At 41.7% G+C, this 71,159-nt stretch overlaps 3 protein-coding genes across 6 annotated transcripts; all 3 read left to right on the forward strand.

Moving 5' to 3' along the window:
- Positions 1-1,120: 1,120 nt before the first annotated feature.
- Positions 1,121-11,327, forward strand: LOC121071485 (alpha-1-antitrypsin-like). 4 transcript variants are annotated; one of them, XM_040559759.1, is made up of 7 exons: positions 1,123-1,450; positions 2,525-2,626; positions 6,651-6,697; positions 6,898-7,564; positions 8,951-9,221; positions 9,857-10,004; positions 10,803-11,326. In XM_040559759.1, exons 4-7 carry the CDS (start codon positions 6,910-6,912, stop codon positions 10,992-10,994), a joined length of 1,266 nt encoding a protein of 421 aa, XP_040415693.1. In that variant the 5' UTR covers positions 1,123-1,450; positions 2,525-2,626; positions 6,651-6,697; positions 6,898-6,909; the 3' UTR covers positions 10,995-11,326. The 4 variants fall into 4 exon arrangements, with proteins under 4 accessions (XP_040415694.1, XP_040415693.1, XP_040415691.1 ...); XM_040559760.1 differs by lacking the exon at positions 2,525-2,626 and having other exon boundaries at positions 1,121-1,450; positions 6,651-6,814; positions 10,803-11,327; XM_040559757.1 differs by lacking the exon at positions 2,525-2,626.
- A 10,496-nt stretch (positions 11,328-21,823) lies between these two features.
- On the forward strand, positions 21,824-25,532 carry LOC121071033 (alpha-1-antitrypsin-like). Its single transcript, XM_040558965.1, has 4 exons — positions 21,824-22,469; positions 23,135-23,405; positions 23,941-24,088; positions 24,853-25,532. The coding sequence occupies exons 1-4, from the start codon at positions 21,824-21,826 to the stop codon at positions 25,060-25,062; spliced, it is 1,275 nt and encodes a 424-aa protein (XP_040414899.1). The 3' UTR covers positions 25,063-25,532.
- Positions 25,533-58,192: 32,660 nt separating this feature from the next.
- Positions 58,193-63,485, forward strand: LOC121070856 (alpha-1-antitrypsin-like). The gene is made up of 4 exons (XM_040558594.1): positions 58,193-58,832; positions 59,767-60,037; positions 61,956-62,103; positions 63,291-63,485. Exons 1-4 carry the CDS (start codon positions 58,193-58,195, stop codon positions 63,483-63,485), a joined length of 1,254 nt encoding a protein of 417 aa, XP_040414528.1.
- Positions 63,486-71,159: the final 7,674 nt, after the last annotated feature.

Here is a 71,159-nt window from a genome sequence, read left to right on the forward strand (position 1 = left end):
ATCTTCATCAAAAATGTAATGTACAAGTCCAGGAAAATAGTTAATTTGGACTGTTATAACTCCTGGTCTGCAAACGATCACTTATTTCTCCACTTGCCAGAGAAAAGAATAAACAGAAGATATTGTTACAGGCTCTTTTAGGGGGCAGTTTGGAGACATTTTTAGCTGGGTATTTTTAGCTGGTATCCTGCAAGCAGGATACGCACAACTTAAAAGTATGATGCAACAATTTATTAGCTATAACAGACAAAATATATTTAAGATTTAGCAAGCTCTCAGGCCAAACACCAGTATTCTACTCCCAGATTCTTTGCTGACCAAAATTCAGGCAGGAGAGGATCAGCTTCTGCAGCTCCCAGGTGTGGCAAAACATCATCTGCCAGCTCCATCAACACAGATGACAGTGTCAGTTCACCTGATGACCCAGCAATTCCTGGGTGACTAGCCCTTGACTAACCTGACTAACCTTACTATTTTGTTTTCTTTTGTTTTTCCCTTTAGGAGATTAAACCTTTCCATACTGATGTTTTCTTCTTGAATCCCTGCACTACTGCCAATCCCTGTTTGTCAATAGTTTTTATCTGTATCTATAATTAAAGTGCAGTCATTCTTTCTAGTAACAGGCAAACAGAAAGCTGTGTTTGGCAGTATTGTCACTGTTTTTGCCATTCCTGTAATGATTATTCCTGTTCAGAAGAGGCCCATCCTTTAGAAAACAAAAACAATCCCTCACCCCCCCCCCCCCCCCCCCCCCAAAACACACACACACAAAAAATCATTTCAGCCTCTGAGAATTACATAGAAGAATATATCCTGTACAAGATAGCTTATATCCATCAGACAATATTGGTTAACGATACTATGGATGCTGAATCTATATGAATTAAAAGTAAAATGCCCATTTTTAAGAGAGCAGAGCAACTGACTAGAAAAATTAGTCACACACATTTGCTTCATTAACTAGCTTCACAGAAGTTATTGAGCTTTCTGTAACAGTTGCTGCCTAAAAGCAGGCCTACAGCACGTGTGACACCAAGATGAGTCCGTGTGAGCCAGCTCCATCTCTGAAAGGATCATGAGGGCATCACTGGGAACTCTGAGAGGAAGCTGAGGGTGGTTGTGTCTGCCAGGAAAGCACAGTTACAAGAGGTGTTGGTTTCTCACAGGCTCTCACAACTTCTGAAGAGCACCATCAGCTACTTCTCATCCAGGGGTGCTCTGAGCTTTGGATACCAGCTGGCTACTGATCAGGGAGGATCAGCAGCTCCTGCAGCAGGTGGTAGGGTGGAGCCCATATAAGTGCTGAGATGCCACTGATGCAAGACTGTAAGCTCCCAGCTATGCTGCTGGAGGGGCAGGTGGAGTCTGGGAAGTGGGGACTCCTAAGGGTGGTGGAGGCTTGTGATTTCTTATGATTTCTGATGCCAGGAGGATAGCTCCTACAGAAAAGGTCAATGTCCTGGTAGCAGCTTTGGGGCAGGGAAACGTATCTAGTAAAGCAACCAAGCTGGTTGCTTTTAAAGCAGTACTGTTATTCCTCATGTATTTTTTTCCCACTTAGTTTTGTGTGGGCCAGAAGGACTTCTTTCTCTCCTTTACTGCTCTCCTTCAGATCCAACAAGCGTTCTGTGTCCTTTGCTCTATGTAGTGCCTCTACTGTGTGCAAGTCAGCATCTCACTCTGCTATCTCTTAAAGAGATGAAATTCCTCTCTATTACCCCCACCTCTTGGTGCCTTAAGCTTCCCTCTGTCTCACTTCTCAGTATTGTCTCTGTCTGCTCTTGACCTAGCCTGACTCAGAGGACTGCCAGATATTCTGGTTTTCCATTGTTGAAGAGTAAATGATGTTAGGTACAAGTAGTACTTCATTGTCACCTAAATTTTGCACGCAATAAAGAGCTAATCTAGTCAGGAATTCACAAAGTAAACTAACATATCTGTTCATATGCAGATTATGTGAAAATTCTGTATAGCTTTTTATTGTCATACACTTCAAGAGCACTGAGATTTAGGATTTATTCTGTTGTTTTGCGTCTGTATCTGAAGAAACACTCTTGAAGAAAAGGATACAGTTTAGCATGGCCCTTCCCTCAAATCTTGAGGGGGAGAGGGGAACATGGGTGTGCACTTCCTTTCCCTTCCTTTCTGAGTGTTTGGTGAACAATCACTAGGATGAGGTTTCACATTCCTTCACTTTGACGCAGGATTCTGAAGCCCTACACACAAGACCTTTGCCAGCATGTATTCTCTCAATATATCAGTGCATATGTGTATAGAAAACATGGCTGAGCTTGCTCTGTAACTGGAGGCTGAGCTAGCATGCAAGCAGATCCAGTGTTTCAAGCATGCTAGATGCCTCTCTTCAAAAGTGGTTTACAGCTGCTGTCCAAAGAATAACTACACAAGGTTAAACACAGTATACTAGGATACTTTTGTTTTTCCCACAGACTTGTTGGTTAAAGACAATCTGAAAAAAAAAAAATAAAAGTAACTTAGTGGGTTTCTATTCTGTGACTTTATGCAGTTGCTAATAGAAGCTGTGTCAACCCTTTAGTATTTGCAATGCCTTCTGGCAAAGAGCTCCACTGTTTAACATCTGGATGAAGATCTGGTTATTTTGAACATGGTATGTTTGTTTCATTAGATGCTTTTCAGATTTGTGCTCAAAGATAGTGCTTTGTCATCCGCTATTCATTTTTGCTCATCGATTGTTTTTTAGTAATTTCAAATCCTTGGTCTTCCTTGCCATCCTTCTGTGTAAATCTTCCAATTCTACGAAATTCTTCCTGAAATTTTGAGTAAGAACTGCACGCAATCTTCAGGATGTAAACATATCCTGCAGCTGTACAGAGGCATACTGATACTTGTTTTGTTCCGTATTTCTCTATTTGTAAGTAATTCTTAGTATTAAATTTGCTTTTTTAACCACAGTTGAACAGCAATCTGACCTTTTCAACCTTTTCAAAGTATAAATAAGATACTTTTCTAGAGTTTTCTAGAGCAATGGAATGACAATATAATTGTTTGCGTCTCCCAACACTGGTGTTTTTCATATTCTGCTGATATGCTGCTCAAGATATAGGCATGTTAATTCCAGTACTCTCTGGGTTAGTAACCATTCTTTTTGTGCTTAACAAAAATGTTATCCTTGGGAAACAAGGGAAGTATCTATGTGACGGAACCATGTATAGATATTGCTTGCACAAATGTTGAATAACCTATGACTGTGTCAAACTTGTCTTATGCGCGTAAGTAGAAACCAATGTATAGTACATGACTAGGTGGAAGATCATGATTTAACAAGATGAAATGCTGGGAAGACTTGTTTCATGAAGATAATGAATATGATCTAGAAGAAGGTGCCAGCTTTATCTCTGGCTGTATAACCAAGGTTAAACATAGTATTACAATATCACCTCTATCTTTACATTGTCTTTCGGTTTCTGTAATGGAAAAATGATAGTGAAACCAGCATGCCTAAGAAAAATGAACAAACGTATTTGGGGGGAAGGGGTAGCACAACTCATGGAGACAAGGGGAGAGTGAAGGAGCATAGTCTGTTTGAGGTAAAAGTTCTTTCCTTTAGCAGAAAGAACTTCAGAGACTTTTAATGTGTTCAGAAGAGATAAAGCAGTGTACTACCTGAAAGTTTTTCAACCTATAGTGCAGAATGTTAAGTTCTTAACACACTGCCATAGCTGCAATTAGAATCTAGAGATGTTCAAATATGGACTACAGATTGATCTTTAGTGAAGATTTATTAAACACAGGAAGGAATACCACAAGACATTTGCTCATCTGTTATATTATTTCAAGATTGACTGTCATTCTGTGTTAGTTTAATTTCAGAATATGTGAGGATCTGTTATAGGAACTACTGAATGAAATTCTAAAGGTATTTTTCTTTAAGAGCTCTGGTGAGCTTGTTGCAAATATGGTCCAGCATATAAGGGTGATAAGGAATACTAAACTATACAGTCCTCACTATCATTATAACTGGTCTTTATTCTATCTCATCAGAAATGTGTTGTTGGGCACTGGTGCTCTTTAAAGTCAGTGCTCTGAATATTGGATTGTTTATCTATTTAGTCTACTTCTATTAGTGCTTGCACGCAGAGGGCAATGGGTTTGCGCTTGTATAATGTATTATGTTTGTTTGGTCACAGTAGGCGCACTTAGAAAATATTGGGATTGGTAAGATCTACAGAAACATTTAAAATTGTTCTGCTGAGAGAAAGAAATGCTGAAAAACAAGTTTAGCTTTGGAAATTATTAGAACCTGTTACCTGAAAAACTTGGCCTGTAAAGAGCTACGTAATTTCTGTATTTTTCTTAAGAAATGAGAGTTTCTGATGAGACTAGGCATTTAACAGAGAGGAGATTTATAACAGTAGTAGGCTCTTTACTCCAGTAAAACAGAGACCTAGTGGATGTAAATTGAGTCTAGGCAGCACTTGGTAGGAAACACAAGATGATTATGTCACTATGAAAGTAGCTTGCCTTACATATATTGCCTCAAATAATGTATGACTACAACATTCTAATACGATGACAACAACAACAAAAAAGATAATCTAGTAAGGAAATAACATAAAGGAAAATATTCTAATTCTAATAGAGTTTTTCTTGTAACTTAACCAGCCGACATCAAGGGTTGGATGTGTAACAGGGTGGGAAAACAAGGACAATGCTCTTCAAGAGGAGTCCCATGACAACTGTCAGTGGTTCCAGGAGCCATTTGCAGGATGTTTATATGGTCAGATACTCAAAGAAGTTACCTTAAGTGGAGTCCAGTAGGCTGGGTAGCATGGCTGATAACAAGAGGTGTTCCCCAAAGCTCCCTTGCCCTGCCCCTGGCTGTCAGAGCTTAGTGCTGGGCAGAATTGACACCTCCAGAGGAAGGGTAATCTCTGTCTCAGGTACTACATAGAAAAAAGTGGCTGTCTTTGGCACCAAATCTCATTTTAATTAATATTTGTTTAGGTGTTGCATACTGTTTGGGACATAACATTCCACTTTACTGACTGGCTTGGTCTGATGGTCTTCACTCTGTTTAGAGTAGAGATGTGGACACATGAATATGATAGCCAAGAAAATTAGCTTCATCAGCATTCAGCTTTGTCCTTCTAGATAATCTATATTTGAGGTCATGTAATGTTTAACAGAGGAAAACAGCAGTATGAGTAAAGCAGCCAGGAACAGCACAACCCATATGAGTGCAGGACCATTCTGAATGCAATGTAAGTACCCAGATATCTTTACCTTAAATATTTTGATGCAGCTATATGGCATTTAGCTAGTGAGTCATGAAGCACATCTGCTCTCAAGGGTGAGACCTGGTTTCTAAGCACTCAAATAACAGCAGAATTTAATTTCAAGAAATATTGAATAGCAACTTTTGGGGATATATTATAGCAGTTCCACAAGTATAACTCTTTTCTGAATATTTATCCAAAATAGTTCTTTCACATCTAGAATAAATCTGCTTCATTAACAAGAGGGAAAATATTCTTCCCAACTGTCAGTCTAGTTTGTTATCTTTAGTGAGGCTCCTTAAAGCTTACAATGAACCAAAACTCTGGTGTGCATGAGGTGTCTTATTTACACCAGTGTGGTCTGGGCAGGATTCATACAGCTAATTTTGCTATGCCAAGCTCCCCATAAGTCCTGATTTACTCAGATCTCACAGTAAATCTGCAGAAGGACAAGCTGTGTCCTTTTCACCCAAATCTGAGTGGACAGAATGCTGATGCAGGTTAGTTGAAATCCCAAGGAAAATCCCTCCTGCTTTTACTGAGCCTGTGTCTCTGGATGCCTCAGTCACCAGTTGTAAGGTGATCAGGTAACTCATGCAATCTTCTTCCCAAAAGCTATTTTACTTTAAGTAAGATACTGGGTGAAGTCTGTTTGGAGTTGCTTTTCTAGTCTTTAGTACAAATTTTAACTGGAGTAGCTCTCGCCTGTTATTTAATAAGTTCAACATTCTAGACACTACAAAGCCCACCTACAGGTTCTTAGTCTAATAGGTAAGAATAGAAGCCATCAGCAAACAAAAAATGAAAACAATTGTCAGAAATGACAAAGATACCACAACCCAGACTCTTTACTAAGTGACTCTAGCTGAGGTACTATGTGCCTCATGGAAAGAGGCTTCCCTGCTATACAAAGTTTGGAGAGACAGGGGGGGCCAATCCCAGTGCAGTGGCCTCACCCTCTGGCTGTGCTGGGGCTGTACAAACAGAGGAAGCCATCTGAAAGGCATGTGTCGGTGGAGTGGTGGTTTAAAATACTACTAAAATAAAGCAGCGTGTTCTGATCTAACCAGGTATTGAAGCAGAAAAACGTTACTTGCTTCCTTGTAATTATTCGCTTTATATGTTAAAATGAGACAGGATTGGGGGGTGGTGGAAAGACGACACATGACTTCTGGCTGTGGCAATCTTGTATTTTTTTCCTTTGACATAGCTTGGTGATTGCCATAAATATCATTCAGGCACTAATATGATAATCATCAATTCTTTGAGGTAAACATAAAAGAAGTAGGAGTTGCTCCCAATGTGTTACCTCACCATAAAATGGAGATGAAAAAACCTTTTAATTTCTCTTCCTCTGATTTTTCTTTAATACTCACATGCTTTTTTCTCCACAAGATTCCAGTAACAAAGGACTCCTGCAGCTGGAGGAAAGCAGAACTGAAGTGGGTAGTACTGGATAGGAATTACATCTACAGTCAGAAGCGGCAGCATTTCAAAACACTGCCATAGAAAAGGCGAAGATCAGGAGATTAACAACGATTAACAAATAGCTGTTGAAGGTAGTAGCAGAGAGAAATGAAAGATGAGATGTTGACTGACTGTTCTACAGGGCCTGAAACCACTTCTTTCTTTGTCTCTGCAGTAACTGCAAAGGATGATGAAGGCCACCCTCACCACCTTGGTGGTTGCTGTGTTTTACCCTGCTGTTCACAACGTGGTCCAGCCTGACCACCGTGATGATGAGCCCCAGGCAACTCACCTCCAGGAGCAGCATTCCCATGAGGGAGATCCTCTTGGGTTCTGCCAACGGATAGTCCCCAGCAACACGGACTTTGCCTTCAGGTTTTACAGGCAAGCGTCTGCCCAGGCACCTGGCAAGAACATTTTCTTCTCCCCAGTCAGTGTGTCTGCTGCCTTTGCCCTGCTGGCCCTGGGCTCCAGAGCTGCAAGCCGGGTTCAGGTGCTGGAGGGGCTGGCCTTTAATCTCACCAGCACACGGGAGGAGGAGATACATGATGGCTTTCGTCATCTCCTCTTCTTACTGAACCGTCCTGGCAGCCAGGTGCAGCTGAGCATGGGGAACACCCTGTTCATGGATGAACACTTGAAGCCACTAAAAACATTTCTGAAGGACATCCAAAAAACGTACAAGGGAAAAATTATTTCTAGTAACTTCCAGAATTCAACTGAAGCTAAAAAAGTGATTAATGATCACATAAAGAACCAAACCCATGGAAAGATAAATCAAATACTTACAGACCTTGATCCAAACTCTCTAATGGTACTTGTTAACTATATTTATTTCAAAGGTAAGTTATACAGATGTTACTGCAATATCTCAGTTTGGCCTGGACTGAAACAAATATCCCAGATTAATTCTGAATTATTTTTTAAAAGAAAGGACAGTGTTAAGATTAAACTATTATAAGAAACATTGAAAGTTATTCTTTGAAACTCTTTCTAAACCTAATTTTTTTAAGCTTGCAGACACAAGTTCACTTTGCAATTTTCAAGTTTTATGGAATTGCCAGACTACAACAGATTTATGCAATTGTAAATTTTTCTATCAGACTTCCTACTTATTTCAAAAATTATTCTGCAATATTTTTACATGCTGTATGAAGTAGCAAAATAAAATCCGAGGAGATTATCAAAAATTGCTAAACACTTTAATTTACAGTCCATATCTGTTTGATGGGTACATACCTATGGAGTTGGGATCTAAATGTTTTACAGCTTGTCATCCCATTTTATTTATAGATACACATACACACCAAGAGATACTTGAGAATGTACTGATTTGTCAATGATTAAATTACTCTTAAACATTATATCAATTTGTAGCAGCATGCAGGACATAAATTGAATTTGCCTTCTGGGTGGTAATGTTAGGAAATAAAAGAACATTCAGTAAAATGGATTTTACTTCAAGTACTCTGTTAAATCTAGGTACCCTAGTCTCAAGTGCACTAGTCTGAGTTTTTTCTTTATGATGGGACAGATGAGAGATCAAACTTAGAAAGTAACCAGAGTATAGCAGTATTTACATTCTATTACTTATTTTTCAATTTTAGTTCTATTCAGTACTTTAAAAAAAACAACAACAACAACAAAAAAACACTACAGAATGGCAAATTGTGATAAATTGTGATCCCTACATTGAAGGTTCAAGTCCTGGAAACTCACTTTGTTTACTGTAGTGGAGTTATGATCAGGCCCAAAAGTTCAGGTTGTTCTTACATCTTGCATGTAAGCTTTTCCTTTGTGCTACAAGATGAAGAACAGATGAAAAAGCATGGAAGGAGATTAATGTACTACCTTTTTTAAAAGGAAAAAGGTAGTCATCTGCTGTGGAACTTGCTTTACAAGCAAAATTATTGTAAAGAAACTCATTAGTTTCTGGTCAACCATCACTTTTCTCAAATGAAAGGTAAGATAATATGATGAAGTTACTGCATGTAATTTATTTGACTTAGGTATTGTATGAGTCCATATGAACTTTAACTTGGGATATTTGACTGTTATTTGAACATATTACAGCAAAGATCTTGAATGAATTTTGAATACCTCTGATCTTTGAGTATGAGTGTAAATCTTCATATATGGATTTATCTGTTGTAAGTTAGTCTGGACTATACTAATATATCCTACTTAAAATAAGCATGTAATTGTATTCTTTCTCTCTTGGTTTTAAGCCTATTGGGAAAATCCTTTCAATGTGAAGGGGACTCGTAAGGATTATTTCTATGTGAATGCAAAAACCTCAGTTGAAGTGAAGATGATGACTCGAGATAGCTTTTATAAAACATACTCTGACAAGACACTGTCTTGCAAGGTGGTGCAGATTCCTTACAAGGGAGATGTTGCAGCGTTGTTTGTCCTGCCCAATGAAGGAAAAATGAAATGGTTGGAGAATGCCTTGACAAAAGAAACTGTGTCTAAATGGGAAAAACTACTTGAAAGACGGTAAGATCTAATTTGATGCCTCACAGTAGTCAGAATCCAAAGTCTAAATACTGTAATCAAGCTTTACAGTTATTAATTTTGGTGCACACTGAAGACTTATGTAATGGGACAGATATAAAGGAACAGGTCAAATGACTTGATGATTTGATACTCTCAGCAACAATTGGAATCAGCATAGCCTTTTGATGAAGGAAGAGCTCTGTGACCTGGGAAATTCACCTTCTCATGCATTTTTAATTGATCTTAAGTTTCTCCACTTCCTTTCTCTCAAATCCAATGTGTTAATAGCAGTAATGCTATAACACAGCAACAAGATCCCTCAGGGAAATGGGGTGTGATTTCCAAAGGAAAAACCTTCAGGGCTAGAAAATGAATGCAAATGTATCCACAAATATGCTGGCACCACTGCTGCTTGTTGTCCATTCAAGTGGTGGCTGTGGGATTAAAAAAAAATCCTATGTTTCTCCTACCACATTTTCCCATCCTCCAGACCATTGTCTTCATGTCTCTTGGTTGCTATCTTGTATAAATCTGAAGACTGGCTTTTTAGCACAAAAGAATAACCAGCAAGTCAAGAAGAGTTCAAGATATACTTTGGTTGCAATAACTACCATAATTTTCTTTTGAATTAACAGGAGGATAGAAGTGTACATTCCAAAGCTATCTATTTCTGGCACCCATGACTTAAAGAAAATATTCATGAATCTGGGTGTAACAGATGTGTTTTCTGACTGGGCTGATCTGTCTGGAATCACAGGAAAGCCTGATCTGAAGGTTTCAAGAGTAAGTCTATCAACAGAAATGATGGTCTCGATAACCATTTATCCTTAAGGCATGTTGTGAAATATTTCTTATCACTGGGAATGGTTGGCACTTTGTGAACTAGAACACTTTAGCTAGTACAATAACTTTAAATTCTCTCAGACTTGTACAAGATCTGGAGATAAGGCTACTGTCTTCCTTCTGACAGGCTGAGACTTGTGGCAAATCTTGGGAGGGGTATATCTCTTGTCCCAGGAACAAAATACAGCCTAGCTTCTGCATGTGAAGGGAGCCTCCATGGATACCTGTTGGGGGTATTTTGCATGAACATATTTAGCAGGAAAAATAGCCCTTATTTATAACGTGTGCATTCTGTAATTTAAAGGATTTTAAAACCTTTTCCAGAGAAGACAATGACAAGTGCTAATCACATAAAATGGACCAGATTTGAGGAAAGCATCCCATTTCCTGGGGGGAAAAAAGATAATGTGAAGAGATGTTAACATTATAACGGCCATTATGAAAGCAGTAATTACAACATAGTATTTTGGGGTTAGAGAAACAAAGCTTAGTACCAACAGTTTGATATGAAGATTGATTTTTCTACTGTGGTAGAAACTGTGGTGAGGAATACTGAATGGGGGAGAATACTTGCTCATTAAGACAACATTGCTAAACATCTTCCATGGGCTACAGTTGTGTTGTTCATGACCTACCAGCAATTCTGTGAAAGGCAGTAGCTCAATTAACTTAGTGCTTATTTTACTCATTCCACACCCATCCTGTATGTATGCTAATTCTTGCTGTGTTCTATTGTAGGCTACGCACAAGTCCCTGCTGACTATTCATGAAAATGGCACAGAGGCTGCAGCAGTCACTGGCACAGACTTGGCTCCTCATTCTGTTCCTCCTGTTGTAAAATTTAATCGTCCATTTTTGTTGTTGATTGTTGATCAATATACTCAAAGCATCCTCTTCATAGGAAAAATTGTAAACCCGAATGAAAAATGACTGGTCCATGGCATGTCTCATTGATTTCAATTGCATTCTTGATGCATTTGTAGTCTGTAATTAAAACCATATCAAAGCCCTTACTAATATTTTCTTTTTCCAAAAAATGATTGAGGCAAGAATGTGGTCAGTCTTAAAATTGCAGTTCTTACTCCCTTTTCCAGTAGAAAGTAACTACCAAGATATACTTATTAGTGAATTATGAAGTGTATATACTAGCCTTCTAATGGCCAATATATGCTATCTTTGAAAAACAACGTAAGTATCCATCTGAGAGAAATAGTTTAAATCCTGTTCCGTAAATAATGAATGAACAAACAGGCTCCTCCTGAGTAGGAAGCAAGGAAAATATTAATGTTTTCTCCAGCTGCCTCCAGCTCTTATGTGGTCCTGGAGAGATGATGTGAAAAATTAACATTTAAATGCAGTCGACCTAGGGATATCTTAGGCTTTCTCTTCCACCTGGATGTCTTTGATGGAAAACCATAGAACAGAAGCATAGAATATCATGAGTTGGAAGAGACCTACAAGAATCATTGGGTCAAACTACTGCCTTCTCATTGGACTATCCAAAAATTAAACCATATCTCTGAGTGCACTGTCCAACCACTTCTTGAACTCTGGCGGGCTTGGTGCTGTGACCACTTCCCTGGGAAGCTTGTTCCACCACCAACCTCTGAGTGAAGAACCTTTCCCTAACACCCAGCCTGACCCTCACCTGTCCCAGCTCCATGCCCTTCCCTCAGGTCCTGTTGCTGTCCCCAGAGAGAAGAGCTCAGAACCTGCCCCTCTGCTCCCCTCGTGAGGGAGCTGCAGGCCACCATGAGGCCTCCCCTCAGCATGCTCTGCTCTGGGCTGAGCAAACCAAGGGGCCTCAGCTGTTTCTCATATATGCTTCTCATACATCTTTCTCTCTAGACCCTTCACCATCTTTGTATCCATCCTTCGGATGCTCTTTAATACTTTTATGCCCTTATATTGTGGCATCCAAAAATGCACACGGTACTTGAGGTGAGGCTGCACCACTACAGAGTAGAGTGGGGACAATCACTTCCCTCTACAGGCTAGTAATGAAAAAAATAATTTCATTGTATGAGAAAATGATTGTTCAGCATTCTGAGGATGTCTGTGCCAGTTTGACATCTCTTAATGTGGCCTTATTGATCCAAGGTAGTGTTAGAATCCAGAGTCAAGATTTGGCACTGGTGAGGGTCTGCAGCACCAAGAAAAGAGATCTGCTAACAAACATAGCTGGTCTTGTGTGGTATCAACCTTACTGTTCCATCCCTTGGGTTCAACAGTAACTATTTAAGAAGGATAAATGCATTTAACACTGGTCAGGTGCAGAGCGGCACAGACCCTTTTCAGTGTGTTGTATCTCATTCATTTTCTTTAAATATACTGGGCTGGACAATTAAGAATTTTTAGTCAATAGGTCATAGGGTCAATTTGATAATTATAATTAGTATCTGAGAACAAGTTTTTTTGTAGAGCCCAACCTTCCTAAAACAACAGTATGGGGGTGGGGGGGGAGGGGTGGATACACTCCAGTGACAAGTCTTTGCAGTTAGAGCGTTTGCGTTAGATACTGGGTGTTCAAGAATGGTCATGTTCACACCCCTCCCTTTCCTGAAGGCAGACAATCATGTACCTCCAACATCCTGGTCAGGCTGAACCTGCAAGAGGAGAGTTAGCATTAGACCTGGAGTGCTGGTAAAGATATTTTCCTGGTAGATTGAAATTCGTGTTTACTCCTCCCTGGGTGAAGGATGGTTTGAAGTTGGATTTGGCAAATAAATCCTAATGAACTCTCTGCAAACCACACCAGTGAGTAGTGAGTGAGTGACGGATGAAGCAATGATATTTTGTGACATTGGAAGGGCTCCTAGGGTAAGGGAGACATAAATTAAAATCATGGAGGGGGTTAATCACTTCCAGACCTTGGAAGGAGGAGTCCTTTCCCATGCCTTCCTTCTTTTACAGCATTCATAGCTGATGGCATGAATGTCCACTGCTGTCTACTTTGTGTTGTCTTCTTCAAGTTCCCCTTTAAGGTAAAAAACCTTTCACAAGCATCTTAATGTGGAAGCAGTGGCTAAAACAGACCTAGGGGATATTTCAGTTGTCCAGACACCCAAAAGGTGCTTGCGTTGCAAGATTAAATATAGACTAAATCTTGTGCTTCATCAAGAAATAATGGTTCAGAAAGATATGATTACCTGGAAGTAGTAAAACAAGTATTGAGATTAATTATATTTCCAGAGTTTACATCTGTGCTTGTTAACAAAGTGCTCCAAGGTCTATTCTCTGGTTCTGAGCTCAGCTGTCTCATCACAGCCCATTTTGATGTTGCTTAACTCTGACCCTGCAAGACAGTAGGGCTGCCTATTGGAAATAACTCCTGGCTTGGGTTAACCCTGAAAACATGCATAAGACTTGTCTGGAAGGATGGCGTGAACAATACCTGTATCGGGAGCTGTACTAAAAATACAAGAATGAGTAATTGCAGGCTTAAGGTCTGTGCTCTGGTGCTGTCTAGTATAAAAATACAAATGGAGACAGAATAATCAACAGGAGTGGGAAACTCCCTCTGTCATTCAGCCCTATAAGCTCTAGCACAGCTTTTCTGAATGCTGCTTAGTCATGCTGGAAGGCCTTCACCAGCTACTTCCCAAAATACAAGGGAACTAGAGATCCTTCCCCCTCTGTGGACCAAACTAAGCAGTTCAGGAAACACTTCAAAACCAAAGCAAGCCACAAACTGAGACTCCCATGCATTTGCTAAGGATGTGTTTTGGGAGGTTCTTCTGACTGGTGTTTTGTGTCTGCTGTCACAATAAGCGCATGGATATTTTCAAAAGGCTGCTCCTCATCAAGGATTTGTCCTGGTCCTCAGATAACACAGCAATACTTTGATGTCGCAAATACCTGAAATACCTCTCATCTGAGCACACAAAAACGTTCATGAAGTGGAAAATATATAAATTGAATTCTATTATGTAGATGAATGTAGATGAACTTAGATACAGTGTAAAATATGCATAGCCACTGTCTGCTCTCCCCCCCCCCAAAAAAATAAATAAATAAATAAAAAATCTTAAAGAGCTTTTTTATGAACCAGAAGGGCTGTCTTTCAATCTTTCTGAAAAAGGTTCAGAGACCTGACAGTTTTTGACTCCTGTGCAAGCCCTTTTCTGGTTGCTGCCCTGACTCTGCAAACTGGATTAAGCTGTCAGAAAAAGGCCATTGGAGAGTCTCCCTTGGCAGATGGATCACTCTGTTGAGAAAGGCTCAACATCCAAGGCCAATGGCATTTAGCTCTCCTTCCAACAGCCAGGCAGAGGTGAAGCATGCAGAGGTGAAGGGGACGAGGTACACAGCTCCCCATTCCTCAAATCTCACAGGGATGTTAAATAAAGCAGACCATGACTGCAGTAATACAACTGCCAAACTAGTGCTGAATCAGAGACACGTGTTCAGATCCCCCATGGTCACTTTATTCTCATAGTGTTAGGCTAAAAGGGAAACTCATAGATTTTGATTGCTAAGTGTTTTTAGAAATGGTTTCACTGGCAGATGACAAAGACAAATGTTGCTATAATCTGATCAGGTAATAACCAGAGAAGTTCTCAAAAGGCCAAATGAATGAATTGTTTCTGGCATGGCAGACAGACACAAAATCTGTTTACATCAAGAAACCTTGAATTTGTTTTTATTTCTTCCTGACCCATGACTGCAAGCAATGTTCCTTTGTTGTTCTTGAGACTGTTATCCCTGGCTCTCATCAGTCCAGTGCCACAAGCAGAACAAGAAAACTACACACCTCAGGAGTAGCATCCACATAAGGGACATCCTTTGGAGTCCTGCCAACAGGACCCTGCTGTTGTTTCCAGCAACATGAACTTTGCCTTCAGATTTTGCAGGTAAGTGGCCACCCAGGCATCTAGCAAGAATATTTTCTTCTCCTCAGTCAACATCTCCACTATCTTTGGCCTGCTGATCCTGGGCTCCAGGTCTGCCAGTTGTGCTCAAGTTCTTGCCTTTAACATCATCAACACTTGGGAAGGTCTAACACCTTCCTTTACTATCATTTATTCCAGCTGCTAGATCTTTTTAAAAATTCTGAGCGTTACATGTCATCTCTAAGTTCTTGTATACTTAATTAAATTTTTGGGTCAACAGTCATAACTACTTGAGTTTGATGTATCTTTTGAAAAAAAAAAAAAAAAAGAAAAAGAAATTCAAGGCGTAATTCAATTTGAAACCCATATTTTGGTTCTGTAGAGTTTATCCACCATTGCTTCCTTTTTCTCCCTTTTTATTTTAGTGATTTTTTAAAATATATACTCAGACTAGTTTTGAAAAGCCTTTGCAGTGTCAAGTGGATCTACAGTCCCTGTATCTTCATGTGGGAACTTTGTGGAAAATATTTCAGTAAAACTTGAGATGAGTTCTCAGTGAGGGATACTCATGTTGAACATTAAAATGCTGTTGGATTGACACCAATGGAATTCACATCAGGCCTTAGATAGATGTATGTTCTTGGAAACGCAGTTTAAGTGCTGGAAGATTAGGCACAGACAAAGCAGAAAACTTACAATATAGTTTTCTGCAAACTGATGAAAGTGATCATCTGAAGTTAAATGCCTATTTTGAGAATCACACCCTGGTAATACAAGAACTTCATTTCCTTCTGAGATAAAACACAGAAGAAAATAATAGTATTATTTTATTCTGTTTATATTACTTTCATCTAGCAAGCTATGAGTTCTTGTGAAATTTTAGTTCAGAGATTCCTATTGCATTAGCTAAAGAGGCAAAAAACAAAGTGGTCTAGTTTCTATTCTCACTTCTGTCACAGACTTTCTCCTTAGCCTTCAGTTTTTGTTTTTTTTTTCCTTCTATCAGTCATGTTGTTTTGGAATTGAAGCCAGCAGCACTGTCCCTATCCAACAAAAAAGTCTGAATATTTGTAAGATACATGGAGATTAGAGTTGGGATGCCCTTCAGAGAGAAGTAGATAAAATTACTGGGAGGAATTGATTTTTATTCCAGTTAGAGCAGTTTTGCAATGATGCTAGTCTCCTGACATTAATAGCTATTTATGTCAAGAGGTTTATTTAGTTAAACTTTTGCAGACAGACCTTCAGTTCTACATCTTTATAAGGCAACAAGTTCACATTTCCCTTGCTCTGTCATTACCATCTTGCTGATGTTTTTCTTCCAAAAAAACTTTGCCTTGGAAAACCCAGAAATATAACTTGCAAAGCTGGTATATCATAATTTGATGATCAGGCACGAACTGGAGTAGCTTATTGATATGGGATAAAACTGCTCCTGTAAGGAGGAACCAAAACGCAATGTATAACTCAGCAGAGTCACTGACTCCTCACTTGACAGTAGGAAAAGAAATAATTAAATTATTCCCTTAATTACTTCCATGTTATCAGGCCAATTGGAAAAGCACTTCTTTCAGTCATTTGTAAGAATTCCCTGGCTCCTGGAGCAGGAGTTCTTCCATCTCAGCCACTGCTTTCCTCAAAGAACCCAGGGATTCTGTACACTGCTCTGCAAATTTACACTGCACGGTTCTCCTTCCTGCAAAACTCTGCACAGACTTTCCAGCTTAGCCTCATATTTCATAGTGACATCCATTCTGGGTACAGGATTTTCAGTGCAGACATTTGCACCAATGCATAGAAAAATGAAAACAAAAACAAAAACAAAAAAACAAAAACAAAAACAAAAACAAAAAAAAAAAACACAGCTTTATGGTCTCTGGGATACCACAGACTCTGCAATCTGGCAGGTATGCTGGTGATACCCATGTGGGGTGATTCACCCTCATTCTCCATTGCATTCAACAGGAGAGACTTGTGTTTTCCAAAAGCATCTATTTTTTTTCAGGCACCTAGTACCTAGGGGAGCTTTGCACAGGACTAGGTGTGGCTGGTGCATTCACTAAACGTGCTGATCTGAAAACATGGAGAACCTGATTGCTTCAAAGTTTGCAGACAAAAATGGTCACCTATGGCCCTGATGAGACTGATGTTCTTAACCTTGCCTAGGATGAGACTTGGGCCAGAGTCAGAGAAGGTCTGGGAGTGGTGAGCAGGGACAGGAGCAACTTCCCTCTCTCTTTCCTGACACCTGAGTGCTACTGCATGTCCTGGGAGAAAACAGAGGAACTGCTGCAGAAGCTCTGCTCTTCTCAGCAGTTCCTCCCTGAAAACAGTAGCATCCTTCAAATGGTTAGCCAAGTATTAGGGATGGGCTGAAAGATTCACACTATCTATGCTAACAAGCCTATACTTGAGAAAAATAACTTGTCTTTGCTAGAGTTAAGCAACAGCATACTTGATCCTGCTGAACTTCGATCACTTTAAGTAACACTGTGATAAACTTTCTGGGTACTTGTATACAGTGTGAAAAAAGCTCTCAAAATTCAAAATTCTGACCAACTCTTGCTTGTAAGAGATAGCAATGACATAACAGTAACTACATTGGGTAGATTCTTATGTGTAACGTGAATTGTAGATTTACTTAGAGTGAAATTCTGTACATTGAATGGAAATAATTAGTCGTTGCTTATTAGGATGAGCGTCATTCATCTCATCCTTAAATAACCTTCTAAATAGTTAAGTAGTGCCTATTTATCTTGGCTTACTCTGAGAAGGATCCCAATGTAAGTAGCATGTAATATGTATATAAATCTTGCCTATCTTATGCATATGTAGCAAGGGGGTAAGGAGATATCTCTTTCCCTCAGCTAATATTTTGCCATGATAAAGTCTCCCCTTTTGTTCTATCATATTTTGGCTGCTTTTCAAGCCATGCTGATACTTTGCTTTTCATCTACTGTTTCTGTAGTTTCCAAAATACCCATCAAAGGCCTCTCCAAAATCTACCTAATACTACGCCTGACTATCATTTATGTAATAACTTAGTGGGGTCTTCAAAGAACATGAGTTAGTGTATATCTGCAATATGAACGGCAAGGCAACATGGAGAAACTGAGCTGTTCCTGACAAAACTTACTGCTGCTTCAGGAACACAGTTAGATGGCATCCTGGCATAGGATGTCCCATGCAAAGAGTTCAGTAGGACACACCACCCTTTTTAAAACCAGACATTATTCAGGCCCTATCTTAGATTATCAGTTCTTCTAGTATTCTGTTTTCTAAAGCTCATTTACGACTGCTCTGCCACACTGCCTTGCAAAGCTCTTTTGTCCACAGTTCAGTTCAAACATAAGAATAGCAAGGCCATTGCTCTTGCTCTATTCTCAGAGACCTAGATGCTGGGATTATTTTGTTTATATGACAGGAAAATAGACTTGCAATGTTTGATGTCCAAAAAAATAAATAGCTTACTCAGTCTTTACCTTGCAAATAAATCTTATTTGCTCTGTTTAATATTTACCAGTGGGCATTGACTTAATACTAGCCAGCAAAACGAAGAATAGGGAAGGAGCACCATGAAAGAGAGGTCCAGCAGACTCTTTAAACTGCACTGTAAGTACCATACTATACTTTCTAAGAAGACTTTGAATCCTTGTTGTTTGTAATTTCTGCCATTTATTACACAATATTAATTATTGAACGATTTCATGACTGAAGTACTGCAAAGGATAGCTGCAAACTCTTCAGAAGGGATAGGCTAGGAAGGAGAGACGGGGGTTGGGGAGCCTTGTAAGTTAGGGAGATTTTTGATTGTCTAGAGCTGGATGATGGTGATGACAGGGTTGAGTGTTTATGGGTAAGAACTGGGAGAAGGCCAGTGAGGCAGATGTCATGGTGGGAGTCTGTTATAGACTGCCCACCCAGGCTGAAGAGGCAGATAAAATATTCTATTAGCATCTGGGAGAAGTCTCACAATTGCTAGCCCTTGTTCTTGTAGGGGGCTTCAACTTACTAGATGTCCTCTGGAAATACAACATAGCAGAGAGGAAACAGTCTAGGAGGTGTGGAAGATAAATTCCTGACACAGCTGGTGAGTGAGCCAACTAGGGATGGTGCCCCACCAGACCTTTTGCAGATGCTGGAGGCTGTCTTGGACACAGCAGTCATGAATTAATAGTTTTTGAACCTTGGAAAACTAAGACTGGACTTCGGAAGGGCGGACTTTGGCCAGTGTAGGAGACACGTTGGCGGAGTCCCTTGGGAGGCAGTCCTGAAGGGCAAAGGAGTCCAGAAAGGCTGGGCACTCTTCAAGAAGGAAATTTTAAAGGCTCAGGAGCAGTCTGTCCCCACGTACAAAGAGATGAGCTGGTGCAGAATAAGAACTGCCTGGCTGAACAGAGAGCTGTGGCTGGAGCTCAGAAAGAAAAAGAGGGTTTATGACTTTTGGAAGAAGGGGCAGGCCACTCAGGAGGACTATAAATGAGGCTGTACAGAGAGGAAATTAGAAGGGCCAAAGCCCAGCTGGAGCTCAATCTATCTACTGGTGTTAAAGACAATACAAAATGTTTTTTTTTAATACATAAACAAGAGAACGAGGACTAAGGAGAATCTCCATCCTTTATTGGATGTGGGTAGAAACATAGTGACAAGAGATGAGGAAAAGCCTGAGGTAGTTGACCAATTGTTCTGTGGGTACTCAGACTCCTGAGCTGGTAGATAGGGACAGGGTGCAGAAAGAAGCCCTCATAATCCATGAGGAAATGGTTAGCAACCTGCTAAACCACTTAGATGTACACAAGTCTATGGGGCCAGAAGGGATCCACCAAAGGGTACTGAGAGAGTTGGCTCGCCAAGCCACTTTCCATCATTTATCAGGGCAGGTCCCAGTCAACTGGTAGCTAGCAAATGCAATGCCTGTCTACAAGAGGAGATGGAAGGAGGACCTGGAAAACTACAGACATGTCACCCTGACATCAGTGCTGGGGAAGCTCATGGAGAAGATTATCCTGAGTGCCATCATGCAGCACCTACAGGCCAACCAGGCAATCAGACCCAGTCAGCACAGGTTTATGAAAGGCAGGTTCTGCCAGATGAACCTGATCTCCTTCTCTGACAAGGTGGTGTGTTCAGTGGATGAGGGAAAGGCTGTGGATGTGGTCTACCTAGACTTCAGTAAGGCTTTTGACACTGTTTCCCACATTGTTCTCCTGAAGAGGCTGGCTGCTCATGGCTTGGATGGGTGTACACTTTGTTGGTTTAAAAAGCAGCTGGGCGGCCAGACCCAAAGAGTCACAGTGAATGGAGTTAAATCCAGCTGGAGGCCAGCAAGTGGTGTCCCCCTGGACTCAGTACTAGGGCCAGTTTTCTTCAATATTTTTATCAATTATCTGGAAAATGGCGTCAAGTGCACCCTCAGTAAGTTCCCAGATGACACCAAGCCGAGCAGCAGTGTTCATCTGCTCAGGGGTAGGAGGCTCTACAGAGGGATCTGGATAGGCTGGACCAATGGGCTGAGACACACTGTATGAGGTTCAGCAAGGCCAAGGACCAGGTCCTGCACTTGGGGCACAACAACCCCATGCAATGCTACAGGCTGGGGGAAGAGTGGCTGGAAAGCTGCCCGGTGGAAAAGGACCTGGGTGTCTTGGTTGATAGCCAGCTGATTATGAGCCAGAAGTGTGCTCAGGTGGCCAAGAAGGCCAACAGCATCTTGCTTGTATCAGGAATAGCATGGCCAGCAGGACTAGGGAAGTGATTGTCCCTCTGTAGTTGGTTCTGGTGAGGCCACACCTCAACTATTGTGTTCAGTTTTGGGCCCCTCACTACAAGAAGGACATCGAGGTGCTGGAGCGTGTCCAAAGCAGGACAACAGAGCTGGCGAAGGGTCTAAAGAATAAATCTTATGAGGAGCATCTGAGAAAAGGAGGCTCAGGGGAGACCTTATCACTCTCTACAATTGACTTAAAGGAGACTCTAGCGAGGTGGGGGTCGATCTCTTCTCCCAAGCACCAGGTGGTAAGACAAGAGGAAATGGTCCTAAGTTGCGCCAGGGGAGGTTAAGGTTGGATATTAGGAAAAATTTCTTCACTGAAATGGTTGTGAACTATTGGAACAGGCTGCCCAGGGAAGTAATTGAGTCACCATCCCTGACGGTCTTCAAAAGATGTGAAGATGTAGAGCTTGGCAACATGATTTAATGGTGGACTTGGCAGTGCTAGGTTAAATGTTGGGCTAGGTGATCTTGGAGGTCTTTTCCAACCTAGAAGATTCTGTGATTCTGTGTGATTCTGTGATTCTGTAATTGGAAATTTGGCTTCTTGGAGCATGTTATATGTCAGGAGCAGGATTCAGTCACTGATACAACTCCTAGGTACAGTGGCAGGATAATTGGGAGATACAGTCCCAAGTGAATATTCATCTTCAATTGATTCCAAAACACCAAACTCCTCCCAGAGGAGAAAATTCAGGTGCAGCTGAAGTCATAATGAGATCACGGGCACTTCAGAAACACTTCAGCAAAAAATAGTTCTTCTGCTAAAGTGCTTATTGAATGCATGGGAGCAACAGGTGAACTCAGCCATGCACTTGGAAATAACCTTAGAAATGCAATGAGGCCATGCCAAAGGCAAGGACTGTTTCAAATGTGATACCTCACAAAAACCTACACAATATCAATTCTTCTCTGGTGGTGTCACATTAGTATCTTTCTTTGCTTGTTGATTAGAAGCTGACAGAACAGATTAGAAAAGGACTAGCCAGGAGGCCAAGTGGAAAACTACTTCTATTCAGAGCAGTAACCGTAAACACCGATATCTGAAAATCAGTATCTTGAATAATATAACTGCTTTTATGCAGGAAATGTAACATTCTCTAGATCTAAAAGTTTTTTTTTTTTTTTTTTTTTTTTTCTTAACAGGACCATTCAGAATGAAAATGAAGTCTGCACTGTATTTGTCTTTGGTGCTTGTTGGGCTTCAAGTCCAGGCTCTTCATATACCCAACCACAGTGATGAACAGGAGGACCAAGACACACCTCATTCCCCTGCTGAAGGTGAAAACTTGGCTCACCTCAAGATAGCCCCCAGCAATGCTGACTTTGCATTTAGATTTTACAAGCAGGTCACAGAGGAGGAAAGTAACAAGAACGTTTTCTTCTCTCCTTTGAGCCTCTCCACTGCCTTTGCAATGCTCTCCCTGGGCGCCAGAGCGCACACGCTCAGTCAACTGCACAAATGCCTCGCTTTCAACCTGACAGAGCTGGAGGAGCGGGAGATCCATGACGGCTTTCAGAGACTCCTCCAGCTGCTGAATGATCCTCACCGAGAGGTCCAGCTGAGTATGGGCAATGCCCTGTTCATAAATAATGAACTGAAACTGCGCCAAAAGTTTTTGGAAGATGTCACAACTTTTTATGATTCTGAAGCTATTTCTAGTGACTTCCAGAATTCTGAAAACGCTGTAAATGAAATCAATAACTATATAAAAACAAAAACCCATGGCAAATTTGTTGACTTCCTGCAGAATCTTAGTCCGGATGCTTTGATGATTCTGATTAACTATGTTTACTTTAAAGGTGAGTGACAAACATTGGTAACAGTTGTACACATAAGCTCTGGAAGTCTGTCCAGACCCAAGAAACAAGTATATATATATATATATATTTCACATTGTGAACTTAAGCTATCATCTAATTTTAAATGACATAAGGAAATATTTGAAAGACAGATATGAAGAATCATCTTCTATAAGTAAAAAAAAGAAAAAAGAAATTTAAAAAAAAAAGGAGGGAAGAAGAAAAGATGGAAGTAGTAATCAATCCCATATCATTTTAAGTCAGGCTCTGAGCTGAAAATATTCAGAAGGGATGAGCTTATGATCATTTTATGAAAGGCACAGCTGTTTGTGCAGGACATGGTCAAAGTGAAACATGGATAGCACAAAAGAAAGCAATAACCCTGGAGCCCATATAATGGGATTCACAGAGGTTTTACCATCGAATTAGCAGATGAAGGCTCAGGTCTTTTCCTCAACCTGTATTTTCATTGTGTCATTTTTATTTAAACAATTGAAATGATACCAAGCTTCTTTCCATGACCAGGGAAAAAACATCCTTGAATTGAGATAGGCTTGTTGAATTTACTGTTCAAATATAATATTTTGAGCATCAACTAATGTGTCATGCACTTATTCATCCCTTTTACAGTTTATTCAATTCTATACTCTTTCTTTTATCAAAAGGCTACTGGGAACAACCTTTCAAGAGTTTCCGCACCAGAGATGATGACTTCTTTGTTGATGCCAAGAATTCTGTTAAGGTCAAAATGATGTATCAAAGCAAAGTCCATAATATCCATCGGGATGAGAAATTGTCTTGCTGGGTAGTAGAAATCCCATATAAAGGAGATGTTGCTGCCTTGTTTGTTCTGCCTGATGAAGGGACAATGAAGCAGGTGGAAGATGCTCTGCTAAAAGACACAGTGTCTAATTGGAGCCAATCACTTGAAGAAAGGTAATCTTTTGACTGCTCTTTTGTTTAAGCTTTGAACAGATCATAACTACTCATCCAGGCAAGGCAAAGCATAGGATGCCATAAGGAGTAGCTAAACACAACTCTGAAGAGCAAGCATTGCACAGATCCCTTACCTCAAAGGAGATATTAGATTTCATACATTAGAGGAACCCTCTCTTCAATTCCTCCAGACACAGCAGTGCAAGCACTGCCACCTGTGGGGATCCTGCACTTGGGAACATTGCACCCAGCAGCCCAGCTGGACAAGGGAGGATCCAATCTGAAAGGAAATTTCTCTTTCTGGAAAGCATCTGGATGACGCTTTTCAGCAGTCACTTTCAGAAACGAGTACTGTGTCCCTGCACCACTGATTAGACTGTGGCTGGTGAGAGAGGTACCTCATTTTCTATTTCCCTAATGGAGGATTTATCACTGTCTTAACCAGACCTAGGCTCCACAGGAAGTAGGGATGGATGTGTACCTCTTATACCAGCCCTTGCATTGAAAGATCTCACTTTTTTTTTTTTTTTTAAAGACCAATTGAACTTTACCTTCCAAAATTCTCCATCTCTGGCTCCTATGATGTCAAGAACCTATTTATAAAAATGGGTGTGACAGATGTGTTCAGTAACAATGCTGACCTCTCTGGAGTGGCAGAAGGTGACCGCCTTATGGTTTCCAAGGTAAGTATGCAAGCAGGGATGGTGATCAAGAAATTTGCCTGCCCCGCTTATGTGCTGGTTTTATCTTCACAAATAGACTGATCCCACTTCTGGATTGCAGCCATGGCTCACTTATGGTAATAAAAGAAGTTTAGAGATTAGATGGTTATTGTTCTTAGAGTTAGCATTAAATTGTTTCCTGCATAACAATCCTACAAATTCACTTTAAAGTCCCTGATGAAGAGAATGGAGTTGGAAAGGATAATGTGAATAATTTCACAAAAATCTGGTGTAAAGTAATTAATACAAAAGTCATGATATAAATTTGAGAATAGTCTTCTTATTCTATGAATATGCCTTTCATTACTGCATTAGCTGATCACCTCAGAATTGGCATGTCACTATTGTCAGCTCTTAGCAGAAAGAGGTTTTCTGCATACACATAAATTAATGCAAAATGAAAACATTCCTCCCTGGTGTTAAATATTAAGGACAAAATCTTACTCAAAGAAACAACTTAACAATAAATGCTCTCCATGCTGCTTAGTTTCTGCAAGCAGCCAAGCTTGACTCTGCCAGAGTGGTAAATAAAATTCTCCCTTAACTCAGAGGAAACTTTGTTTGTCTTGGAAAAACTGGACAAGAGAATCTTCCTCACGTCAGTTCTACATTCATTCTGTGCTTTCTTTTGAAAATTCCTTCTCATAGTGTTAAAGCAAGCAAGTTTGTCGCCAGCTGCTTCTCACTGTTCTGTGCCGAAATTTTAATCTTTATTTCCTTTACAGGCAATTCACAAGGCTGAGGTGGATGTTAATGAGAATGGTACGGAGGCAGCTGCAGTGACCATGATAGAATTGGTACGGTTGTCTGAAGTTTTCCCTCTTCCTCATGTCATCAAATTCAACAGACCCTTCCTGATGTTGATTGTTGACAAAACCACCTACAGCATCCTCTTCATGGGGAAAATTGTGAACCCAACTGTCAAGGAAGGCTAGGCCAGAGCACTTGTACTCCATAGAAGAGAGGAGAGAGCTTGTGCACATCCCAGTGACTTCTTTGCAAGAAGAGACTGGCATTGATCCTTAATTAAAAAATAAAACAATTTTACATGATGTTATTCCTCACTTTCAATAGACAGCTGGGGACAAGTGGGAGTAGGCCTTGTATACGAAATATCCCAGGGCAAAAACGCAGCCATGGGATCTTCAACAGACAAATATTTCCCTGCCTTGCTCACTCATCACTGGTGCCACAGACCCTTGCATGCAGGTAAACCCTCCTTCTCCTGGCTGGTAGTCTCCCTATGTCTCTCATGTCCTATATGTCCAGTTCTCAGCTCAGAAACTCCACAAATCTATCACCATCATCTGAGGAACCTTCCATTCCTTCTCTTCTGTTGAACTGTGAATTCCAGAAGTCTTCTTTTGCTCTGAAACCTTTAATATATTCAGTATCTAAGGATGAAAACAGAAACACAAACCCATGAAATATTTCCTTGCCTAGAGGATGGAAGCTCCTGGGTTCAGAATAATCCTTTTCCCTCCAGCCCAGCCACTGCTTCCTACAAGCACAAATTTCTTGATCCCATCTCCATTCCTCATTATTTTCTTTGGAAGGGGCCCAACTTTTCTGGCTGGGCAAGAATCTAGCTTCTGTGTCATTGAAAGCTGAATATCACTGCATGAATGGTCCTCTTTAAAGGTCTTGTGCACATACAGTAACACCTGGGCTCCCTAGGAGAACTGTATTTACTGGGCTCTCCAAGCACAAAGCTGTTTGTATTCCATTGCTGCCTGTGCTGGAAGGAAGGAAGGAAGGAAGGAAGGAAGGAAGGAAGGAAGGAAGGAAGGAAGGAAGGAAGGAAAAGAAAGAAAGAAAGAAAAAGAAAGAAAGAAAGAAAGAAAGAAAGAAAGAAAGAAAGAAAGAAAGAAAGAAAGAAAGAAAGAAAGAAAGAAAGAAAGAAAGAAAGAAAAACATACTGCTAAATTAATTTGTATATCCTGCTTCCTGAGGTCATCTTCTGGGGAAGCACAGGTGATGGGTGGCAGACCACAAGAATTACTTGGCAATAACAGGATGCCACATCTGGCTTCCAGCTTTCCTGGAGCCATTGAGTTCTTTCCTCTCATGTGACTTGTTCACATTAGTGACATTGTTGTCCTTTTAATTTAATTGTTGTCATTTTAAACAATTGTCCTTTTAATAAGGTTTTGTGGTCCAGCAAATCCAAAGTTATGATGCCTGATTTAAATAGTTGGTTTTTGGCTGTAGCTTCTCTCTTCAGCTTTGGTCTTCCATGATTCAGATGTTGCTGCATGCTTGTTCTCCACCAGGTACCTCCCTTGGGAACTTCTCCTTTGTTTCCATTAAACGTTATTTACAGCTTCCTCTGGATGCCAAAGAGCCAGAAAATCTGCAGACCTTCTTACTGAAAACAAAAACAAACAAACAAACAACAATAAAAAAACTCTTCTTCTAGCTCTTCCAAACTGTTTACCTTCAAAAGGTACTGGGCCAAAAATAATTTGCCACCCAATCTTGTTGATTGAATATACAGGCAGGTGACTGACAACAGTCCTCCCCTCTGAATGTTCTAGGTGTTCATCAAGTTGAACTCTGCTACCTCCTGAGAAGGAAAAGGGTGGTTCTACTAACACAATCCTAAAATAACATTAGGTTCTCTAATGGTGGTGCAGTTTAACTGAGGCACAGAATGCTTTGATAGTGCTTATGAACTGTCTTGAATTGCTGTTTTTACTGTGTCATCTCAGCATTAAGAAGTGATAGGACACAACGTGCTTCACAAACACAGCCTAAACTCAGCAACAATACTCCCAACAACAGTTTCCCAGTCTAAACTCTGCTTTCCAACTGAGGAGGGACACGAATCTAAAGTTGAGTTGAGAGTACCTTGGGCTTCTAGCCATTGCTGGAGGGTATCAGCTTTTGGCAAGGCTGGGTCAGAAATGCTAAATGCTTCTGCTGTTGTGGCTTGGTCTGGGAAAGTCCTGACAGGTCATATGGATGGAAGGAAACAGGAATGTGCGCATATGTCGTGAGAGATAATAGGGCCTTTCATGTGGGCAAGCACAGACCTTTTCCCAGACCCACAGGCAAAAAATTGTACCAGTCAACCTATTCACAGAGACCTAAAGATTTACTTAGCACAAAATATTGTATCTATAATTATCCCATTGTCTCTAGACTTTAAAGAAAGAAATACAAAGATGTCTGAAAAATGCTCTACTGAAAATAGGTAGACTGTTTTCTGGCTTAGTCAGTTTTACTTGTCTAATTCATTTTCACTCAGAAAAATAAAATCAATTGTTCCAACAGTGCTTGAAGAAGCAAGCCTCTGCTGCTGGAGCCAAGCCAGGGATTTCAGCTCCACACAGGGCTGCCAAACTACTAGGCTTTTTATCCAGAGCTTCTCATACAGCTACATGTTTATTGCTCACATGCTTTGGCAGTGGTGGGATTTAGGTTAGCAGTTAACTGCACTATTTGGGACATGTTAAAGGAAAGGTAAAAATGAAAGAATGAAGAAAAATAGATAACATCTTACCACATTTCTTGCCTTTCCCTCCACCACTTCTGGAAAATTAAAACCAGCAAAAAAGCTGGTCTTTTTTTTTTTTTTTTTAGTTGTAAATATTAGGTATCTGAAATAGAAACCATTGTGAAAAATCACAATCCTCTTCTTGTAAGAGTTGTGAGATTTTCTTATAGAAAATAATGCAAGTCCACTTCCTGCCCTATAGAGTAAAAGCTATTTGAGGATGGAAAAATTATTTCAGCTGAGAGGATACTTCCCAGCAATACTTTTGGAACCTCCTAACAACAGCAACCAACAAGAACAACCACCCAAAAAAACTTCAAAAGACAGTCCAGTGACTTCTCAACCAAACAGTAAAGTTCAAAGACTGTCAAAGAGTTAGATGGGTTTGGGGAAGGTGCTTAAAGAGTTGGAAGAGGGCAGGAGTGTTGAACATATTCACTGAGGAATTTCAGTGCTATGGTGAAACTATGTGAATATAGCAAGAACAAGACAATTTAGCAGAAAAAGTAAGAATTTTACAGGTGTTTGAAAAGACCACCATAAAACCAAAGGCAGCACAGTGGCCCAGCTGTAGATATCCTGAATCAGCTCTGTCTGAAACTGATATTCTACCATGAGAAAAATGTCTCCATGGGCTAAGGTAACACCAGCAAACTGCAGAGCCTTTGTATTTTGTGGGACAATGAGGAAAGAGGGGTGGGGGTGTAAAGTCCCTCTGAAGAGGAAGAGCAATCCTCACCCACACTTCAACATCCTGGTGCTCCTCATGCTTAAGGCAGGCTGAAACAAGGGAGAGAAAACTTGGAGCTGGCACACGGAGCAGACTGCTGATCTGCTGTGCCCTTGTGTTCCCAGGGGGATTACACACCTCCCCTCATCCTCCAGCAGCACAGTACCTGCAGGTACTTAGCCAGAAGCAAGGATATGGATTTCGATCCTTGATGACTTCTCTGGTCAGCTGAAATGATAGCAGACGTTGCTATACATCCTTATCGTACAACTGGACTCTTTTAACTTTACAGTGGTTTGCCTCCCTTTTGCATGGATTTTGACAGGCAGGTCTCCCTGTGCCTTTTCTAAGCACCACACTCTGCTACTTTTGGTGTCAAGGCCCTGTCAGAGAAAATGGGCATTACTGAAGTGCTCAGAGACAGCACTGCTCTTGTCAGAGCTGCAGGGAACCTGACCTGGCACTGCCCACAGTCAGCCCTAAGTGGGGAGGGAGATTTGAAAAGTGCATAACACTATTCAAAGTTACACTGAACACTCTCGGTTTCCCTGAATTGCACCTATTGAATAAATAAACACATACAGATGCCTAAGTAGAAAGGCCCAGGAAGGTTAACAAGGTTTGTCCTTCAATAAGATAAAATTGTTTTTTAAAAATGTACTACAACAGCTTGTTACTTCAGAGCCTTTTCCTCGTCTTTATCTTTTCAAGTCCCTATTTTCTGTAGGGTTTCTGTACCTCCCAGTTTACTAGGGTATCACTTTTTCAACTGCCCTGAAAGGAAGGTAATGCATTTTTTTTATCAGAGGACCTCAAGTCCAGGTCAGTTAAAAGGACTTCCATGAGATTATGGAGGAGGCCAATGCACTCATCTTCGTTGCTCGGAGAGCTGGGGAGCATCCCAGCATCTCCTTGGCAGAGGATGATGAGCTGAGCACAAGCACTGATGGATGCTGCTCACCCCACTCTGCCTGTTCTGCAGAGCCAGGGGACACTGGTGACAGCCTGGGGAGCTGCCATTGCATGGTACAGGGCATATTTCAGCCACAGTCAGATCCTGAGATGGCCAAAGCTGCCACTGCTTCAGCGGCTCATCAAGGAGGTGACCTGAAAGCCTCCCTTCATGGCATGGCCAGTGCCTTCCCATTTCATCAGCATCTCAGGCCCACACATATTCCTACCCATGGCTGTTAGACAAACATTAAACCATCCAGCGTTGCTGGAGATGGGAGGTCCCCAGGGTCAGAGCTTTGCTTCAGATCCAGGGACAACACCAAGATGTGTGACCGTGGGACCAGCTCGTGCCAAGGCCACTTGCAGCACTGTGTGTCCCATCCCAGCCAGGCATGCCTGGCCTCTGAGCCACCTCAGCATGCCTGAGCTCCTCCAGGACTGGTCTAGGAGAGGATTTGGAAGAAGAACACCTTCTACCTAATGACTCTAAGTACAGAAAAATGATTAGTAACCACAGGGGAAGAAGGGGAAGGTGTTGAGGAAAGACTTGAATTAAGGGCAGGGTTGGGTTTTCTTTGAATGAGAAAATTTAAGATATGCTGTCTCATGGGAAAAGTACTAGAGGAGAATGAAAGGCTGAGGGGAAGTTGTGAGACTGGGGGTCAGGAGCAAGGCAAGGTGACAGGGGTACGTGTAGTTTGAAGAAGGCCAGGGAGACATCTTCGACTGTTGGATGAAAAGAATGAAGCAGCAGAAAGGAATGTAGATGAGGAGAGAGGATAGGCGGAAAGTTTTTTCCAATGTTTTTTTGAATGTTGATGCCCGGAATGAAGAAGGGAGATTTCTATGTCAGTGCAAAACAGTCCTTAAAATTTCTGTAATTCATTCTTCCAGTATTAGAGCTTTACTGTTTACTCCTGAATTACAACACTTAAAAATATTTGTTTCACTCACATGGTATTTTTAGTTTGTACATAATCTTCAGTTTTTTTATCAGTCGAGATGCTCAGACCAGTTGAAGAAAGACCAAGAGATTTCTACTGAAGTGCTGCAGGGAGTAAATGCCACCCTGAAGAGGTCATAAATCCCTAGAGAACAGTTATTCTACTTGTCTAACTTCAGTTTCACTCTAGACAACGTTTTATATGTACTGGTTGTTGTGGGTTAGTACTGCAGGCAGCTAAGTGCCACACAGCCTCTTGCTCACCCTCACCAGAGGAGATGGGAGAGAGGATCAGAGAGGTAAAAGTGAGAGAACGTATGGGTTGAGATGAAGACAGTTTGCTAGGTAAAGCAAAAGCTATGCACACAAACAAAGCAAACCAAGGAATTCCTGTGCTACTTCCCATCGGCAGGCAGGTGTTCAGCCACTCCCAGGAAAGCAGGGCTCACTCATCACATGTAGCGGTGTCTTGGGAAGACAAACACCATCACTCCAAATGTCCAGCCTTCCTCCTTCTTTACCCCAGCTTTTATTGCAGAGCAATGTCACACAGTATGGGATATCCCTGTGGTCAGCCCGGGCCACCTGTTGTGGTGGTTTTACTTGGGTGGGCGGCCAAGCTCCACCACAACTGCTCTCTCACTCCCCCTCCTCAAAGAGGAACGGGGAGAAAATACGACGAAAAGGGCTCAAGGGTTGAGATAAGGACAAGGAGATCGCACAGTAATTATCGTGACGGGCAAAACAGACTCAGCATAGGGAGACAGTAAGATTTATTACCTATTACTAACAACCTAGAGAAGTAAGAAACAAAGGAAAGAAACCAAAAGCACCTTCCCCCACATCCACCCTCTTCCACCTCCTCCCCCTGAGCGGCGCAGGGGAACGAGGGAATGGGGGTTATGGTCAGTCTGTAGCGCTTCTTCTCTGCTGCTCCTTCTTGGTCACTCTCATCCCCTGTGCTGTGGGGTCCCTCCCACGGGACGCAGTCCTTGCTGAACTGATCTGGTGTGGGCTGCCCACAGGCAGCAGCTCTTCAAGAACTGCTCCAGATATGGGTCTGTACCATGGGGTCCATCCCTCAGGAGCAAACTGCTCCAACCTGGATCCCCCACGGGCAGCAGCTCCTGCCAGGTCACCTGCTCCTGCGTGGTCTCCTCTCCACGGGCTACAGGTCCAGCCCGGAATCTGCTCCGGCAGGGGTCTTCCACAGGCCGCAGCCTCCATCGGTGCAGGTCCACCTGCTCCACCGTGGTCTCCTCCACGGGCTGCAGCGTGGAAACCTGCTCCACCGTGGTACTCCATGGACTGCAGGGGGACAGCCTGCTTCACCATGGTCCTCACCACAGGCCGCAGGGGACTTCTGCTCTGGCGCCTGCAGCACCTCTCCCCCTCCTTCTTCACTGACCTTGGTGCCTGCAAGGCTGTTCCTCACTCCTCTCACTCTCCCGGCTGCTATGTGGCGCAGCGTTTTTTTTCCCTGTCTTACATATGCTCTCACAGAGGCACAAAACATCACTTATTGGCTCTGCTCTGGTCAGCAGTGGGGCCCTTACCAAACATGGGGCAGGTTCTAGATCCTTCTCACAGAAGCCACCCCTATGGCCCCTTGCTACCAAAACCTTGCCACGTAAACCCACTACATCTGCCCAGGCCCTGTCCCCTCCCAGGTTCTGGTTCACCCCCAGCCTCCTCGCTGGCAGGGCAGTGTGAGAAACTGACAAGTCCTTGGCTCTATGCTAACACTGCCCTGCAACAACTAAAAACACCAGTGTGTTATCACCACTGCTTTCACCAAAAATGCAAAACAGAGTTGTGTGAGCAGCTGCAAAGCAAATTAACTCTGTCCCAAGCAAAACCATGACACTGGTTATTAAGAGTTGTGCTTTACATTGCACATTTGATAGGAGTCTTCAGATGCATGCTCTAAAAATAATGAAAAGTCAGAGAACTAGAGATAAAACAGTACAGAGAAGCCAGACTGCATATCATTTGCCATTGCAGATGAGACAAACTTGTCAACAACTACATAGGAAACCAAATGCTTCATTTTCTGCTACTGAATCTAATTGAATTATGTTATTGATTCAATTTTTTCAAGTGTTTGACCACGCCACTTCCAGCCCTTCTCTTGAGCTGGCATCAATGGATCATCCGAAGAGCTCCTGGACCTCCTCTACCCTGGGTGCAGCACCCTTTCCACACTCTTCATCTCCTGTCCCAATAATCCACCTGAACCACCCGGAACTGCTCCAAAGGTTTTTGGCTTCGATAAAGTCAGAAGCTTTTCAGTGACTCAGAAGTTACTTCTAGCAACACCCAGAGCTCCTTGGTGGCTGACAAGTCAAACAGTGAATTTTCTGTGAGTCCCTGGGAAAACTGCTGACTTAGCCAATATTATCTACAGAGTCAAGGGGGTTTTCTTGCCAGCTATATTTCTTCAAAGATGTGGCAGTACAGGCAATGTGCGGAGGGAGACTTGTAGCAAAGGGGCACTATCAGGTTTTCGGTTCTTTAAAACTGTAATTATTGCTAACTCTTTTGATGCTTTCCAAAAAACTGCCTAGTTCTCATTTCTTAAATCTCTGAGCCTTTAGGCAAGTACATCACTTTTACACCAAAATTTTGCATTCATACATGCCACTTTGAAGTCAATTGGAGCTATAGATTCGTATCGACTGTGCTGCAGACAGGATTGATTTTAGCATTTAAATATTGCACTGAGAAAGGAAACAGAAATCTACAATTTCTGTCTAATTTCAGAATAAAGTAATTTTTTTTTTTCAAACTGCTGCAGGTTCTGTGATGTGCACTGCCTGCACAATGCCTTCATGCTCCTCTTCATTGAATGCTTTTTCAAGAGCAAGGTACCTCAAACTGAGCATCAACTATTTTGTTCTGTGAGGGGCAGTCTGAAAACATTGAAATTCACCTTAGGACCTAAAAAAACAAAAAACAAACAAACAAAAAAAAAAAACAGTAGGTGAAGTGCTGTGACTGTTTAGGAAATGGTCAACCTGACCCTGATGGAGCAGATTACTTGGAAGGAATAGATTCCTCCCCAGAACAGATGGCATTCAACCAAGCTTGAGATGCTGGGTCTCCTAATGTCCCTGCTCCCTCCCTCTACAGCCCTGCCAAGGAGGCCCACGTATGCACACAGATGGGGACAGGAGAAAGAGCATCAGGATTTGTTCCCCCTATGGGATCAGTTTTGAGCAATTGAATATCCCACCTTGTGGGCAGCCTGGTGTAAGGATGTTTGGTAGTGCATAAGGGTTGCAGGTGGCGATTGGGTTGTGTGAAAATCTTCTCATAAGTTTTAAATTAGTTGGCTGACATCAACAATTCTAAACATAAAAAAAAAAAAAAAAAAAAGTATTTTAAGGAAAAACTTTCAAAGTCCATCACTTTCCCATCTAGGTTGTTATCTCTTGCATCCCCCATGCTGTTACAGAAGGGAAGTAAATTAGATATAAGTTAAACATGATCCAGCTCTCTGGCTCAGCCACTGAACCATACATTGTAAAGGTTCAGGGGAAGAATTCTCAGTGCACCAAGGAAACAGAGGGTTTATTCATTTCTGTGTGTTTAAAAATGAAACAGTTTGATCCGGAACTGATCTGAAACACATGCAATGGCCTCAGTGTAATAACAGAAACAGTTTATAAAAACAACTTAGAAAACTTTAGCTTTTGTAAAGCTGCAGATTTAAAGAAAATCAGTTTTTATTTGTTTCATGTTTGCCTTTCACTGGGAATGTAGCTAGCTAATAAAACTTTCAGTGCATCAATAAGTATGGATACTGCTTGATGAATCCAGCCATCTGCTTACAAGGTAGGTATGACATTGCAGAAATAAAATACAGAAATAAATAAAATATGAATAAAAAAATATAAATAAATACAGAAATAAAATTTATGTGGTCAAAAAATATTAAATAACCATTTAACAGAGAGTCAATGGTTAAAGACTTCTCGTTTCCTTGGTTTAACTTCATTTTCACTGCTTCTTAAAAGCCTCTTGAACAAAGAATTTCATTATAAAATGACACAGGCTCATGTTTGTTTTTTCCTGACGGCAAAATATCAGTTAAAGCCCAAATGAGGGACAATCTGAGCAGAAATTATAGTGAGCCTCATGAGCACTCAGTGGTTGCCTGCCTGGGTGGTGAACTCCCATGGACACAGTAAAGCTCTGTTGTTTATTTTACAAAAGGGAAAATGAAACAGGCATAGAAGGGCCTTTGGAATGAATGCTATATAAACATGGATATAAAAAAAATCATTGTAGTACAAATCTTTATCAGTTGTTATGCTTACATACACTTGAGGCCAGGAGAGGCCAGAAATCTATGCCATGACAAAACAAGTGCAGTCTGGTCTCTCACTTTTTGTACAATATTAAGAGGTCAATGCACTTCTCACTCTCCTTGGGAAAAAATAAAAAATTGCAAAGAAATTTTCAAACAAATTTTCTGAGCCTTTTTGCCTCTAACTGTCTACTCTGCAGGGGAGAAGTGCTTCATCCCTAGTTTAGCCTGGAGCCAGATGGCACGTACAAGGTGGAGTTTTTCCTTCCCATGATATTTCTTTCCATGGGCAGAGAGGTCAAGGTTTGCAATTCCCCCACAGGCAATAATATCAACATCTTATGCAGCTGGTGGAAAAGAGCAGGGGAAATCGTTCTTTTGGCATTTTCCCCAGAGCAGTCATGTTGAAGGAGTCATCATACCCCAACTAAAATAAGACCATTTTCCCCTCCTCATTCTGGATCAGAACTTGCTAACTCCTACTCCACAATGGAAAACAATAAATCCCTCTAATTATCTCCTTCAACACTATAAGTAATACTCATTATTCTGTGTTTCTGTTGTTTTGGGGTTCTCTGTACAAAGGAGACTATTGAGAAGTAATTAGAGAAATTATCTCAAATAGGTTTGCAGATCAGTGGATAGGGAGTGTAAAATAAAGTATTTGTCTGGCAAAACAAATGGAGATGATCATCAAGAGTGAATCAGAAATGGGAGTTGACCTTTTGATGCTGAATGGGAGATGATAAAAGAGGTGGGTAGAGTTTCTGAAGAGCTTTGAAATAGAAGGGAAGGAAAAAAATTACCATTGCAATGATAATGAAGAAAAGCCAGTGAAATTTTTACAGGGCTAAATCCATGTGTCTGAGAGGGGCAAATCTGTATCCATGAAGTCCAGAGAAAAGGAATGTGTGCTCCCTGTGTATACATTCATTTTCACAAGAGCCTGGCTGTTGGCTCCACGTGATAGTCAGCTCAGGGCTGCCGCTGGGTTAACACAGACACCCAGCAGGTAGCAACCCAGCGAGCACATTGACACGATCATCAGACTTGTGAATTGCAAAGGCTGAAGAAGGGTAGACACAAATGTAAGCATGATTTTTGTCAAATTTTAGTACAGTTGCATTCACAGTTATTTGTGCATGTGGGCATGCAGTTTTCCTAGGCATTTACTGGCCTCACTGTTATTAACTCTATGTTCCTCTAACTGAGAGTCTCTGATACAAAGTTCTTTACAATAACCTGTGTTCTTCACGTGTACATACCACCATGGCCTGGTGGTATCTTTAGCAATATCCAGGGTACTAGTCTTTTTCATTTGGCAACCACTGTACTGCTTAAAGGCTTCCTACTTAGCCTTAACTGAAGGTCATCTTGTAATGACACCATGTTGCTAACTATGGTTTAAAGGTTTATTAATCCTAAAGCTGTATACTAGGAAAAGTTGTTCAAACACTCAGATAGGAAAGAAAGTAAAATAGACATGATTTGATATTTGTGATCTGCTTAGTGTCTGTCCTTATGTTCATTCAAAAAAACACATAAAATGCAGTTGGTTTCTACTTAGACTATAATTATGATTTTGATTCATCTTAAAATTTCTCTAGATTTTGAAATATAATTGCACGGAAGGCGAGTTATTTGACATTCTTTGACTGAAATTTCTCTCTCTAAGAAGCAGATACAGGAAATAGAACAAAAGTGATCTTTAGCTTCAAAGAAAGAGGTAGATATTCCAAGTATGAGATGCAATTTAGAAAAAGAAAAAAAAAAATTGCATGTCACATTCAGCTAACACTTGTGAGAATTTCCAGGAGTTACAAAGAAACCAGCTTTACTCAGTATGTCTGATCTTGGAGCCATACTGCTGTTGGCTTTCCTCTGAAGACTGAATCAAGAAAAGCAGGGGAAGGAGGGTATTTGCTACTGCTTAACAGTCCCTGTCCAAGAGAATACTTGCAAAAATACAAAAAACATTCATTCCTGGCATGAACCCTGGGAGATGGCAAGAAACAGTGGAGCCATTGAGACCCAAGAGTGCTTGGTAAGTGCTGGTTTTGCTATGTTGGCATTCATCAGGTATTACTCTGTGTCCAGAGGAGCAATGTTGTCACTGCTTGCTCTACAGCTACTGTAATAACTCTATTTGCTCTGTTTAATGTATAACAGTATGCTTACTGTTTAAGCCTGTTCAAACTATATAAGAACAGTGCAAAAAATCAGTAAAGGTCAGATGAACATGGCAAGGTCCTTCTGAAAGTGCTGCAGATACTGTTTTATTTTAGTAGCTAGGCACATTAAACTCGCATTAGCTATCTGCTTCATAGATTAACTCATTCAATAGATTAATTCATTCATGTACAGCTGATGAAGCTCACTATGGCAATGGCAATCTACCCTGCATAAAGAACCTCTTATTTTGACAGCTAAAGAGAAAGATGAGGTTTACGCTGTTGTGAAAGTGACATTTTGAATTAAACTTTTAAAGAAACAGCAATGGAGAAAGCATGAATCACTGAGCATAGATTATAGAAACTTGTAGGATTTTTGGGAAGGATTGGTCTTCATTTGTAGATAGGTACAGTATCTACTATTTACAGAGACAACAGCACCCTGTATGTCAACAGAGAGAAACTCTCAGAGCAGAGGCCCCCATGGTCAGTAATGAAGTTGGGGGGGGTCTCATAGCAGAAAACCTTCAGAGAGACTAAAAAAATAAAATAAAATAAAAAAGAATTTACAGCTTCGTATGAATGGCCAATAAGCAGCCAGGCCTACCTCTTGTGTTGGTGGGGTCGGAGAGGAGGGATGGAAGGATTGGTGCCCGTGTGGAGAATATACCTTTTCTGTGCAGGTGACTGAGGTGAAAGAGAATTAAGATGGAAAAATGAAAAATTCAGGGGAAAGATGTTTTGCCATCTCTGAGAACATATCTCCTTTTCCAGTGTAACCATCTGACACTGCAGGGGAAACTCAGAAAGGGAAGGAGAGAGTTTCACTCCTGGGATATCTTCCTAAGGTCTCTACTATAGCTAAAGACTCCTGCCACAGTCCGGATTTCACCCACTGCCTTTCTGGGTAGACATACAGGTCAGGTACACAATGTCACTCTTAGTACTTCCACTTTTTAAATTTTTATTCTGTTCAGCCAAATTAATATTGCTTGTGATCATGCCTCTCAGCTCCCTTCTTTCTCATGTCTAGCCCAGAAGTGTCCATCCTGAAGGCTGTTACTCTTCAGGATTAAAAGGTAAGCTGCTTAGTAATATCTACACTTTTCTGGAAGAATTTTCCATTTATCAGTGAGAGAAGTCTATCAATTTCTTCATATGTCAGAATTTGGGATCACTAACTAAGAGGAACTGAAGGTATATGGCATATTTGACTGTCTGTATACTCATGATATATACTGGACACTGCCAAGACAAAAGTCTCAAATGATTGTGTGATTTTGTATGTGGACATTTGTTTTAGCTGCTCAGTTACTTCCTTTTTTATTATTAATTGATCATCTATAAGTAGCTTTTCACCCTGTGTGACTGCACATACCACTTCTATTGCAGTAATAATTAATTACCTGGATTTAGACCGAGTGCTTCAGTCTGAGATGATATTTTTTTCCTAATGCAGCTCTTATGCCTGGGACCAGTGCAGTGGTGTGATGGCTGATCAGACCATGCGTGCAAGATACAGGTAGCAAATATTAGGGAACAAAGAGAACATAAATAACAGAGAGAGCATGCACTGGCATCATGATGTACTGGAACAAACACATGGAAATTTCCACTGGAGTTCAAGGCAAAAAGGTTGACTTTGTAGTATTCTTAATTCTTGTAAGCAGTACTAGGATATCACACTTGGTAATTGGTCCTTACATCTTGAGCTTTTGACCGCTGGTAGAGCTGGGAAGAGCAAACAGCACCTATGGGGGAAGCCTGCTATGAGGGCTTTTAAAGAGATGCAGCCCTTAACCCCAGCCTGTGCAATGTGGCCACAGATGAGATGGCTGGAAGAGACTGCAAGAGTTATGAGTTCCTCAGGAAAATAAGCTTTTTGCATGGACAGAACCAGGAATGAAGACAAAATTAGGTCCTCTCAAGAAGATATTATAGTCCAGAAGGTTTTCTGGAGGAAATCCCGAGGCTTGGAGACCTAAAAAGGTAGAGAGAGATTTGGAGGGAACAGTTCATTTCCTTCTTCCAAATGCCTGCTATCAATCATTTGAGATAACAGTCATTTGAAAAGCAATGAAGGACATTCCTGGCCAGTGTCAATGAGCTGCCATTCTGAACAACTCACTAAAAGCAGCTTCTTTCAGTTCTGAAACCCTTGTAGTACACAACCCTTGATTTGAGAAGAAGATTTTTTTCTGATTTCCTCTCGGTGGAAAAGATCCACCAGCCACTGCTGACCACCTCCCATCATCTACTTCCCTCCTGCTGCCCTGACTGACATGTGCTCAGGGAATAAGGATGTGCAGCAGCCACTGAAGGTGTTCATCCTCTGTAACTCCATCCCTGCCCCTCGTAGTTTGCTTTATGTATAGGCAAAAATAGGAAATGGGATAGGATGGGTCAATAGCATCACTAATGGACATCCATAGTGTGTTTCTTTGTTTTAATTGTGCTAAATGCCTGGCCACTTTTAATTTTCCTTGGCTGTGGAATTGTCAGGTGAGAAGGCAGCAGGGGCCTAACATGCTTTAACTACAGGGGCAAGCAGCACCACATGAACTACAATCCCACTGGTATTCCCTTCTTGTTATCACTCACAGTTCTCCAGATAGCAGAAATACTCTCCAGGTAGCAGAAATACTACCAGCTGGTCATTTCCAGGGGGAAATTTAGATACCGATCTAAATCTATGTGAAATATCTTCACAATAACTCTGTTCTTTGCAATTTACTTTCTCCCTGTATAGAATAGTACTTCAAGTGGCAGCAAAGGAAGATGCAGCCTTACAGAGCCAGGGCAGTTTTAGTCTCAGAAAGAAAGACACAGATCCTGCTTAATGGAGCTCCTTGGACACACACATTGCTGTCACCAGCCACGGTGTCAGCAGCTCCATTATTTGTGTCAAGGTTAACTCATGTTAACCTCCCAGTTTTAGATTGAACGTAGCTCACTTGATTTGCTCTCATCAGGACATTGTGTCCTGAATTGGCAGAGCATGCACGGTGGCCGTACTTGCACAGTGCTTGCAGTGCGTGCCCACCATTCTTCTACCGAGCTCTGCCATCATGGACCACTAAAGATATGCAGCAAAGACCCTGTTTAATATGGTTACAAGTCAGCCAGCCCCAAATCAAGTGTTACAGGGATGGAGGCAAAACAACTCCAATGCATTTGTTTTGTCTGCATTAAAAGGACTTGGGATTCTTACCAACGTGTTATGTTTCAGGTCTAAGGACAAGATGCACCACTGAAAAAGGTTATAAGTGATGTACTTTAGTCACCACAACTTCCACACTGCACTTCATCATCTCATGGGCAAGCTATTGTTTCTTGTTGGTTTTCTTCCATTTCTGTATTACTTACTGGAAATCCCCCCTTCTTCCTGTACTGGTTTTGCAAATGTGAATTCAATTTAACTGTATTGAGAAAACAGAGAAAATAACTGTATGTTTCACCTTGTTAGATCATCTTCTTCTGCTTACATTATCTGAGTCCAAAAGACACAGAGTCTCCTCTGACTGACTGAAGTGGCTGATTTCCACCCCAGGCCTGGGACCAGCTGCTCTCTCACACCCATCAATGTTGTTGTCCTCAAACACACCTGAAAAAAGTAGAAAATAAAAAACAACACAAAACAACTAAAATAAAATAAAATAAAATAAAACAAAACACAGAAATCAAACAGATTTCCTAAGAGCAATGCTATTAATAATATTTCATAGCAATCGATTACCGGAAGTTTCCATGTATTATTTCTGTCATCCATTCTTTGTTCTTCCACATGATTTCCAATCACTACAAGCAGGACTCAGCCACTGCTGCAGTACCTGCATGTGGGATGGAGCCTTTCCCTCCAGAGGCAGGTTGGTGCCTGTTCCCAATCCTCCACGCCCTTCCCTAATCCTCATGGGTCTCATCCCCAGATCTGCCCCCGAGTGAATCAAACACTGCTCCAGAGCAGTGCTAACTACCAACTTCAAATTTGTCTTTCAAATAAAAAGCATTGTGAGAAACCCATTTTTCATTTTCTCAGTAAAAGAGCCAAAAGGTTCTCCAAGCGATCAGCATGTTTGTCTGACCCCAGCTGAAAAGCTGTACATTACTGAGTGGGAGAATTGTTCTATGAGAGTCTGACAAAATTTAGAAGAAGCTTTTAAAGTACTTTTCCAGTTCAAAAACTGACAAAATGAAATACTTTATTTTTTCATCTAAAAACTACTCTGGAATAAATTATTGGTAGATTCAGCACAGGCTTTGGGAGCTGCTTTGAGCAACCTGAACAAGCTTGTAAGAAGGACAATTTCTCCCTATCAGAAGCTCCTCTCTCTTCACCATGCAGCTGACCTCCCTCTAAGTGGAAGGTCCCTTGGCTTTTGTGGAAAAAGCAACACAGACAATATCTACGTTATTTCCTGATCCTCAGGAATGATTATCTGTCACTGATCTTGTTAATATTTCTGACAAAACCGGGGTGTACAACATTGTTTGCTATCCTGTAAAAGTAGCAAACAAACTGCAATCAATGAAAGCTAAAAGAGAAGCTAAATCAATGCTGAATTTACACAACTGACTGTTAGGTACTAGGGAACACAGAAGTTAATGTGGCATTGACAAATGTGTCTCAAGTGCCCCTGTGCAGATATTCTGAGTTACTATCTTTACATTTAACTGTGGAGGAACCTTGAAAAAAAGGCTGGATATTGCTTTTCTCAGGTATATAACTGCCTGCGGTTGGAAGGGAGATTGAGTTCTCAGACTTTTTTTTTTTTTTTTTGCAGCTTGCATCCATACAACTTAGAGTTACAACTTCGTGTCATGTTGGAAAGACAAAACCCACGGGCTGCACAGGTAGCTGATACTTTGGCAGAAGAATACACAGAACAGCAGAACTGGACTTGATAATCATGATATGTGATCACCACAAAAAATACAGACCAGCCTGATGAAATACACTGCATCAATCAAACAACATTTTCTGAAACATTTTCTTCTCCTCTTCAGCATTTCTGCTGCCTTTGCAGTATTAGCATTGGTGAGAGATCTACCATGCTAAGCTTAACACTAAAAGACTTTGCCTTCAATTTGCCAGAGAGCTGAGGAAAAGGAGATTGGCAAAAGCTTGTGTTGCCTCATTAAGGTGCTAAAGCATTCAGAAAACCTCCTCACAAAATTAAATAAATGAAATATCATGTTCACAGAGAAGCAGCTGCAGCTGCTACAGACACGAGAGATGTTTAAGAAGCAGATGCTTTCTCTCATGACCTTTGGCACTTTACCACAATTAAGAAGCAGATCAGTAACTGAAAAGCAGGAAATGCAGGAGAAAATCACTAATGGAGCCAAAGGTTTTGATTCCGCAGACATCACAATAATTCTTGTCAACAGCATTTTTCTGAATTTGAGGAAGCACAAAGCAAGAACAGCAGGTGCAGACCTGCTAGGCCTTCCTCACACATGTCACCCAGATCTCCCAGGCTCACGCTGAGCACCTCTGGAGTGTCAGGGAGCTTCTGGGGACACCTTAAGGTGCTCCCCCCTGCCCAGCAGCATGTGATGTGAGCAAGGACTCCAGCCCAGGGACGCCCTGGAGGAAAGTTCCTTCTTCCTGGAGCTTGTGACCTCTCCTGACCCAGCATTTGGAGCCTTAAGAATAGAGCCAGAAAGATGCTGAGAGCCTCCCAAACCAGGAAATTTGGTGTGCTCCAGAGATATCAGTCTGACGCTTTTCACAAAGAAGGAACATGCAGTTTTCAGTGGCAATATAGTGAATACTAATGAGCATTTGTGAATAAGTGAGTGTAAACGCTTTCTCTGAGAAGTGTGGGTCTTCTGAAGCATGTGTTTGTCAGAGACAGTGTGCAGTAACTAGATATCTTTGCCAATTTTGTTTTATCATTTGCAGCAAAGTCTTAAGGGTACTTCTAAATAATTACAATTTGAAGACATTAAAGTGTGAATTCAACGAATTCAACGGGTATATGGGTCTGAGCTCTACTGATGTTAGAAATACCAGAAATCTACCTAGAACTTCTGGAAATTTTCTCCTCCCCAAAGTGTCAAATTTCTAATGCTACTTAAAGTCTTCACATTTGCCTAAAGGTGCTTGAAGCAGGAGTTTTTCCCAAGGAATGGCATCTGGAATTCTAACAGCTGTTCACCCATATAAAAGCAATTCAGTGCAAACAATACTATAAAAAAAAAAAAAAAACTTGTAAAGATGGAATTATGTTATTTTTAAAATGTTGAAAAATTTGTTTAGAAGGTGTTGAAGAGTACTTTTCACTGTCATAGTCATACAACAAGACCCAGCAGGGGGGTTTCACTGGGACTTCCCAAAAGCATAATGCACCATCACCGTGGAGATTTTAGGGCTTTATTGCATAGAACCATCATAATTATAACTGTATTGTTATATACTACATATTTAGCTGTATCTATTATTTAACATCTGCTACAAAAAAACTACAAATGTTCCTGTCAGTACTTATGGTGAGAAGAAAAAAATGTAGAATACATACAAAGATAATGATACATTATTATTTAAATATAAGATCATTATAAATTGTAGCTGCTGTATTCTTTTCAGAATGCCCCAATATTTCTGATAGTGTAGAAAACACGCCACAATGGAGAAGCCCCATTAGAAAAACAGCTTTCAAGCTTATATTATCCTACCAAATACAGCAACATAATCTCCAAACATAGACTACATGCTGATAAAAATACCAAAGTACAAGTGAAAAAGATTTAAGTTGAAAACTTCTCTCCAGCAATAAAACAGTATCTTTTTTATCATAATGTATATTTTCAGTGGCTATGGGTATAAGCTGGCAAAGACTTCACTCGGGAAAATCAAAACCAAACATTTTCTCTGGTATCAGCTGGCAGCATATTTTGGCCTCCATTTGACCAAGTGTAGTGCCTCCTGAGAGCTGAGGTACACGAGCTCTTCCACCCCCTTGAACTGTGCTGCTGGGGCAGAGCAGCTTCCCTTGGCCTTTCCGAGGACAGGTTGTCTCTGAGCATCAGAATAAACCACAGACAAGCTGAAACACAGATGGGAAGCAGGGACCCCCAGGAAAGCCTACACAGCTCAAGCTGTGAAATAAAACTTGCTTGGGCTGTGCAAAGCAAAACTCAGTTTCCTGTTCTGGGATAGATTGTGTCTTTTTTTCAGTACACACTGCTGAAACAAAACATACATTCCTGATTCTTCTTTCAGTTTTCACTCTAGAGAAAAAAATCTGAAAAGCTGACATTTTGTTCTCTTTGGAGATTAAACAAACATCTAAACACTGAAAAAATAAACTGCCTTCTGACTAACCCTGCAGTTGGTAAAAGCCAAGTGGAGAAAAGCTCTGCTGCACTCCCTGAGGAAGAGGATTTTTCTGTGAATCATGAAATATCTGCATTATCTGCAGGAGGACAATGTGTTATGAACACTTTGTGAGAGGGTGATCAGCTGCTGGGCCCTCCTCTGAGGTTATCTTCCCAGGAAATGCCGTCAGGTTTTTCTGTGCTGATAAAGCACAAATGAAGAGAGGGGATAGAAGATAACCTGCCTGAAAAAGTTCTGAGTATGGGGAAAAAAAATCACGATTAACTCTTCAGCTGCTCCTCTCCTGGTTGATATTTTAGATGGGCATAAAATACTGAATTATGCAATGCAGTTTATTCTTCCTTTGCCTGGAGGACTAAGCAATAATAACAATAATAAAACAAGCAAACAAACAAACAACTAAATAAAATGGTCAGAAATGTGGGATGCATTTAGGGCAGGATTAACATGCACCATTGACATCAGTGTTTTCTTGTGCTTGGTGTGGGTTACAGAGCATCAGGGTAGAAACTGACTCTCCTACGGGTGATGCTGGATAGGGCAGTGCCTTCCAGGATCTGCCAACACTGGAAGACACCTGGCCCTACAGGAAACTTCCCCAAAACATCTCTCAGGTAGACAGCCAGTCCTCAGCACCAAGTGGTTTACTGTCTGCCATTAAATAGGTCTGCATTAATGCTGTGCATACTAAAGAAAAGAGATGAAATAAGACTAAATTATTTGGAAAAAATAAAAATAAAAATCTGTGTTCCCCTTTGCTGAAACACAGACCCCCTCAGAGAGATATTCTTTTTTTATTTATCACTTATCTACTGGGAAAAGTCTTATGCACTGTGTGGAAATGCTATAGATGCTAATATTCAGTCATCAGTCACCGTTATTTATGTTTTCAATAAATGTTCACACTGAACTTTTTTCATACTAAATTTCACTGAAACTATTCCCTTCTTTCAGTGTGAACCTTTCTACTTTTCTCCCCATTCTCTCCCCCATGTCCTTGTGTACTTTTTTGTTGGTTTAACAGAATACCACAGCGTATTTTGAACTTGAAGCTGGGGGCAGAGAGCTAATAACCTCCATCAATAACAGTATCTCTAGAGCAGATGGGCGTTTATATAGTGTGTGTAAGCTGATACTCATTTAAGCATGCTATAAATATAGGAAAGTGAAACAATACGTGTGCCAAAATCTTCACTCAGTTACCCTAATTACACACACAAGTGCCAGACACTACCACCACTCTCCTTATTAATACAAACGGCAGTTTTTTGTGGTCATCAATAGAGATTTTGTGTAATACTTGCATACATGCATGCAAAGTATTGTGTAATATTTTTAAAAGTACAGTAACTTAAATGCTTTAATCTTTATTATAGGATACTTTTTCTGAGCAGTGGCAAATGTCTGTGTAGCCCGAGATTGTCCAATTTGCATGAGCAAAATGGACCTGCTCAGAAAAATGAATGGGACCCAAGCATTCATCAAAAGACCCCATATTTGTCTGGAATTACTGGGAGGTGATATTGTATCGTTCCAAGCATGTGTGCAATGCCTCAATGTACCTATGTGCCTGACATATTTTGGGAAGGGTCAAGACATACAAGACATTTCATTGTCCCAGACCAAAGAACATTTATCTTTTTTTTTCCTTTCCTTTCCTTTCCTTTCCTTTCCTTTCCTTTCCTTTCCTTTCCTTTCCTTTCCTTTCCTTTCCTTTCCTTTCCTTTCCTTTCCTTTCCTTTCCTTTCCTTTCCTTTCCTTTCCTTTCCTTTTTTCTTTTCTTTTCTTTTTTCTTTTCTTTTCTTTTCTTTTCTTTTCTTTTCTTTTCTTTTCTTTTCTTTTCTTTTCTCTTTTCTTTTCTTTTCTTTTCTTTTCTTTTCTTCTTTTCTTTTCTTTTCTTTTCTTTTCTTTTCTTTTCTTTTCTTTTTCCTTTCCTTTCCTTTCCTTTCCTTTCCTTTCCTTTCCTTTCCTTTCCTTTCCTTTCCTTTCCTTTCCTTTCCTTCCTTTCCTTTCCTTTCCTTTCCTTTCCTTTCCTTTCCTTTCCTTTCCTTTCCTTTCCTTTCCTTTTCCTTTTCTTCTCCCTGCTTCACTTCACTTCACTTCACTTCTCAAGAATAAGGTAATAACACATCTTTCCTAGCTCAGAACCTTCATATCCTCCAGAGACAACTGCACCCTCCTGCTCTGTTCAGGCCTTGGTGTGAGCACCAGAACAGGCTCCCACCCCAGCACCAAGCACAATTCAGTAAGGCAGTTCCTGCTCTGCTGTGCCCATGCATTGCACAGCAACATCCCCTGGGGCACTTGTGTTAGAGCAAGGACAGTTTGCCAGCCATGGAACAAGATTTACTTTATTTTGCTCTCTTTTTAAATAAAGACAAGAACTAGCAAGTATGCCTGTTATCTGGCTTTCAAGAATTTCCAGTGGTGTGTGGTCTTTCTGCAGTCTTTCTGCAACAGTACTGGGAGACATCTTCCTGTATGAAGAATGCAAAAACAGTCCTGTTTACTCAGTGAAAGGCATTCATGGTTTGCCTACTCAGGGGGACAATGCCTTTATGAACAGTTTGTATCTACAAGTACTCTCCATAAACCAGTTCCATCAGCTGGACCAGTTCCCCCCGGGTACAATTGACCATCCTCTGCCTCCCTCTGTCGATGGGCTGACCAGCAGCACCCTTGACCTGGGGAAGCAGTAAATCCTTTGGATAACTCCATACCTGGAAATGCATATTGTTTACCTCTGATGCATTGATTACAGTGGGTAAGTAAAGCATTTTGACATCAACAAGAGGAGCTGTATTTCCACAGTGGTTAATCTGTTACTAATTAAAAGACTTCAGTTGGAGTGCTCGACACTGCCAGCATTGATTGTAATGAGTTCTACATAAACAGACACAACTTTATCTTTATCATTGTGTGTGATTCCTATTCAAGCAGTAATCTGGGAAAGTGGAGAGGAAACGTGTGTGTGTGTATGTGGGGGTCACCGTCACACACATCTCCCTCCATTTACAGCTTTCCCACCTCCCCACCCTGGGTATGGACACCTCATAGCCTCTCTGTAGCCTCTCTGAGCTTGCCAGGTCCCTCTAAGTCCCTGTGAAGGAGCAGAGGAAGCTTTATGCTTCTAAGTGAAACCAAGACAAAAGAAAAAAAAAAGGCAATAAATTTTCAGAAAACTGGAAAAGGATAAAAAAACTTTTTCTTTAAAAAAAAAAAAAAAAAGGAAAAGAAAGGAAAAAAAAAAAAAGAGTTAGGGAATTATAGGCCACTGAGTCCAACTCCAATTCTTGGAAAAATGTTGGAAATATTAGTAAAAATAAAAACCATGGCAAGCATCTAAAAAAAAAAAAAAAAGATGATAAATAGCAAGAAAAAAAACCAAGATGACAAAACAAAAATGGTTTTGTCAAAAATGAACCACATCAGTCCAACCTAATCCCCTCCAATGGCAGAGTAACAAGCCTTGTCATTAGCAAATAGTTGAGCTAAAGTACAGCTTAGCTAAGCAATAGCTAGGTTATATTTAGGTTTAGTAAGGCGTTATTGTCTTCCATGACATACGCTTGTATAAGGTACAGAAATATGTGCTGTAAGATCAGTGTGAGATTGAAAACCATTTTCCAAGTTTCTAGTGATCCAGAGTTAAGGAGAAATCAGGCCTCTTCTGGGGAGGTTTGAGGGGGTGTCTGGGTTCTGGTGATTCAATATCTCCTTTATCTGCCCCCCATCTCTGGCCAAATAGCACAGCACAACCACTGTAGTCCTGGCATTTCCTAACTGCAGGAGTTTACAGCAAATGTGTCCCACCAAGGAGCCTGGTGTGTGACAGCCCATCCAAGAGACCCAGATCTGACCACCTGCAGTAGCCTGTACTACCTTTTTCAGGGGTATATAATACATGATAATCACTACAGATGGTGGATGGGACAAAAATTGAAATTCTCAGGAAAGAGAAGACACTGCAAACACTGGAGAGATCAGCCTAACACACAGATCATGGTAAACTTCTAAGGTTTAAAAACAAGCCAAAGAATAAGCTAGTCTTCGTTCTGCTGGGACAGGTATTTCTATAAGTGGCCAGACGCCAATTTCCTAGCCTTTTGAGAGAGATCTAAAGACATCTTGGCAGATGTGACATGCTTTTGAAAGAGGAGTTTTAAAGAACAAGGTGTTTCTATAGGGCATGTGCAGACCCTGGTTTTAAATCTCTTACAGACCATTGTTCTCACAGCATAGGGCAAGAGGTCTGCAGAAATTTTAAATGTGCAAAAACCTATGGCTTTCCTTTGTCCAAATAACCAGCTGTGATCAAAATGAAGATAGAACACTGAGTGTGTTCAGACCACATCATTTTAGAGTGTAGAAGCAACAGTTTCCCTGAGTCTTTCTCTTCCCTACAGTTCTCAAGAGCAAATAACTGCAAACAGACACTGAGAAACAAAATTTGCTCAGATAAAAGTGTAAAACTGTCAACATTTGTTCTCAGACCCACTCACATATATTGTTTATTCATGGCACAAGAAAGCAGAACACACAGATAATAAAAAAATGTAAATGTACAAAACAAATTAAAATACATTTGAACATTTTCCAGACTCTGTTCTTTTCTGCAAAAAAATCAGAGATAGTAATCAGAGACAGCTCTTCCCACCACAACCACACAACTTCTTCTTTGGAGAAGCTTTGTCTGTCCCTAGCCTAGATTGTAAAGAGTCAGACCTGTTGAACCACCCGCAGTCATGTTTCTTGCACAGCTCTAAGGAAGCAAATGGAGTTAAATAAGGAATTTTTCCAACTGCTTGAAGGTCCCACTGAGGACACATCTGAAAAATTGCCATCTTAATGGACATATGCGAAGGAAAATGGCAGTACCAAGTGTTTCTTTGACAGCAACTGACTTCTGATCTTGAAATAATCCATTCAAGTTTGCTTTTTCCAAGGCTCACAATTTTCTCTCCTCCCCTATCACCTAAGCTTTTAAAAAGCATATCATCAGTAGATCTTAATTACAGTCAGGTCCAGAGAAACCAAGGCAGCTGCATGGATCCCTTCTGAGATCACAATTTTTGCTGTGAACTTCCAAAGTCTCTGAGGAAAAAAGCCCTGCCTGAGCCCAGCAACATCACGGAGGAACATGTGTCACCTGCCGTGGCTGTGGCATGTGGGGAGTGGGGCAGATGGCCTACCAGATTTGTTTGTTCCCACTGTGAATGCTGTGTGCGGTGCCCTGGCAGAGGCTGTGCCTGGAAGCTGTCTGCTTGCCTTGTGCTGGCTCTGCCAGGGCATGCTGGAGGATGAGGGAGATAACACCTTCCTGAGTATTTCAGGGAAAAGCCTCTGGGGTCATGTGGTGAGAAGCAGAGACATCTTTCTGCAGGGTAAGGTGCAAACAGGGATTCCTGAGAGCTGGGTTTCAGTCTTTTTGATTAGCAACCAAGGATAATGTAGGTTTGAAGGCACCTTTGGAGGTCATCCAATCCCATCACCTGCTCACAGCAGCGCCAGCTTCGAAATCCGATCAGGTTGCTCAGGGCCATGTCCAGACAGGTTTTGGACATCTCCAAGGACACTAATTTCACAGCCTCACAGAGCGACCTGTCCTCATGTACGACCACCTTCCCTGTGAACATTGTTTTACTTATGTCTAATTTGCATTTCCCTTGCTGCAACTTGCATCCCCTGCCACACACACCACCAATGTGCACCCCTGGCTCCATCTTCTCTCTAACTTCACCTGTCACATAGGGTAGGACAACAGGTACAGCATCCCCCATCACCATCTCTTCTCCAGGATGAAAAAGCCTTGGGCTCCCAGCCCCTCCCACCTTGTGCTGGGCTCCAGCCTCCTGACCACTCTGGTAATCTTCCACTGGTCTCACTCTGCTCCAGTACATCCACATCTCGCTTGCACAAGGGAGGCCAAAACAGGAGACAGCACTCCTGACACAGACAGAGGGGAATCATCACTTCACTCAACCTGTTGGCTGTGCTTCTGCTAGCATGGCCCTGTACGTGGCAAGCCAAATTAAATCTGAGTACAGACTCCTCCTAAAAGTAACAGTTGAGCTCCTGGCCTCCTCTAAGATATATTTTCTCCTTTCATTGTGGCAGTATTAGCAGCTGTGAGCACACGGAAAGCTGGACCAATTAATCAGTGGAAAAGAGGTCTTTTTTTCCTGGGAGGAGGGAGGGCACCAAAAGTGCTGTAGCTGGCACAGGAGAGACAGTGGGAATGCTGGAGGATGAAACACCTCTGGCAGCAGCAGCCTGCACTTACATGAGGTTAAAGCAATTGCAAACCCATAGCCTGAGAGGAGGACAAAGCAGACTGATGAAAATTAAGAGTCTCCTAGGGACCCAGAGGGGCTTCACTGCATAACAGAAAGAAACTGACCCTTGAGAGGAAGGAAGGGTAGACACTCACTGTGCTGACGTGTGGGAAAGGCAGAGCTATGTGTGTGTTCCTTTATTGGGGCTGGAAATAATATCAGTGGGCCACAGCGCCCTGGAGTGAGCAGGGACCTCCTGCATGGGGCTGGCAGGAGGTAAGTCAAGAGTACAGCATGCAACAGAGGAAAGTGCAACTTAAAGGTGAAGATCTGCCAGGTCTTTGCTTGGAAGGACCCTTGATACAGCTGTACCTTCTGTGTATTGGTGCTGCAGGTAACTTCTTGCAGGAGGTCGCTACTGAGCTTTTTGTATAACCGAGAGTGCCTTTCCCCTTGAAACACAGTGAGAGACAGCTCTGCAAATTAAATGTAGCCTGCCAGCAGAGAGAGGGATACCGCCTTCACCAGCTCCATGCTGACATTTAATCTCAGCAGTGTGGTAGGAGGGACTCGTGTGCTCTTTATACTCCAGAGGGCATCACCAGAACAACAACCAATTGTGGTTTGAAATGGCTTTCAGGGTAATTAGTTAAATATTTAAAAAAGATTAAAGTGTTTCTCTGCCAGAGAAGCAAACATACAGTTTTTCTAATTTAAATAATTAATTTATTTTGGACTACAGCCAGCCTGTTTCCAAGGGAATGCATGCTGGATGGCTTTTGTTAACGTTGCCAATTTACTGAAGATGAAATAGTGTTATTAAGATCTTGCAATAATAATATTAAAACAACAACAAAACAAAACAAAAAAAAGGAAAACAAAACAACAAAAAAACACCTTGGGGTTCAAAGTAATAAGATGCCTAATGTAGAGTACTGATAGTTTGATCCAGAGCAAATGGAAGAATTCCTAACAGCACTTTCATTAAAGAGTTGTCTTTCAAAATATCAGAGAAGTGGTCCATTGACTGGAAAAAAATAAAATTAAAAATTAAAAAAGTGAAAATGCAAGTTCATATGCAACATATTTTGTTATCAAATATTGAAACAGGGTCTCGGCATATTTCAGGATTATTTACATGATTGGATGAAACTCCTGTACACACGAGGGAAAACAAATCAGCTATCACATTGCAGATAACATTGGAGATTGGTATGGATTACGTTTTATTCATTTTCCCTCTTGCACACTCATACGAATGTCAGCAGGTAGAGGACACATTCCACTGCAAGACTAACCTGTTCTTAAATGAAGTCATATTAAGTCAGTTGTTTTTTTCTTCACATTTCTCAGTACCTTTACTCATAGCTGCACTTCTTTGTCTTGAATTTTGTTCTCATTTGTCTCTTGGTGCATGTTATTATTCACCTTTAGTCTGTATGTGCTCTAGGTAAACCTCTGTATCTTTAGAGGCTGTTTTTATAAGTTATTTTAAAAAGCCTTCAAGTGCCCAGTTGCTTTTTTCCAGCCGGTAAACAACTCAAACAAATATTCTAGCAGCCTGGATCCAAACTCCTACTGAACTGCTCTGCTTAACTTTGCATGGGTGAGAGGAATAGAGGCGAAGGAGAGAAGAGTGGAAAGAAAGAATTTGTAGCAGCTCCCACAGCCATGCAAAATGTAGAGCCTTGTTTCAACACATCACCTGCAAAGAAAAACCCCAATCTCCCCAGAAGATTCAGTGATGCTTCCTTTAAGCAGCAATTACCGCTGCAACCCCCGGCCTCCCAAGGGGATGCTCCTACGGGCTGGCAGCTGACCGCATAGGTCCAACCTTCATGTATAAGCATGCTCTGACATACCGGCCTGGTGCTTCTTTGTCTGCAATTTGGCAGTAACTTCACGATGTGCCAGCACACACACACAAAGCACAGTGCAGCTGTTTGTCTGTCCACCCGTCACTGCCTGCCAGGTCACATCAGTCTGGCTGGGACACGCTGGGTACCACCGACCCCAGAGCGCCCATCTCTGCCATCACATCCCCATCCCTACAGCAGCCGTCAGCCGCTGCTAGCACCAGTGCTACTGCTTTGATTTTAAGTTTACTAGTGAAGTCCCCAGCAATTGTCCCTTACTAACGGTAATGTAGATAATTAAGAGATATTGGATAATTTAAAACAAATATGCCAAATAAAAGCTATTAAAAGTCTGGTGTAGATCAGGCAGGATGTTTCTGTGCAAAATACTGAGATGAGATCTGGCTGCAGCATGCATCCAGCTGTCTTTTCCAGGGGCTTTTGTCTAGTATACGTATGTGTTTAATTTTACTCATTTCAGTAGTTCTAATGTACCTAGTCAGGCTGTTTACACAAGTTAATGATGCATGTGAAGTATTTGCTAGAGCAAGGGGCTGGATTCCCAGCAGGAGATTGTGCAGAAATGCAGGAGGACTCTTATGACTGTTGTAAGCAAAGACAGGGCTAGACTGTGCATATACAGCAAAAATCAGGTGCCTCCCCCCAAAAATTGTCTTCACTGTTTGCTCTCTACCATTCCTAAAGTAATAACACTTGTCTGCCCTGGTTAATGTTTTCTAGAGGACGCTTTGCTTTCATAACGCTATTTAACAGTATAAATAAGAGAGGGAGCTGCAGGGTACTCCTGGTGAAGACAGCAGGATCCTTGGAAGCTGCTGTAAGTAGTGATTTTTTTTTGTTTCCTATGGAGACTTCAAAAGTGTATCCTCCTGTTGCATGCAATTGATTTTAAGCTTTTCCTAGGGTTGTACCTTATATTGAAATCTGTCTTAGCAATTGTTCCAGTGATAAAGAGGCTTATTTGGTCAGCTGGATACAAAGCACAGAGGCACTGCAATTTAGGCATGGAGTTGCCTGCATGTTGTTAGACGGCTGGCAGGAAGAATAAGAATGTAGAAGCCAGAGTGGGGTGTCTAGTTGTCTTGCAGAGAAGCAAGGTGACCTCCGGAGACAACAAAACCTAAGCACCTAAAGGAGGGATACCTCCTGCTCTTTCCTCCTAGAGGGAACAGGCTCCACTCCATCCAGAGCCTGAGGATGGGTGCCCAGACATTGATGTCTTGGTAATCCTTTTTGAGTAATTCTGCTGAATATTATATTCAAGGCCTACAAGAAATATCTTTGCTAGGGAATGGGATATCTGAGGTCTGTTTCCCTTTTAGATGAGACATCTCCTTGTTGCTCTAACAACCAGATTACAGGAAAATTGAGAAAGAAAGAAGGAAAAGGTATTCTCCACACACTCAGATTATGAGATCACAGTGAGGCCAACATGTAACATTCACGCACCCAGAGACTGGGTAGTGGTCAAGTGCACACGGGAAAGTAGAAACTGGGAACCCAGTCTGATCTGTTCTTGGGACAGTTTGTGCTTTGTGCTGAAATGAAATCTCCTCTGTCTCATCTGACTGCCCTAACCACTGCACTGGTCCTTTTTTTAAGTCTTTTTATTCTCTGGCCTCAGTGATACTTCATCCATGAGTGTGTACAGCAACTCAGGTCCAACAGCAAATACCAGAAATGCCCTGGTAGCAGATTGAGAGCTCATGTTCACCTGTTTCCATGTAAAAGAGGCCTAGAAGTGAGTGTTGCACTTCCTGGGTGAGCTCTTTGGTGCTCAGCTTTCTTGCAGAAGGTAGATGTCACTGGGAGCAGCTCTGATTTGAGTCCCTCTATTCCCTTCTCCCAAGGTTTCTTTGGACTTAATTGGTCATGTTCAAGAAAATTTGGCAAAGGGCTCAATGTTTTAAAGAAGTTCCTAGAAGTTTCACCCAAAAGTCTGACAGGGAAGTTTACTCCATGCAAGGGAAAGCAACACACCCATGTACAGTCACATGCATTTTTACGAATACTGTAAACTTGGATTCCACGTTTCTGTTGCAAAAGGAATTACTTTTAATGAAATGGTCACAGTGACTGAATTCTTTGCAGAACCTGATACCCTTGGCTTGTGCTGGCAGTCTTCTCAGGGGCCTCCAGCAAGCACAGAGGCATCGAACTGTGAATCACATAAGTAAATGTCTAGCTGATCAGTATGGAAAAGTCCCTGAACATGTCAAGGCACATACTATGAAGTACCTAGAGAGCTTTCAGGCCAGCCAGGAAAGCACATACTAGTTTGTGGTGCTCCTGTGAGTAGGCGGTCCTGGACAGAAGTTTTCTGAGATTGTTTTCTCACACACAGGTGTGACTAGTCATCTTTCTTTTGTGACTTTTTTGTGTGCTTGGGTTGTTTTTGTCTCTTCTTTGGATGTGGCCCTGAGTAGAAGAAAGTAGTTCAGCAGACACCAGTGGTGGTGGTGTAGTCATGTCTTGATGTGCCTGGTGCTCCCAGAGTGCAGCTTTCAGGAAAGAGATTTCTCAGATTCCCTCACTTAGAATCAATCAAGAGGGAAGCAGCACCATCTGGTGAGCAAACATCTTTTCTATTTCGTGCTTGCATGTGCTTTTGAGTACTGCAAATGTTCATGGTTAAAATGACATTACAGGTGAGGACCCCTTGTAGGAGAGGCATGGGATGAATATCCACCTCCTGGACAATTACATGGGATTCTAAAGTCAGAAAATTGTATTCAGAAACATCTCTCCAAATAATAGAGACAAAAATCGGCCCTCAAATGGACAAATTTGTTATATCCACAAAGAATCAGGTTCTGTCAGTTGGAAAATTTAGTCTAGCTCTGCTACTGGTCTTTTGGTAGAATTATTTTAGGGTAACTTCAGCCAATCACAGTTTTCTCCATTTTCTTTGTAGGACAGAGTGTCCAAAAAAGTACTGCTATTCTGGGTTTCACGATAGGGAAGACTGTAATATATTCAACATGTAATATATATTCAACAAATGTTATCACCAAATCTATTATGGGTAAATTGCTTGAAACATCACTAACCTCCAGGTGTTGGCACATTCTTATGCCATTGTCTGTTTTGATTGAAAGCTCTTCATGAAAGAAACCTTTTCTTGAATACCACAAAGATATTGTCATTGCCTGACATAGATAAAAAAAAGAAAATGGGTAGAGAATTAACCTAGTTTCCTTCCAGGCTATTCAACAAGTCGATGTAAATTTGGAATTACAATGGAAGAGCTCTTCACTTCTATTCCCATGTTTGTGGGCAATCTGACAGATTGCCTCTTAGCAAACTGTTCTTCTGGGGATGGTATAAGTCTTAAGATAGGAAGCTCTCTTCAAAATTAGCTTCTTCAGATAGGGAATTCTCTAACGGCTTTTTCGCACAGGATTCCATCTCTTTTGTTTGTTTGTTTTTGTTTTGTTTTGTTTTGTTTTGTTTTTTTAATTGTTAGCAAATATGCTTGGTAAGAAAACACCTCAGTCATGGAGATTGCCTGAGAATCTGCACCTTCTGTTTCATACGGAAACAGCCTCTGTTTTCAACTTATCACACTGTTAAGTTATCAGGTTGATCACCTGCTAACCTAGCAGCCACAGTAATATAAACTAGAATAGTAAATATCAAGTATGAAGTAATAGCTCCCAGTCATATTCTAAAGGCTTACAGGATGCAAATTCTATTGTAAAAGTACCTTTATTCTTTGAAGAACAGCCTAATAGAGTCGGACACATCCATCTTCAAGGCTTAAACAAAACACACACACAAAAGGGACCTCTACAAACTGCAGCTGCTGAGTCTTTCATAATCTCATGATTTTAAAATCAACCATTACCAAGATTTTTGTGAGGGCTGACTCATGAGTCTCAAATGTTTGTGATTGGCCAGTACTGAGTAACAGATGGATGATTCAGATTCAGATTGTATTTAATTATCTGTGAATTCAGAGCTGTAATAAAATGAAATTAATTCCATGAAAGTTCATAAATCAAACACAAAAAGCAAATATGTCATAAATGCATAGAGGAAAAAGTATAGGAAAAAAATCCTCAGAAAATTGTAATCAGTATTTTACAAAGCTACTGCAAAACCATGCTACATCCATTAGTTATAATTCTGAGGCCAGGTCAGTTAAATTCTACATCTACTTTGCATTCAAAATAAATATAAACTTGCATTGCAATGTGTATATAGAAAATTCCATCTATATGCTGTGTTTTGTTATAGTTATGAAATGTGATGAGATAGGGAACAGGTGGTGACTTATGTTTCATTCTTTTGTATTCATGTTATTCTTAATAAATTATGACTGCAGCTGAGTAAATAATTCACAGTGAATAATTTATCCAGAGGCAGATTCTGAATCAGACTGCTGGATACGTGGAAACAGATCAGGTTCAGATTTAATGCTTTTGCCTGGGAGTTGATTTCTTTTCAAAGTCTGACTAATACATTGGATCTCTGATAGATGACTTTAAATATTCAGAACAGTTCTTATGTTGAGTTAGAAGGGGATAGATATATTGAGCAATATCATTTCAATGTCAAAATCAGAGAAGGCCAAAATATAATTTAAAGCTACTGTGCACAGTAATTGAAAATGTAGTTATCGAGAGCCCTTATGGTTCTTCCATTTGTCAATAACAGAGTAGGTGTTATTGCAAGCAGGCCTGTTTTTAGAAATACTTGTATCAGACATGTAATTGTTTGAATGCTTGATTATAGCTCAAAAATATTTTGTCATTCTTATGCAAGTCTAATTGTAACTGGATATTTAAATACTAATAAAAATTGCTCCCTCTGATGTTATGGAGAAATCAGGACCATGATCATAGCCCTTTCTGACCACAGTCTTTCAAGTTGAATCATGCCAGAACAGAAAAGTGCAATTAGTTTAATACGTCTCTCCTTGCACAAGTTTTAACAAATCTAGTTCATTATCTCCACAAACTCGTTGCAAGTCTCTCACCACTTCTTTGCGCTAGGTTGCTCAGAAATGAGGCCTGCTGTGACTCCACGTTTCCAATATCCAATTATAAGAGCTGATATAGTGTCAGCTCTGCAAAGGAATGTAGATACCACAGCCAAGAGAAATAGGTTAAGATAAATGTATTGCCCTTTGACCAGTAGAGCATCTGATAAAAATAAGGCCTTGTTTTTGTTAGTGTCATTGACTCCTTTTGCTGGGCTGAAAATGAATTGACTCCAATGGTTTGGTTTGTCTACTAAGAGACAAAACGTTACTTCAGGTTCTTATTTAAAGTGTCATATCATTTTTATTCAGAAAGAAAGAGAACATATTCCTTAGAGACATAGAACTTTTTATTTGGTTTGCTACTGAAGAACAGTCACCATCATTTGTCTTCTCTTGAAATAGAGGGCCTTATCAATCTGAACAAAAGTTTATTTAAAAATCTCCTCCATGTCTGTTTGCTCAAATTCTGTTTGTATGTAGCTACTGATTGCTGCCCACTCACATGAATTTCCTCTTTCTTCCCTTACTCACAAAACATCCAGAGTTGCTCTGGGATGCTCTTTACAGGAATTATCTTAGACCATTAATGTCAAAAGCACAGTGGTATTGCAGCCCTCCAGTGCTTGCCATGGTACGTTTTCTGGTGGGACATACTCTGCTCTCTGGCCTGCTGAGGGTGCTGTGTATTCAGCTAATCTACACCAAATATTGCCTTTGTGGATGTATAGGGTAAGGCCAGAAGAAAAAGTTGTGGGAGATTTGCCAGGAGGTATGTAGAAATAAAAATAAATAAATAAATAAATAATAAAAAAACACCTGGCAAGAGGTGGGTTTTTTTAGAGGAAATTGAGGACAAGAGAAAGACATAAGAACTTTTGTTCTGTGAGAATGACAGAATAACTATATCTACATGTTTTATTCATTTACCCTAGTAATAGATTCTCTTTTTCCTCCATAGGATTTTAATGCAAGAAGATGAAGACCAATTTTTATGTATATTTGCTACTGGCTGGGCTTCACACTGTTGCCCATGTTCAGCTTGTTACCAGCCACCATGATCCAAATGAAGCTAAAGACCATGTGCATTACGCAGGTGAAGCGATCGCTTGCCTCAAACTAGTGCCAAGCAATGCTGACTTTGCATTTCATTTTTTTAACAAGGTTACACTCGAGGAGCCTAATAAGAACATTTTCTTCTCTCCTGTAAGCATCTCCACTGCCTTCGCAATGCTGGCCCTAGGGGCTAGGTCAACCACACAGACTCAGATCCTGGAAGGACTCGCCTTCAACCTTACAGAGATTCAGGAGAAAGAGATACATGAAGGCTTCCATAACCTCATCCACATGCTGAGCCATCCCGAGAGTGGGGTTCAGCTCAACATGGGGAGCGCTATCTTTCTAACGGAAAAGCTGAAACCAGTAAAAAAGTTTTTAGATGATGCCAAAGCTTTGTATCAACTGGAGACTTTAACCACCAACTTTAACAATCCCACAGAGGCTGAGAAGCAGATCAATGATTATATAGAGAGGAAAACACATGGGAAAATTACTAATTTGGTCAAGGAAATGGATCCACAGACTGTAATGCTCCTGGCTACCTTTGCTTTCTTTAGAGGTAAGTCCTCTAGTATTCACGTTCATGTAATTCATTATAATCAAATGATCTCTTCGGCTCAGCTGCCACCTTTGGAAATTGTTCCAGGGGAAATTTGAAATGCTCTTTGCTGGGACAGAAGCCCCTCATAGCATGCTGCAGCCAGGTAGAGCAGCAGGGCCCTGCTCAGCACCAGAAGTGGCAGGAGAGCCTGCAGGCTCAGCTCTGCCCATAGCAGCCAGGAAGCTCTGCTCCAAGACACAGCCTCCATGCAGCCTCAGCTCACTTTCATGGGTTTAGCCATAGCTCTAATTGCCCCACATTCTTTTAGTTTTCACTGAAGGAACTGAGATGAACGCATGACCTATTCCTTTAAAAGCATCTCTTTAAAAGTGTGCATGATTCAATGGCCTAATTTACTATACACTACATAATCCTATTTTTTCCTATTGGAGTCCTTGAAATGTATACATACTAACGTATTTATATACAGAAGAAGCTAGTGATGAGCAGAAGAGGGCATTTTAAGGAACAAAGTGGAAACAGTGCATTTCTGATGTGGGTTTGATGATGTGCTATTAAGCCTGACACAACAACACTTAGATATGAGATCCTACATTAATCTTATCTATAGATTGAGGCTTATTATTAAAGTCAATAAAAATTAAATGCATACAGTATATGAATGTACAGATGATGTCATGTAAGCCTTTAAATGACAACTCATGGAAAGGCCACTTAGATCACCCAAATAAAAAAGTAATGGAACCTAATACGCACTCTTGACCAGGTAAAAGATTCTTTCCTTACTGTGACATGCATATTAAAATGGTAAGTTTGAAAATTGTGAATTTAGCAATTGGGGGAATAGGTGAGTATAATTAGTTATATAATATTCCATTTATGATGGGATGAGACATGGTATATTCAGTCGCATTTTCTCTCTCTGTATCAGGCAACTGGGAAACACCTTTTAAACCAGAGGACACTGAAGAAAGGGAGTTCTTTGTGGATGCTGAAACTATTGTGAAAGTCCCTATGATGTATCAGACAGGCAGATTTGACTTGTATTTCGATGAGGAGCTGTCTTGCACCGTGGTACGTCTTCATTACAACGGAAGTGCTACAGCATTTCTAGTTCTACCAGCAAAAGGGAAAATGAAGCGGTTAGAGCAAGCGCTGGTCAAGGAAACCATCCGGGAATGGTCAGACCATCTACTCCAGAGGTAATCTGCCAGTCAGCTGCAGTGGCACCTAGATGAAGTCTATTTTCTTTTTTAGGAATGCAAACACTACAGAACACAAACACTATTGCTGATTCTGGGAACTGAGTGGGTTATTTTTGGCTTGTGCATCCTAGCTGTAAAAATCTTGCAGCTGGTTGGTATTTATTCTCTTGTTGATGCTTGAGTGACTTTCTGCTCCCCCCACTAGGGTGGAGACCATCCTGATCAGGTCTCAGGAGTACCAAATAGCAATCCCATCTTGGGGTTTCTAAAACAGTCTACTGACAGAGTGAGAAGGTAGCAATTCCAAGGCAAATCCCCTATACTGAGGTTTCAGCTAACGTGTTTTACCTCACATATGTCACTGACACACTGTGACTCAGACGTATGTCTAAACCCTAAATAAACCATAACTTAGGCAGTTTGTATTAATGCATACGTACGTAATATGTTCTACACAAATATCTTCCTTACAAGGGCCATTGCAGCACACAGTGGTTGTTATAACAGGCTGGTGATTAATTACTGGTGCCCTGATTTTCTGGCATTTTGTTTTTGAAACTATAAAAATCTAATGAGGTTCTGTTAGCTCCTACCACTGAAACTAACATCAGCTAACACGTTTTACAACCTTGTTTGTCTGGGAGGGAAGAGATCTAAGCACCAGTAGATGAGTAATATCAAGTTAATACGTGCCTAATTTACAAAGCTCTGCCCTGATTCACAACTAACAAGGCTTTGGAGTTCACACCCATGATTCTTAGTACATCATTATAGAAACGCCGCCACAGTTAATAAAGACATAGTGGGCTGCAAATTGGATATGAGTTAATAATGTGATGCCTCAACTACAAAAAATAAAAATGTATTCTCAAGTGAAAAATCAGAAAAATCCTTACCTAAATAGATTCTTGGTGCAAGTTCCTTCAATACCAACGTATGAATAAATTCTTCATGTGAGAGGCTGTGAGAACAAAGTGGCAACTTCAGTTCTACTATTACATTGATGGCTGTATTAATAAGCATGGTCCCATCATCTTCTAATGCACGGCGCAGTATCATAGAAAAGCAACAACAGTGGGGTTTGCATTTTTTTCATCCCAAGTTATCCCAGGGAGAGACATCAGAAGATGTGAGCTACCAAAAGGGTAATTCCTGCAGTAGGTGACTAAGAGGCTCTGAGGGTCCCTAGACAGCACATGAAGAGAAATTCAGCAGAAAGTATACTAAGCAGGAGCTGCCCACAGCTAGCCTGGAGGTGGTGTAAATCCCATCAGGAGTAACTTGTAGAATACAGTTTGATCTCTAGAGCTGTACCAAGCTTCTTCTGCATATCTACTCTATCTGCTCCTCACTGTTAAAGGCAGACTCGATCTGTCTTTATTGTAATTCCATGGCCAGCCAATGGAAGGGAGACAATTAGAAGATGGGGTGCCCGAGGGTAGAGGTGGTAGGGCACAGACCCTCCCGTGAACCATGTCAAAGGCCACAGCTATGCCAAAAGCACTACTTTGCTTTGAAGTGCTGGGCTTTGTCACACTTTTGCCCAAGCAGACCTGTTTGTGCCTACTTCAGGTCCCTCCTTGCTTGAGCAACCTGGGCATCCGTGTGCCTCATTTTCCCTGGCTGTAAAGAGTGCCTCTCAATACTGCCCTCCTTTACAGAGTACTCTCATATTTGCTAAAGCAAAATGCCTGACAGATATCAGTAGTAGTAGTAGTAGTAGTATGAATGACAGCGTCTGTATCACCATCACCATGAGAAGGACCAGCAATCAGATTAGCATTCCTTGTACATTCATGGCTGGTACAGCGCCCTGGCATTTGACACCCATGAGAGTTACACAGCATTCCCACCATCATTTACCTCAGTGAAAGGTCTGTCTTACCACTCTCTGTGTTTCTCTTATGCCTGACAGCAAAGTGAGACTCTACTTCCCCAAATTTTCCATCTCTGGGAGCTATGAAATAACACACATCCTTAGCAAGATGGGAATTGTGGACGTGTTCACCGACCGGGCAGATCTCTCTGGCATCACTGGCGCACCAGAGCTGAAGGTTTCTAAAGTAAGTCTGAGACAACCAGCCCTTCCTTTCACAAACACATGTTCTACCACAGAGAAAGCTACACTTTGTGGTAGCATCCAAAAACACCAGCTAAACACAGCTCCCAGCTTCCCAGCTTACCACAGCCAGGATCACCCTGGCTTCAGTCTGTGAGTTTACATCTGAGAGGATTTTGGCCCTCAGTGACATTGGAGATCAGATTAGTTTGCTGCACAACTCTTTTTTCCAAGACCAAGATCAGACAAGATCTCCTGAGGTGTATCTAGAACATGAGAAAAAAACATCAACCCTCAGCTCCTCAGGAGGAGCCGCTGGTGCTCCTGGGCACACCAAGGCCCTAACACCCTGCAGACTGTTTTGGAGGTGCAGAGCTGGCGTCCCCCACATATGCCTGAAAGTTGGCCAAGAGAACAGGACAGCAGCCTGGTCACCCCTCCAGCCTGGTTAGAGGCAAGCACAGAGCCCTGCCAGGGCTGGGGGCCAGCTGGGCCTGGCCACCTGCAGGGCCTCCCCTACCCCAGGATGAAGAGGAGAGACTGTTGAGAAACAGTAGAAGGCACATGGGGGAGAAAGGTCAGAGAAAATCTCAAGATTAGGGGATGCAATTTAGATAAAAGAACCTCTTTTTTATTATTATTTTTATTTTATTTTAACTTAGGAATTCAATAGAGCATTATTTCTAGTGGCAGTTTATTTGCATTTGCCCAAATAATCTCTTTTCCTGCTTTTTAGGTGCCTTCTTTCCTTGTATGCAATAGGGCAAATAAAAGCATTTAACTCAATGCAAGAACAAAGTCAGTTATCCTCTTTTTATTTGTCTCAAACAGCACAAGAATCCCTCACACATTTCAGAAGCATCTTGTCACCCTTCAGTACAGGGTGGATTTCACTGTGGAGCTTACAAGTGGAATGTCCATTCTTCATCCAGTCTTTGCAACAGAATACAAATAGCTTTGGACTATTATTATTATTATTATTATTTATTTGTTAAAATTTATGTAGCTCTATCCTGGTCCTCATTTAAAGCAGCTATGACTACAACAACACAGCTCACATCTCTACTGCTCCTACAGATCCTCTGCAGTTGATTCTCCAAAGCAGGGCTGCTTTAAACAGGGTCTGGTTCACCTCTCAGGTTGCTGTTTTCTGCCCAGAATGACTTTGTGTTGTTTGTTTTTTTTTCCTAGGTTGTCCATAAGGCTGCTCTGGATGTTGATGAGAGAAGTACTGAGGCGGCAGCAGCAACTGCTGCTGAAATAATGACCATGTCTCTTCCTCCTGCCATTGAATTCAACCGTCCCTTCCTCATGCTGATTTTCGATAGAGATACAAACAGTACCCTCTTCATAGGAAAAATAGTTAACCCAACTATCACTAGCTGAAGTGACATATGAATTCTTTTTGTTATTACTGATTAAAGAAGTTGTGAAACTGCATGACACCATCTATTTCCATTTGTATGAGCTCAATATACAGTTCTTTTGTAGGAAGAATTTTCTATTTTTGCTACTGTTGAAAACTGATGGTATTGACCATGACACTTGCTTAGGAGGAAGCAAGAAAAATGTTTTGAGTTCATTTAACAAAGAATGACTTTTTTACTTAACTGAAAGCCAAGGAAAGACCTGCTAAGATTTGCTAGTATTCAGGGAGAGACATTTGTATTACAATGGAAGATTCCTGCTTAGCAAGTCGTTGTCAGCCAGAATAGCAGATAAAATGATTAACACTTCTGCAAACAAAGCAGAAGTGGTTGTAATTTGCCATAAGTACATAAGAAAGTAAATAAGAGATGGGAAGAGTTGGATCAACAGTACAAGGTAATGGGAAACTGAAGCTTTGAATGGAGTCAGCACTGGAAACGTGAAAAATTGGCTTAAACACGGGGAGAGAAATCTCTTTTCTCCACCATAAACCTTTTATCATTTTTAGTATTAATCTAGCAGCAAATCTTCCTGAAAGAGCTTCTCGCATCTCAGAACAGAGCTAGAGGATCAAATCTGCTCTTCAGCCTGAAGACTTTGAACCAAGTATTGCCAATTCAACAGCCCATGTGGGTGGTTGACTTCTCACACATGTATCTGTCAGTGGCCAAAAGGAGGATGTAGCTGGATGAGCTGGCAAGGTATTTGGACAGCAATTACACAACACGTTGTCAGCTCAGATTTGTAAAAAACACATAATAAGGGTCTAGCAAATTGTAGGTGTTTGAAGTGCCGTCCTTTTATAACTACCAAGGTACATCGGTAGATATCACCCCATAAGCAGGTTGCCTGACTCACAGGGTGGTGGCAGCCACCCAGGTGGGACTGAGGGCAGCTTGAGGGAGGCTGGTAACCTCTTTCAGTAGACTTGTCTTGGCAGCAGGTACAAGAGCACAGTTGCCCTTTTTTTTCCTACAGCCATGGTTTTTTGGAAGGAGATGAAATGGTGTCACGGCATCAGGAATCACAGCAGGAGAGGCCGAATGGCTTGGAAAGCTAACAGCCTCAGTAACATCTTGTGTGGCCTCTGTGAAATTAGAGCAAGGGTGATTTTATCAGTCTGGTGCATGTGTAAGAAACAGCAAAGCATGATTCCCCCTTCACAGCTGAAAGGAAAGACCCCTTTCTGCTCTTTGTTCCTACTAAAAATATCCTGTTAACTGTCACACTTTATGTTTGACAGTCTTTCTTGACTAACTGCACATAATCTCTGCATTGGTAAGTATATGAACAACTCGAACAACTCACAAGCATTGATGGCAGGAATCACAGTGAGATGCGTGCACACTACATCATCTTCCTGGCTCCTTTCTGCACTCACATCCATCTGTTTGGGTGGCTTTGTGGCCCAACATGCCCACAGCAATAATTCCCAAGGCAACCGATTTGACTGTACAGGTTTCTCACCTTCCTGAAATACAACTGCACAGTGCAGCATCAATAAGGCCAGTCTTAGCCATTATCACTCTTACAGATAACTGCAATTAAAGAATTGGTGTACAGAAAAGCAACAGTAAAACCTTTAGGGATAAGAGAGCTCAATGAGGTCAGGTCCTCAGGTATGTGTCTCTTGAATGCCCTGGTGTTGTGCCAATTTGCACCAGTTGAAAAACTGATGTATTTGATTTTAGTGGAGTGGTTCATGGTTTACATCAAGAGGTGTGGAAGAAACAGACGTCCCAGATGCACAATTATCTGTGACAGCCACAAGACTAAATATTGCTCCCGCCCTTATAAACCATTTTGGAGACAGATATATGTATATAAATAAAGCATAGTAGGAGGAAGGTTGTCCCCATGTGGTTCTGGGAGAGATCAGAAGATCAAGACAATCCCTCATATCAGCTAAATCAGCTTTTGCAGGCTGTAAATCTTTCTTCCTACCCTCAGTACGTTGATGCTCTCACAGACATGCACCCATTCAGAAGCAGGATGTGGGAATTCTGTTCTTCTCCCATATTCTGGGAAAAATTGACCACAAGGATGTAGGATGGAGGTGCAGGGCAAATGTAATGCCACACAGCACCAGTGCTCTGCAGCACATCTCCTGCCTGATCTCTCTGTGTTTGTAGAAAGTGCTGGGGAGGTTGCAGGTACAGCAGGCAATGCAATGTCTGGGAGCTGGCCGTGGGAAAACAGAGTGGTGGAAACAACGGGTGTCTGCCATCCCCACAGGGGATTTCCTGCTAATGTCAGGATCGGCACTGGGGAGCCGTCTGCCAGACTTGCTTCATCAGGCAACAGCTCTTGGTTTATTGACATCTTGCTGTGATTTTCCACTGCAGGATTTGCCAGAGACAGTGTTGAAGAAGAGGCAGGCACCACACTCAGCACAAAAGAGCAGCAGACAGCTTGCTCCCTGCCTACATCCATGCTGCACTGTTTGTTACGTGGCCTGTCCTCATCTCTCCCCCTATCCACCAAGTCCTACTCTCCAAATCCTGCTCTCAGCTCAGCAAGCATCACCAAACAGATTTTCCCTATTACATTTGCTCTTTGCATTTCCTCTCTGCACCAGCTCTTTTTCACAGCCTCCCACTCCCCCTCCTGCAGACATGTTTCCCTCCCACCACTGGCACAGTTCCTGTGGGAGGTGGACGCTGCCAGCTCAGCTGGGCAGCTATTGCTTTCCTCCTCTTCCCAAAACGGGGAGGGAGGCAATGGGGCCCCTTGACTCCTGCAGACCATCCCTTGGGCACTCACATCAGAGCAGAGAAGGCTGGACAAAAAGGCAGGGCTTCAGGCCACCTCCTTCACCAACCTGCTCCCTATGGTGCGATGAGCAATGATTGGTTTTCATAAAATAGAGATTCATCTCAGGGGTGGTTAGGGACCAGGTTCATTAGCTGTTGACACAGCTGGCACAGCTGGGGATGGGGCTCACAGTTGCACTTGTGGTGATCCTGTCTTTTGGTGACCTGGCTGGTCTCTGGTGCGTCAGAATTTTCATAGAATCACAGAATCATTCAGGTTGGAAAACACCTCTAAGATCATCTAGTACAACCTTTAACCTACTACTAAAGTCCACCACTAAACTATGCTACTAAGTTCTACATCTATACGTTTCTTGACAATCTCCAGGGATGGTGACTCAACCACTTCCCTGAGCAGCATGTTCCAATGCCTCACAACTCTTTCAGTAAAGAAATTTTTCTTAATATCCAACTTCAACCTCCCCTGGCACAACTTGAGGCCATTGCTTCTTGTCTTACCACTTGGCGCTAGGAAGAAGAGACTATTCCCCACCTTGCTATAGCCTCCTTTAAGGTAATTGTAAAGTACAATAAGGTCTCCCCTGAGCCTCCTTTTCTCCAGGCTAAACCACACCTGTTCCCTCAGCCACTCCTCATAAGACTTGTTCCCTAGACCCCCTACAGCTTCGTTGCCCTTCTCTGGACACATTGCAGCACCTCGATGTCCTTCTTGTAGTGAGGGGCCCAAAACTGAAGACAATATTCAAGGTGTGGCCTCACCAGAGCTGAGTACAGAGGGACAACCACTTCCCTGGTCCTGCTGGCCATGATATTTCTGATACAAGAAGGATGCTGTTGGCCTTCTTGGCCACCTGAACACATTGCTGGCTCATATTCAGCCAGCTATCAAACAACACCCCCAGCTCCCTTTCTGACGGGCAAATATTTCTATGTATTGTTACAAATATAGATATTTCTATAAGTAGTAGATATGAAGAATGAGCAGTTATTATGTGTGAAGTGTCTATGGCCCTAGAATGAAAAATAAAGGAATACAGGTATGGTGGGATGATAGCAGGAGATTTGAGAGTTCAGGCACAGGATGATATTGGAGGCCCCAGGGCTATAAACAGCTCACCAGTGCTCAGCTACTGGTATTCAAAGGATTGCAACCTCGGAAGCTGGGTAAATCCAGTCAGGAGGATAACCAGGAGAACAGAGACTGAGTGACAAGTGTAAGGCACACCACAGGTAGTAAGCTCAGGTGTATGTGGGTCTGTGAACCAATGAAGGAAGAGCAAGGTGTAGAGAGTGTTAGTAGACGTATAAAAATGATCCCAGCTGGATCCCAGAGCATAGAGTTTGCACCCACTGCCATCATTCTCCTCTCAGCAAGAACACAGGATGTGGCCATCCCACAGTCACCTTCACTTGGGGTGAAGCCATCGATCTGAGGACCCAGCAGAGCAGAGAAAAGGTGAGCATAACACCAGAGAGGGGGGAAGATGCTAAAAACTTTCTGTAATTTTAACTATATATAATCTGGACTATAAATCTTAGTTTTGTAACCAGCCTAGTAACAATTCTTGGGAAAGACTGTTAAGATTTTAAATAGACTACTGGAAATTCTCATCTTGGCCTACAAGGCAGCAAGCAACACACTGGTCATGTAAGAATGGCCCCAGAGGTAACTGAAAAGGAAAGGAGGGCAGAAGCCCATGATATATGCAAGATGCTCACATGTGGTTACATGCAGGGTCCTGACAGGAAAGGGCTCTCCTATCTGCAAAGCTGCCCTGGATGCCAGCTTGTGTAGTATTTAGAGCAGGAGCAGGAGTACATCATGGGTTCACCCAAAAGGTACTGTTTTAGCACAAGATCTGCTTCACAGAGTGATACCAGTGTCCCAGAGGTCCCTTTTCCAGTGCGTAGGTGTCGGCACACAAAGAACTGAGGGAAAACATACCAATGGAAAAACCTCATTGCCACCGATCAGTGACCTCTGCCAGCTGCCCAGCACCTAAAACTTTGTGGACCAATATGGGACAAAAGGAAATCGTTGATGCAAGAGAAAGAGGGATGTGAGGCGAGGAGACACCCCCGCGTGGCAGCCAGGTCCCTCTCCGCCTCCAAGGACCTCTGCCCGGCATGGCTTCCTGTCACACCGCATACCCTGTGCCAGGCTGCAGGCCTCCTGACCCTCACCCCACCACCATGTGGCTGACCCCACACAGCGCTTGCTGCCCAGCCTGTGGGGAGCAGGCCCTCCCTGCCACCGCTCCCTCCGGGCGCAGGGGCACAGCAGCAGCCAGCAGGCAGTGAGCTGCGGCCCAGCAGGTGGGGAGCTGTGGCCCAGGGGCCTTCTGGGTGACCACCCCAGAGCTAACAGGCTCCCCTCCACTCTTCTGAGGGGGTCAGAGGAAACCTGTCCCATCGACAGTGCTTCAAACTGCTTCTGTAGTCTGCAAACTGAGGGAGGCAGTGCAAAAGGCATCATTACAACTCCTCTTTCTTTGCCTCCTTATCTTATCTGATATACCGACACTCAGTTACTCAGTCACTAGATATTTAGCAACTTGACCAAAAGCACTTCTTTTTTTTGTTCTTTTTTTTTTTTTTTTCCTGGGGGTAGCCATAAGAATAAGATTTCATCATTATTTATTCTGTCTTATCTTCAGTAACTGAGGCGGTCAAGCAGTCAGCTACAAATTAGTGGAAGGCATCAACCTGTCTCTACTCACTGAAATGGTATCTCACTGAGCAGACGAAACCAGTTAAAAATTCAGCTGATCATTTTCTTCATGGTTACATGAAAACAAGAAAAAAATAAAATTAAAAAAAAAAAGCTTTCCACCTGCAAATGACAACAGCTACACAGAAGGAGCCATGGCCAAGCCTCTGTGTGCTCATCCACATGTGCCAAAGTCACCTCCCTCAGAGGGCCCGGCCTCTAACCAGAACCGAAGTCAAAACCTGTAATCCATTTGACATGCTGGGGCTGACGGGCCTTGCTCAGGCACAGACAACAGCCAGCATTTTTAGGGACAACCTCTTGTAGGCTGGGTGAGAGTGGTTGTGCAAGTCATTACTTCCAGCAGTTGTGCTTGTGATTGCTCTTTAGGCAATTTGAAAATATGAATTTGAAGTAATTGTTTTACAGCTTGATCCAATTCTATCCATTATTTCATATCCATGGGTTTGCTATGTTTTTTTACACAGAGAAGCTATTTGCCTGCTAAATGATACAGCTGAGAGATAATCAGACTACCTGCTGTGTCGAAATAGCTGGCTTCAAAATGAGGGAGATAACTGTTTAAATAATGTAACATGTTTGGCCACAGATAAAAGCGTAGCATGACTTAATATTTGTGTAACATCCAAAACTTTAACAAAAGCTTTAGCAATATACATTAGAAGGATTTATTTTATGTATATTCTCCAGAAATATTCTGGACTCCCCATACAGGAAAAGACACACTTGTGGCATAGCTCAGCAGCAGAAATGAGCTCAGCCTGTTGCACTGGGCAGCAAAGGTGATGCTGTCCCATGTAGCCCACAGGCATTGGTCAGGAAAGCTTGGCCAACTCAACAGCCTTCCCAAACAGCCAGATCTTCCATGTGTTTTTCTTCATGAAGTAGACTTTCTCTATTCACAGAATAAAAACTTTCTAACAATTCCAGATTTTAGTGAAACACAAAGGTTCAAGACACAAAGGGTATGTTTTTACTGGCAGCGGCAGGAAAACTCAGCCTCCCTGGTTAGCAGGGGAGGGTGTGAGGGAGGGGGTGCTGGGTCTGCTTCTGCCCATGGCCACAGGGACCTGGTCACAAGTGAGCCCACCTGGGTCAGGAAACCAGGGGTATCCCTACGGTGAGGGCTGATGAGAGAAGGAACCACGGGGTCAGGGCTCCCTGCTACCACTGCCAAGTGGGCTGCCACTGACTGTGACACAAAAGCCCCAGTGTCCACTGGCCAGCAGCTCGGTCCTGCTGTGCTGCTGCCCACCCTGTCCTTCCCTGGGTAGCTCAATTTCCCCACAGGAGAAATGCCAACTTTCAAATGTCCAAAAATAAAAAAATCTAAAATACATTTTTAGGCTGTGACAATGGGGTTCACCAAATCATTGCAGAACCAAAAACGTGTACTTCAAGACAGCCAGACCATTTTGTTTCATCTTAGTTGTTCTGCCTATCATCTATGTATTATAACCAATGCAGGCTACACAGGGCATGTCTCAGTCACTCTCTGGGAGGAGGTCAGTCGCAGCCCCTCTGCAGACGGGGAAGTGGCAGGGCCAAGGCCATGCAGCAAGCTAGCACAAAATCTCTGCATTTTTGAGATTCCTGGAAGATTGTGATGACAGCACTTCAGAACAGGTTTCTGTTTCCCCAACCCAAATGCATCCCTGATGAGTTCACAGAAAGAATGGGGGGTTTTAGCACTCTACTCCCGCTGCCTACTCCCCCCAGTGCTGGCACAGGTTGGCATGCCACCAACGCATGCTTTCTTCTCAGCTTCCTTCCTCAGATCCGCTCTCAGGTGTCTGCAATTTCACGTCTTTTCTGAGCAAACCCTGGCAAACAAAGGGACACAATCCACATTGTGCTGGCTCTGCACCCATTGGCTTGATGTCCCCGCATTTAGTTTTGGTCAGTGTCATTGTATTTCTTTTCTACAGATGCATTCATGCACAGATGTGCCTGCACACGCATGCATGTGTGCACACACACACACATCTTTGTTGCATGTTTTGAAATCACAAGTGTATTAAATGTTCTTCTAGAACTAAATCAAATAACTCTACAGAAGATTGTGGTTTAGACGCTTGCAATGCACAGTGGAGATTATTCTATGAGAAAATGCTTTGCTAGCTTATA

The sequence above is a fragment of the Cygnus olor genome, chromosome 5 (assembly GCF_009769625.2).
Source record: "Cygnus olor isolate bCygOlo1 chromosome 5, bCygOlo1.pri.v2, whole genome shotgun sequence".
Classification (NCBI taxonomy): Eukaryota; Metazoa; Chordata; class Aves; order Anseriformes; family Anatidae; genus Cygnus; species Cygnus olor.

What these genes read in the sequence shown, in the direction of transcription:
- LOC121071485 (XM_040559760.1), top strand. Translation starts at nt 6,910, where the DNA reads ATGATGAAGGCCACCCTCACCACCTTGGTGGTTGCTGTGTTTTACCCT. An exon ending in TAACTATATTTATTTCAAAG is followed by an intron (nt 7,565 to 8,950) that starts GTAAGTTATACA and finishes CTTGGTTTTAAG; the next exon opens with CCTATTGGGAAAATCCTTTC. An exon ending in CTGATCTGAAGGTTTCAAGA is followed by an intron (nt 10,005 to 10,802) that starts GTAAGTCTATCA and finishes GTTCTATTGTAG; the next exon opens with GCTACGCACAAGTCCCTGCT.
- LOC121071033 (XM_040558965.1), top strand. Translation starts at nt 21,824, where the DNA reads ATGAAAATGAAGTCTGCACTGTATTTGTCTTTGGTGCTTGTTGGGCTT. An exon ending in AGCCAATCACTTGAAGAAAG is followed by an intron (nt 23,406 to 23,940) that starts GTAATCTTTTGA and finishes TTTTTTTTAAAG; the next exon opens with ACCAATTGAACTTTACCTTC. An exon ending in ACCGCCTTATGGTTTCCAAG is followed by an intron (nt 24,089 to 24,852) that starts GTAAGTATGCAA and finishes TTTCCTTTACAG; the next exon opens with GCAATTCACAAGGCTGAGGT.
- LOC121070856 (XM_040558594.1), top strand. Translation starts at nt 58,193, where the DNA reads ATGAAGACCAATTTTTATGTATATTTGCTACTGGCTGGGCTTCACACT. An exon ending in TACCTTTGCTTTCTTTAGAG is followed by an intron (nt 58,833 to 59,766) that starts GTAAGTCCTCTA and finishes TCTCTGTATCAG; the next exon opens with GCAACTGGGAAACACCTTTT. An exon ending in TCAGACCATCTACTCCAGAG is followed by an intron (nt 60,038 to 61,955) that starts GTAATCTGCCAG and finishes TATGCCTGACAG; the next exon opens with CAAAGTGAGACTCTACTTCC.